The sequence below is a fragment of the Schistocerca gregaria genome, chromosome 3, assembly GCF_023897955.1.
Source record: "Schistocerca gregaria isolate iqSchGreg1 chromosome 3, iqSchGreg1.2, whole genome shotgun sequence".
In the NCBI taxonomy this organism is placed as follows: Eukaryota; Metazoa; Arthropoda; class Insecta; order Orthoptera; family Acrididae; genus Schistocerca; species Schistocerca gregaria.
In genome coordinates, this window is record NC_064922.1 from 641,509,354 (window position 1) to 641,581,442 (window position 72,089).

Here is a 72,089-nt window from a genome sequence, read left to right on the forward strand (position 1 = left end):
GGTTGATTTTCTATTGACATATTTCAAGATTTTCTTTAACGCTATCAGATATTGCCTCATTCTCCGTATTCTCCACATACAGCACCTGTGAATTCTTCTTCCTTCCCAGGATGAAGAAACGGTTGCTTCGGCGGCGTTTGAGAATGACAACGACATGATTTTTCGAGGGCTCTGCCAAATCGTACACCGTCGGGAAAACGCGGCACATTGGATAGTGAATACGTAGAAAAGGAAAAATCCCAAGTTTCATACCTCAAAGCCGGCCTAAGTGGCCGAGAGGTTCTAGGCGCTACAGTCTGGAACCGAGCGACCGCTACGGTGGCAGGTTCGAATCCTGCCTTGGGCATGGATGTGTGTGATGTCCTTAGGTTAGTTAGGTTTAATTAGTTCTAAGTTCTAGTTGACTGATGACCTCAGAAGTTCAGTCGCATAGTGCTCAGAGCCATTAGAGTCATTTTCTGAAATAGTAACCACACATCTCCCGTAATATCGGGTCATATCTTGAATACTTATTACGGAACGTACGTGGTTGCTATTTTATTACGATTTTAATCCTTGTGACACTGTCACTTAGGTCTACATATTTTAATTTCTTTCTTTATTAACGTAATATATGCGGATCAATTTGGAGATGTCGAAAAGGATCGATACCGGTAACTGAATATAGAAAAAATATTTGCATTGAGAGACTGTTGTGGCGTTTGCAGATAATTAATTGTCCTACTCACTCTTAGGTTCAAGCTTAATATAGCTGAACATTTTCTGATTCCAAAATAACGGAAGTTGTTGCGTGGCTTTCGCCATTAATAATAACTTTCAAACAATTTTTTTTGATAGTTCACATGAGGATGAGCCGTCTGAAGCTTGACTCTTTCGAAGTGAAAATTAAACCCGTACGAGCGAGTGACGTGGCGCAATGGTTAGCACACTGGACTGGCATTCGGGAGGACGACGGTTCAAACTCGAGTCCGGCCATCCAGATTTAGGTTTTCTGTGATTTCACTAAAACGTTTAAGTAAAATGACGGGATGGTTCCTTCGAAAGGAGACGACCGCTTTCCTCCCACAGCCTTCCCTAGTGGTAGTTGTGATCCGTCTGTAATGACCTCAATGTGGACGGGACGTTAAAAACTAATCTCCTCCTCCTAAACCTATGCGGATACCACGACTGTAATTTCTGCAAAGCGAAATGGTTGGTGTACCACATCGCGGCAGGACCTGCCGCAGTCAAATCGGAAGCTGGAACTGGGCTTATCGCCGGACACTGTTTTCGACTGGATCAATTAATTAGCGGCGCAACACGCGAGGCTGGGACGCGTGCGTCGGGCGTCCCTCGCGACCAGCACGCGGCACACTGCGCGCTGCACGCTGCACGCTGCACGCTCCAGATGCCGGGCGCCGTATAAAGCTGGAGGAGGCGCCGGGCTGACGCCCACAACTCGGTGTGTTTCCTCTGCCGCCACTCAGTACTTCCTGCCGGCCGCCTGCTCAACCTCTGCTCCGCTCTGCTGGTCTCAAATTGGTCTTTAGCAGCTCCACACAGAACTGCGAGTGCGTGACATGAAGCTCTGCTTTGTTCATCTAAGTCTTCTCGTTATGGCTCTCCTGACAGAACTCCCCGGAAGTGCTCTGAGTTTCAGTAATGGTGATGGCAATAATTTCACCGACTCACAGGTCAGTTCTTTCACTAATTAATACACTTACATAACCAATAGTTTGTTTTTGTTATCCCACTTATAAACTGCGTTCTGTTATTTACACTCTGTGTTTACATTGCCAGTTTAAAAAATCTTGAAACTGTGATTATATACTTTTTGGTAAATATCCTGTAATTATATATCTTCCACTGCTTTTATTGTGAACATCTAAAAGATTTTCACTGTCGCATTGGAGCCACTAATTACAGTTTCTCGTTCCTCCGATGCGGAATTTTCCTTTCGTAAACCACAGTTCAGCCCGAAGCTTTTATTAGTCCCACACTTTCATTCAATCTTCATTATTGAAAGCCGACAGTTGATGAAGTCAAGGTGAAGACACCGCTGGTTTATGTGATGCAATTAATTATTTCTGTTCCTAAAAACCTTATTGTTCGTGATGTTGCGTATTACTGCTATGGGGCTGTCACCTGTTTGCAATGAAAAAATTATTTGGCCTCATAAAATTTACGATGCATCGTCATATATTGTCCTGAGACGAGGCAGAAGAACGCGCACCTCACCCGTCTACATTCGGTGTGTTTCCGTGTTTAGCCTGATTGTGGTTTACGTATCTGATGGGACAAAGTGATCCAAGCCCAGAATTTGTCTGATGTGTAGTATACTGGGTAACAAGCACGCTCAATCTACACGAAGTACCAAACTAGTAGTACAGTGATAGTTAATTTGGCGTGCATATGAAACAGCGTGTGTGCACTGTCCGATAAGAAATAACGGGAGACCTAACAGTGGACATGGATGTGTCCATCCTTCGACTTTATTATGGCTAGAACTCTGCTAGGGACACTACTAGTCTCGTGTGTAAGGAAGGGCAGCCAGTGACGCCTCAATAGCCGAAACCAGAAAAGATAATGATGTTAGAGGCTGGAGTTTAGGGCGAAGTCGCCGTTCTTACCATCCCAAATGTGTTACCTTGGTTTCAGGTCGGGACTATGGATAGATCAGTCCATTCCAGTGATATTATTCTTCTTGTCCCTCAGCTGCTGTTTTATGACAGGGTAAGTTGTGTTGCTCATACAAACCATCATCGACTTCGGAATGTTACTTGTCTGTACACAATGCTGAAAATGTGTTCATATTCGTCGACATTTACCGTATTTTTAAGCCCGATATGGGGACATAACTTAATCATGGAAAACACGGCCATACCGAAACACCACCTCCTTTGTACTTCACTATCGTCACTGTTCATCATGGCAGCGAATGTTCTGGAAGCGTTTATCAAACCCAAACCCTTCAGTCGGATTGGAACATGATACTGCGTGATTCGTCACTCCAAATTACTCGTTTCCAGTCATCCACTGTCCCGAGGTGTTGCTCTTGATACCACATCAATCGTCGTTTAACACTGACAACAGTAGCGTGTCGCTTAACAGTAGCTCCTCGATTATTGTACCCCATTTTTTTATGTCTCTCTGCAACCATTCCCTCTGATGTTTAGGTGCGATTTTTGACAACCACACTCCTCAGTGGTCAACGGTTTCCGTTCGTCAGCACACTAGCTCAGCCTGGTCTCGCTTTAATTATGGCTGTTCCTTCGCATCTCCACTTCACAGACACACCACGAACAGTCCAATTTTCCAGCTTTAGGAGGGTTGAAGCGCCTACAGTGGATTTGTTACTCAGGTGACATTCAACGACTAATCCACGTTCAATGGCTTTAAGCCTTCCAGATTGACCATTCTTCTGTTACTGCTTGTCTACCGACAACACAGAACTCCCCGCCTCCTTTTACACGCCTCTCGTCACGCCTAGCAGTCAATTCCGCTCTTTACATAAGAATGTCTGGATACTTTTGATCGGACTGTATATTTTCAAAAAGCTGTTCGTTTCTTAATGTCAGCTATACAGACTGTAAGTGGATATCTACATCTGCAGAGGTACTAGGATAAACTACTCGCACTTCAAAGGTCAACAGTTATTACCAAGATTACCTCTAACAAGGGTATTCTTGAAAGACTACGAACCTATTTCATATTTTACATTGCAGTCGAACATCTACATCTACAGCTACATGGATACTCTGAAAATCACATGTAAGTAAGTGCCCGGCAGAGGGTTCATCGAACCACCTTCACAATTCTCTATTAGTCCAATATCGTATAGCGCGTGGAAAGAATGAACACCTGTATCTTTCCGTACGAGCTCTAATTTCCCTTATTTTATCGTGGTGATCGTTCCCTCCTATGTAGGTAGATGTCAAACAAAATATTTTTGCATTCGGAAGAGAAAGTTGGTGATTGGAGTTTCGTGAGAAGATTCCGTCGCAACGGAAAACGCCTCTCTTTTAATGATCTCCTGCTCAAATCCTGTATCTTTTCTGTGACGCTCTCTCCCATATTCCACGATAATACAAAACGTGCTGCTTTTCTCTGAACTTTTTCGATGTACTCCGTCAGTCCTATGTGGTAATAATCCCACACCGCGCAGCACTATTCTAAAAGAGGACGGACAAGCGTAGTGTAGGCAGTCTCCTTAGCAGTTCTATTACATTTTCTAAGTGTCCTGCCAATAAAACGCAGTCTTTGGTTTGATGTTACACTTTCATCATGTTAAGTCTACATACATTCATCTGTCGGTGCTTTCTGTGCCCTGTCCATCATCTCGGTCAAAAACGTGCATCACACAGTGTACTGTATTGTTGTCACGAGTGGGAATCAAATTCAGGACTCAATAAATGTGAGACGACCTTAACAGTCCACTTAAATACGATAGGTAGTTATCATTACAAACATAATTTATCTCCATTAACGTCCAAGTTGCGCAAGAAAGTGCTGATATTCGAAGCTGTTGTAGTCAAAGTCGTAAAATCTGACTTCTGCATTTAGTAACATTTGCTTAGCTTCAGAAAAGGAATCCTTGGAGTTAATTAATGTGGATAAGTTACGTGCTTATGCAGTAGTTCAAAATTCGCTAATAGAAAAAAAGATCCCAACACCTTTAGTTAATGTGGATTTTTAAGTGATTGCCTTGCAAGTTCACAAGTTAATGTAAGCACTAGAAAGCCATTGGAAATGTGAAATGCTGTTACATTAATAACCGATGTAACCACCAGAATGTGGTGCATTGTGTCGTACAGGTGCGGATGTCATTTTGAATGTTGGAGTTCAATCCCTGTCGCAGTCGGTCAGTCAATATAGAGACAGTTGATACCGGTCGTAGATGACGCTGGAGTTTGCGTCCACTGACGTCCCCGATTGGAGACTGATCTGGTTGGTAATCGAGCAGACCAACAAGACATATTGACACTCTGTAGAGCACTTTGGGATACAAAAGCGGAACGTGGTCCAGCGTTGTCGAGTTGGAAAACATCCCCTGGAAAACTGTTTATGTTTGCTAATATAACAGGTCGAATAAGCTGATGGACTTGCAACTCGGTGGTCAGGGTGCGTGGGAACTGGTTATGTTTGGTAACATAACGGGTCGAATCACCTGACTGACTTGGAACTATGTGGTCAAGGTGCGTGGGATAATCATGAATTGCTCTTTCTATCATACGTCCAGTGTCCAGAGTTTCATACACCTGTAAGTATGGTTTGTATGCTGTGCAAAATTCATCAAAGAATCTCTCGTACTTGTGAAGAAAAATGTACCTATAGCAACAAATGCAGCCAACAGTAAGTGAAAAAAATGATGAAATTACATATCTAAAAAAATTATTTTGTTGTGTGTTTGAACTTCCACTGCCATGAGTGTGAATCCTGAATCCTTTCTGGTCATGTTGAAATTTTTTTATGAATTTAGTTGTAAAAGTATAGACAGCAGAAAATAAAATGTCCTGTGGTGTATCTCCTGCTCCAAGTCGGCCCGTTTGACGTCCTACCCCCCTTCATTACATGTGTGGGATTGTCGCAAGTAGCCACGCTACCTGGTCGCAGGGGGACGTGTGCGCGTCGCTGCCCGGGCTTGAGGAGTGCCTGTGGGCGCGGGTGGCGCTGCTGGCGGATCGCGCCGCCGCCTCCAACGTGTCTGCGCGGCTGGGCGGTGTGTCGCTGGTGCGCCTGCCTGAGGACGCCGCGGCAGGCGGCGGCGAAAGGCAGAGCCGCGGGGCGCGCGCCCTGCTGGAGGAGGCGCGCGCGGGGGCGACCGGCCGGGACCGGCTGCAGCGCCTCAGGGAGCTGGCCGGGGGCGCCGTGCTGCGCTTCTTGCGCTCTCGAGCTCTCAGGGTCCGGCTGCCCGACGGTCGCACGTACAAAGGTGAGCGCCACCAGCCGAATCCCTCACAACGCTCTGCTGTTGGCCTGCACTCCAACTGGGACACACTGAAAATTTGTCACCGCCTCCTGCTCTTGTTACTATGTAACGAAATATTTCCAGGCATTCCTTCTGGTTTTCCTCTTGACTCTAGGGGACGCTATATACGGCATCTGGCATCTCAAGGATTTTTTTGGAGCTCTTAGACTGTCTCCAATCTAATCCACCTAAAGCCAATCGTGTTCGGTATCTACGAGCCTCGGATTCAGTCTGACAGACTTGCTGATGGTAGGAATGACCGATTGAAAATGGGGCTGCGACACGGTTTCTAGAGGCAAGAGCGGAAGATAAGTAAATACAATAAAAAGTAGCTGAAAAGTCTAGTTCCAAAATAAAGACACTATTAGCTTCGGAGCGGACAATGAGATTCCCCTTGTAAAGTAATAGAAAATATCACGAATTATAACTACTACATTGTTTACTCTTTGTTCTTGTCGTCCTTCCGCTAGTTTGGCGGCCAGTGTGGCGCTACAGTCTGGAACCGCGCGACCACTACGGTCGCAGGTTCGAATCTTGCCTCGGGCATGTATGTGTGTGATGATCTTAGGTTAGTTAAGTTTAAGTGGTTCTAAGTTCTAGGGGACTGATGACCTCAGAAGTTAAGTCCCATAGTGCTCAGAGGCATTTGAACCATTTGAACCTTCCGCTAGTTTCTAATTCAGCGGCAGAACAAAATTCACAACAGACGCATATACTCACTCAGATATACAACACTCACATTAAGTTTACGTAATTAAACAGATTGGGGGGGAGAGATGTCAATTAATCACTTCTGTTACGAAGGAATCGTATTATCTAAACTGTTCGCTGGTGCTCTGTTTATTATTTAGTTGCAAGGTAATGACGTTTATTGACTGATGTTTCACTTTCAGTTTCTGCAGGTCAAGTACACTTTTTTACATATTTAATTATATCCTGAAGAGAGCAGGACAAGTTATTACAGAATCTCATTGGATTCGAAAAATACCCAGTAAGCTGGGAGTGGGGCACAGGGATTTCGAAATGGAAAAAATTAGGAAGTAATATCTATTATTGGTACTTAACGAAGTAATCAAAGAAAGCTTCAGAGGTCTTTTGTCCCATATACACACAAAAAAGAAACTCCGTCAGAACAAGCCCAACGGTACAGACTATGTCATCCTCATGCTGTAGGCGTCACCGGACGCGGATATGGAGGGGCATGTGGTCAGCACAACACTCTCTGGGCCGTTGTCAATTTTCGTGACCGGTGCGGAACAAGTAATTCCTCAATTGCTCTCACAAGGGCTGAGTGCACTCTACTTGCCATCAGCACTCGGTAAACCTGGACGCAGACCCACTGAAATGCTAGCCAAGCCCGAAAGCGCTTAGCTTCTGTAATCTGACAGGAACCGGTGTTACAACTGTGTTAAGGCTTTCCATACGAACACAGCCTTTCAAAAAATGTCCAACGCAAACAAGGGAAGGAATAAACGAAATGAAACTTCATGGATTGAGAACGTATGTGGTGGTACTTTATCGATTACAAACTCGAGTCAAATTTACAGAGAATGTGGTGGGATGAGTCAATGTATCAGCAAGACGTTGCACGTCCTGTGGCCTCGATGCATCCACTGCTTCTGTTGGGAAGGGTCTCATAAAGCCAATGAATCCTCTCCTGAGGCAAGCTGGCCCACAACTGTTGTAAGTGGTGCTTGATATTCTGTATACTGGCATTGAGACAGAATTGACATTTGACATCCCACACAACTTCTGTGGGAGACAGATCGGGGAATCTAGCTCCCCATGACAGTACTTTAACATCATGCAGACAGTTTATAGAGACACGTTCCGTGTATGGATGAGCACTGTCTTGTTGAAAATTGCCACCATGGCAGTGATGCTTGAGATGAAAAACATGAGAACGCAAGATGTCCGCGACGTACGGCTATGCCGTCAGAGATGCCTCAATCGCCATCAGCCGTGACGTGAAGTCATACGCGATGGCACCCCACACCATGACGCTAGTAATAACATCGTTGTAGCTCTACAAACCATTGGAAGAATGGGACTTCTCCCCAGATCTCCACCATGCTCTCTGACCTGGTGTTGCAGAACAGCGATTCATCGCTGAACACATTGCACCATCACTCATCAGCAGTCCATGATCACACCCCTCCTCACAGCACCACTCCAAATTTAGCTGTGGTGTTAATGGCAGCTTACACATGGGACAGTAATTCCCAATTCCCTAATCCGGCTAATCCGGTAGCTGCTAGCCACCGACCAATGGTGTAGGAGACACAGAATGTTACAAGAGTTTTATTATCAGTACTCGAACGTTATGCGCAGCTGTGATGGGTTTACAGTGTGCTTGGAGCATAATATGGCGATCCTCCGTTGTGGTGGTCAGACGACGTCGAGCGGAACCCTGATGATGAGAATGCCTGCTCTCACGTTCCCTTGTAACCCAGCTTCATGCTACTGCCACTTCGAATGGCTGTTGCAGGACACAACCTACCAGCCAAAGGGAGACGACAATAAGGCCACTTTTAAACGCTGCCAATTGCTGTTAACGCTGGCTCACATGAACAAGCGGCAGATCCATGTCCTTCACAGTGACCATACAAAATGTGACTCTGTGTACGCTATCAGGCCTGCTAAAACCATCACTAATGCACCTTGCTGAGCAAATGGCTCTGAGCACCATGGGACTTAACTTCTGAGGTCATCAGTCCCCTAGAACTTAGAAATACTTGAACCTAACTAACCTAAGGACATCAAACACACAACCATGCCCGAGGCAGGATTCGAACCTGCGACCGTAGCGGTCGCGCGGTTCTAGAATGTAGCGCATAGAACCTATCGGCCACCCCGGCCGGCATTCTGAGAATTCTACCACTGACAGAGAATTGTCACCCCGATCATTTACCTATCCACCAATGGTGTGTACATGTACGAAGTTACATAACACCATATGTTTTTTAAGGTAATGTAAATAAAAGAATTTTTCTATGTGCATACCACATTCTGGCAAACAAGCTAAATACATTGCCATACCCAACTCCAAGAAGCAGAAAGGGCTGTTTCTGATCCAGCCATTAATGAGCTGCAGTTCTTCTCACCCAAAAACTCCAAATCCCAGTAAGCTCGGAGTCAGGCAAAGGGATATGCAGTATCGAGTACTTGCCACGAGACGTCCAGACGCGACGAAAGCGATATCCTCGGAGTAGTGAAGCAACTTAAAAAACGTATCAAAAGCAAGCCTTCTGTTCCAGACTGTATATAGTTAGGTCCCGATTACAGTATGCTGAAACAGTAGCTCCATACTTAACAATCATATATCACCTTTCGCTCGATGAAAGATCCGTATCCAATGAATGGGTAGTTGCACCGGTCACACAAATATTCGAAAAAGGTAATAGTAGTAATCCGCTATATTACAGGCCCATATCATTAACGTTGATATGCAGCTGGATTTTGGAACATTTGTTGTATTCGAACATTATGAATTACCTCGAAGGAAACGGTCTATTGACTCACAGTCAACACGGATTTGGAAAACATCGTTCTTGTGAAACACAACTAGCACTTTACATACACAAAGCGTTGAAAGCTATTGACAAAGGCTTTCAAGTTGATTCCGTATTTCTAGTTTTCCAGAAGGCTTTTGATACCCTACCACACAAGCAGCTTGTGGTGAAATTGCGTGCGTATGGAATATCGACGCAGTTATGTGACTGGATTCGCGACTTCCTGTCAGGGAAGTCACAGTTCGTAGTAACTGACGGAATGTCATCGAGTAAAACAGAAGGGATTTCTGGCGCTCCCCAAGATACTGTTATAGGGTCATTGCTGTTCCTTATCTATATTATCTATCTGAACAGCTGTCTTAGGTTGTTTACACAAGATACTGTCGTTTATCGGGTAGTAAAGTCATCAGAAGATCAAAATGAACTGCAAAAAGATTTAGAAACGATATCTGTATGGTGAAAAAGTTGACAATGGACTCTAAACAACGAAAAGTGTGAGGTCATCCACACGAGTACTAGAAGGAATCCTTTAAACTTCGGTCAAAACTAAAGGCCGTAAATACCTAGGAATTACAATTTCGAAAAAATTAAATTGGAAGGAACACATAAAAGGTGTTGTGGGGAAGGCTAACCAAAGACTGCGTTTAATTGGCAGGCCACTTAGAAAATGTAAATCTACTAAAGAGACTGCCTACATTCGGCTCGTCCATCCTCTTCTAGAATCCTTAACAGATTGACGGAGTACATCGAAGAAGTTCAAAGAAGGGCCGTACGTTTTGCATTATCGCGAAATAGGAGAGAGAGAGAGAGTCACTGAAATGATAGCGGATTTCGGATGGACATCATTAAAACAAAGGCGTTTTTCGTTGCTGGGAAATCTTCTCAAGAAATTTCAGTCATCAATTTCCTCCTCCGGAAGCGAAAATATGCTGTTGATGCCGACCTACGTAGGGAGAACCGATCACTATAAAAGAATAAGGGAATCAGTGGTTGCGCGCTAAGATATATCTGTTCGTTTTTTTCCGCACGCTGTACGAGACTGGACTAATAGAGAATTATTGTGAAGGTGGTTCGATTAAACCTCTGGCAGGCACTTAAATTTGATTTGCATAGTATCCATGTAGATATAGGTGTAGTGCCGTTGAGGTTATTCCCTTATGTCTTGACGCAGTTCTTATCATCTTGATGGTGTTGGCACAGCAACCAGCCACAAATTTACTTTCAGTTCCTTTATTCAAAGGGTACAGTTACCTCGCTGCTGCATCTGTTTTTTTTTTAAACAGTTTTTCCCACCTATTGTGTTAGCGTTACCTGAGTACCAGAGTTCATGATACGCTGACGAAAAAAATTTGCAGCCCCAAAAAATAAGTAATGTAGAGTAATGAATTTCCGGAAATATATTTGTTTCAGTAACTTATTTAATTGATTAATATTGCAAGAACACGGGTCAATGTAAGCGCGAGATAAGCCACTGCTGGCACATTAATAACGTATGTAACAGCCAGAATGTTGACCGAAAATACGAAAACGTGCTTGCCTTGTGGTGTACAAGTCTGGATGTCTGTTGCACTTTGTTGGTCAGTATAGGGGTGGTTAATACGGGTTGTGTGTCGGTGGCGCTGTAGTCGTCGCCCAATGATGTCACGTATGTGTTCGATTGCAGACAGAGCTCATGTTCAAGTAGGCCAAGGCAACATCTACATCTATTTGATTACTCTGCTATTCACAATAAAGTGCCTAGCAGAGGGTTCAATGAACCACCTTCAAGCCAACAGAATGTTTTCGCAGAGGAGGAAACAAGTAATCGAAATTTCATAAGAACCCATCGCAACGAAAAACGCCTTTGTTTTAATAATAGCCACTCAAATTCACGTATCATGTCTGTGACACTATCTCCCTTACTTTCCGGTAATACAAAACGAGATGCCCTTCTTTGTACTTTTTCGATGTTTTCCGTCAGTCCTATCTGACGCGGATCCCACACCGCACAGTAATACTCCAGAACAGGGGAGACAAGCGTGGTGTAAGCAGTCTCTTTAGTTAGACCTGTTGCACCTTCTAAGTGTTCTGCCAGTGAATCGCAAACTTTGGTTGGCTCTACCCACAGTATTATCTATGTGATCGTTGCAATTCAGATTATTTGTAATTGTAATTCCTAAGTACTTAGTTGAATTTACAGCCTTCAGATTTCTGTGACTTATCGCGTACTCGAAATTTAGCGGATTTCTTTTAGTACCCATGTGAATAACTTCACACTTTTCTTAAATCAGGGTCAACTGTTACTACAGATATCTTATCTAAATCATTTTGCAATTCGTTTTTGACATCTGATGACTTTACAAAACGGTAAATGACAACATCATCTGCAATCTAAGACGGCTACTGAGATTGTCTCCTATGTAGTTAATATGGATCAGAAACAATAGAGGGCCTATACCATTTACTAGGGGAACGCCAGATATTATTTCGGTTTTATTAGACGACTTTCCGTCTATTACTACGAACTGTGACCTTTCTGACACGAAATCAAGAAACCAGTCGCACAACTGAGACCGTATTCCATAGGCACCCAGTTTGGTTAGAAGATCTTCTGAGGAGCGGTGCCGAAAGCCTTCTGGAAGTATAAAAATATGGAACCAGTCTGACACCCCTGTCTACAACACTCTTTACTTGATGAGTATAAAGGGCTAGTTGTGTTTCGCAAGAAAGGTATTTTCTGAATCCGTGCTGATTACGTGACAATAAAACGTTTTCTTCGACGTACTTCATAATGTTTGAATACAGTATATGTTCCAAACCCCTACTGCAAATCGAAGTTAGTGATATGGGCCTTTAATTCAACGGATTACTCCTACTTCTGTTTTTGGGTGTTGGTGTGACTTGAGCAATTTTCCAGTCTTTTAGGTACGGATCTTGCCGTTGGTGGGGAGGCTTGCGTGCCTCAGCGATACAGACAGCCGTACCGTAGGTACAACCACAACGGAGGGGTATCTGTTGAGAGGATACACAAACGTGTGGTTCCTGAAGAGGGCAGCAGCCTTTTTAGTAGTTGCAAGGGCAACAGTCTGGATGATTGACTGATCTGGCCCTGCTGTGCTGGTACTGCGAACGACCGATAGCAAGGGGAAACTACGGCCGTCATTTTTCCCGAGGGCATGCAGCTTTACTGTGTGATTAAATGATGATGGCGTCCTCTTGGGTAAAATATTCCGGAGGTAAAATAGTCCCCCATTCGGATCTCCGGGCGGGGACTACTCAAGAGGATGTCGTTATCAGGAGAAAGAAAACTGGCGTTCTACGGATCGGAGCGTGGAATGTCAGATCCCTTAATCGGGCAGGTAGGCTAGAAAATTTAAAAAGGGAAATTGATATGTTAAAGTTAGATATAGTGGGAATTAGTGAAGTTCGGTGGCAGGACGAACAAGACTTGTGGTCAGGCGAATACAGGGTTATAAACACAAAATCAAATAGGGGTAATGCTGGACAGAACTATAACCATGTTATAGTTCTGGGTGGAGATGTTAATTTGCCGAATATAGACTGGGAGACTCAAACGTTCATAACGGGTGGCAGGGAAAAAGAATCCAATGAAATTTTTTTAAGTGCTTTATCTGAAAACTACCTTGAGCAATTAAACAGAGAACCGACTCCTGACGATAACATATTAGACCTTCTGGTGACAAACTGACCCGAACTATTTGAATCAGTTAATGCAGAACAGGGAATAAGCGATCATAAAGCGGTTACTGCATCTATAATTTCGGCCGTAAATAGAAATATTAAAAAAGGTAGGAAGATTTTTCTGTTTAGCAAAAGTGACAAAAAGCAGATTCCAGAGTACTTGATGGCTCAACACAAAAGTTTTGTCTCAAGTACAGATAGTGTTGAGGATCAGTGGACAAAGTTCAAAACCATCGCACAGCATGCGTTAGATGAGTATGTGCCAAGCAAGATCGTAAGAGATGGAAAAGAGCCACCGTGGTACAACAACCGAGTTAGAAAACTGCTGCGGAAGCAAAGGGAACTACACAGCAAACATAAACATAGCCAAAGCCTTGCAGACAAATAAAAATTACGCGAAGCGAAATCTAGTGTGATGAGGGCTATGTGAGAGGCATTCAATGAATTCGAAAGTAAAGTTCTATGTACTGACTTGGCAGAAAATCGTAAGAAATTTTGGTCCTATGTCAAAGCTGTAGGTGGATCAAAACAAAATTTCCAGACACTCTGTGACCAAAATGGTACTGAAACAGAGGATGACAGACTAAAGGCCGAAATACTAAATGTCTTCTTCCAAAGCTGTTTCATAGAGGAAGACTGCACTTTAGTTCCTTCCCTAGATTGTCGCACAGATGACAAAATGGTAGATATCGAAATAGACGACAGAGGGGTAGAGAAACACTTAAAATAGCTCAAAAGAGGAAAGGCCGCTGGACCTGATGGGATACCGATTAGATTTTACACAGAGTACGCGAAGGAACTTGCCCCACTTCTTGCAGCGGTGTACCGTAGGTCTCTAGAAGAGCGAAGCGTTCCAAAGGATTGGAAAAGGGCACAGGTCATCCCCGTTTTCAAGAAGGGACGTCGAACAGATGTGCAGAATTATAGACCTATATCTCTAACGTCGATCAGTTGTAGAATTTTGGAACACGTATTATGTTCGAGTATAATGACTTTTCTGGAGACTAGAAAACTACTCTGTAGGAATCAGCATGGGTTTCGAAAAAGACGGTCGTGTGAAACCCAGCTCGCGCTTTTCGTCCACGAGACTCAGAGGGCCACAGACACGGGTTCACAGGTAGATGCCATGTTTCTTGACTTCCGCAAGGCGTTTGACACAGTTCCCCACAGTCGTTTAGTGAAGAAAGTAAGAGCATACGGACTATCAGACCAATTGTGTGATTGGATTGAGGAGTTCCTAGAAAACAGAACACAGCATGTCATTCTCAATGGAGAGAAGTTTTCCGAAGTAAGAGTTATTTCAGGTGTGCGGCAGGGGAATGTCATGGGACCGTTGGTATTCACAATATACATAAATGACCTGGTGGATGATATCGGAAGTTCACTGAGGCTTTTTGCAGATGATGTTGTGGTGTATCGAGAGGTTGCAACAATGTAAAATTGTACTGAAATGCAGGAGGATCTGCAGCGAATTGATGCATGGTGCAGGGAATGGCAATTGAATCTCAATGTAGACAAGTGTAATGTGCTGCGAATACATAGAAAGATAGATCCCTTATCATTTAGCTACAAAATAGCAGGTAAGCAACTGGAAGCAATTAATTCCATAAATTATCTCGGAGTACGCATTAGGAGTGATTTAAAATGGAATGATCATATAAAGTTGATTGTCGGTAAAGCACATGCCACACTGAGATTCATTGGAAGAATCCTAAGGAAATGCAATCCAAAAACTGCTTGAATACTGCTCAATAGTGTGGGATCCGTACCAGATAGGATTGATAGAAGAGATAGAGAAGATCCAACGGAGAGCAACGCGCTTCGTTACAGGATCATTTAGTAATCACGAAAGTGTTACGGAGATGATAGATAAACTCCTGTGGAAGACTCTGCAGGAGAGACGCTCAGTAGATCGGTACGGGCTTTTGTTAAAGTTTCGAGAGCATACCTTCACCGAAGAGTCAAGCAGTATATTGCTCCCTCCTACGTATATCTCGCGAAGAGAATGAGGATAAAATCAGAGAGATTAGAGCCCACACAGCAGCATACCGACAATTCTTCTTTCCACGAACAATACGAGACTGGAATAGAAGGCAGAACCGACAGAGGTACTCAGGGTACCCTCCGTCACACACCGTCAGGTGGCTTGCGGAGTATGAATGTAGATGTAGATATAGAATAAATAGGAAAATAGGAATGCGGGTAAGCTACTAAAAACAGCATAGTGAGCGCATTATTGTGGCCAAGATAGATACGAAGCCCACACCTACTACGGTAGTACAAGTTTATATGCCAAATACCTCTGCAGATGACGAAGAAATTGAAGAAATGTATGATGAAATAAAAGAAATGAATCAGATAGTGAAGGGAGACGAAAATTTAATATTCATGGGTGACTGCAATTCGAGTGTAGGAAAAAAGAGAGAAGGAAACGTAGTAGGTGAATATGGATTGGGGCTAAGAAATGAAAGAGGGAGCCGTCTGGTAGAACTTAGCACAGAGCACAACTTGATCAAAGCTAACACTTGGTTCAAGAATCATGAAAGAAGGTTGTATACATGGAAGAACCCTGGAGATACTAAAAGGTATCAGATAGATTATATAATGGTAAGACAGAGATTTAGGAACCAGGTTTTAAATTGTAGGACATTCCAGGGGTTGATGTGGACAATGACCACAATCGATTGGTTATGTTCTGTAGATTAAAAACTGCAAAAAGATGAAAATTTAAGGAGATGGGACCTGGATGCATTGACTAAACCAGAGGTTGTACAGAGTTTCAGGGAGAGCATAAGGGAAAAATTGACAGGAATGGGGGAAAGAAATATAGTAGGAGAAGAATGGATAGCTTTGAGGGATGAAGTAGTGAAGGCAGCAGAAGATGAAGTAGGTAAAAAGACGAGGGATAGTAGAAATCCTTGGGTAACAGAAGAAATATTGAATTTAACTAATGAAAGGAGAAAATATAAAAATTAAGTAAATGAAGCAAGCAAAAAGGAATACAAACGTCTCAAATATGAGATCGACAGGAAATGCAAAATGGCTAAGCAGGGATGGCTAGAGGACAAATGTAAGGATGTAGAGGCTTATCTCACTAGGGGTAAGATAGATACTGCCTACAGGAAAATTAAAGAGACCTTTGGAGAAAAGAGAACCACTTGTATGAACATCGAGAGCTCAGATGAAAACCCAGTTCTAAGCAAAGAAGGGAAAGCAGAAAGGTGGAAGGAGTATATAGAGGGTCTATACAAGGGCGATGTACTTGAGGACAATATTATGGAAATGGAAGAGGATGTAGATGAAGGTGAAATGGGAGATATACTCCGTGAAGAATTTGACAGAGCACTGAAAGACCTGAGTAGAAACAAGGCCCCGGAGTAGACAACTTTCCATTAGAACTACTGACGGCCTTGGGAGAGCCAGTCCTGACAAAACTCTACCATCTGGTGAGCAAGATGTATGAAACAGGCGAAATACCCTCAGATTTCAAGAGTAATATAATAATTTCAGTCCCAAAGAAATCAGTTGTTGACAGATGTGAAAATTACCGAACAATCAGTTTAATAAGCCACAGCTGCAAAATACTAACGCGAATTCTTTACAGACGAATGGAAAAACTTGTAGAAGCCGACCTCGGGGAAGATCAGTTTGGATTCCGTAGAAATACTGGAACACGTGAGGCAATACTGAACTTACGACTTATCTTACAAGAAAGATTAAGGAAAGGCAAACCTACGTTACTAGCATTTGTAGACTTAGAGAAAGTTTTGACAATGTTGACTGGAATACTCTCTTTCAAATTCTGAAGGTGGCAGGGGTAAAATACAGGGAGCGAAAAGCTATTTACAATTTGTACAGAAACCAGATGGCAGTTATAAGAGTCGAGGGGCATGAAAGGGAGGCAGTGGTTGGGAAGGGAGGAGCAAGCAATAAAGCAAGCAATAAAGGAAACAAAAGAAAATTTCAAAGTAGGTATTGAAGTCCATGGAGAAGAAATAAAAACTTTGAGGTTCACCGTTGACATTGTAATTCTGTCAGAGACAGCAAAGGACTTTGAAGAGCAGTTGCATGGAATGGACAGTGTCTTGAAAGGAGGATATAAGATGATCATCAACAAAAGCAAAACGAGGATAATGGAATGTAGTCGAATAAAGTGGGGTGATGTTGAGGGAATTAGATTAGGAATTGAGACACTTAAAGTAGTAAAGGAGTTTTTCTATTTGGGGACCAAAATAACTGATGATGGTCGAGGTAGAGAGGATATAAAATGTAGACTGGTAATGACAAGGAAAGCGTTTCTGAAGAAGAGAAATTAGTTAACATTGAGTATTGATTTAAGTGTGAGGAAGTCATTTCTGAAAGTATTTTTATGGAGTGTAGCCATGTATAGAAGTGAAACATGGACGACAAATAGTTTGGACAAGAAGAGAATAGAAGCTTTCGAAATGTGGTGCTACAGTAGAATGCTGAAGATCAGATGGGTAGATCACATAACTAATGAGGAAGTATTGAGTAGGATTGGGGAGAAGAGAAGTTTGTGGCACAACTTGACCAGAAGAAGGGATCGGTTGGTAGGACATGTTCTGAGGCATCAACGGATCACGAATTTAGTATTGGAGGGCAGCGTGGAGGGTAAAAATCGTAGAGGGAGACTAAGAGATGAATACACTAAACAGATTAAGAAGGATGTAGGTTGCAGTAGGTACTGGGAGATGTAGAAGCTTGCTCAGGATAGAGTAGCATGGAGAGCTGCATCAAACCAGTCTCAGGACTGAAGACCATAACAACAACAACAGGTACGGATCTTCCTGTGAGCGAACAGTTATATATAATTGATAAATATAGAGCTATTATATCAGCATACTCTGAGAGGACCGTGACGGAATCTTGCTTTTAGTAAATGATTTAAGCTGCTTTGCGGCACTGAGTATATCTATTTTTATGTTTCTCATCTTGGCAGTTGTTCTTTATTGGAATTCAGGAATATTTACTTCGTCTTCTTTGTGAAGGAGTTTCGGAAAATCGGGATTATTAACTCTGCTTCAGTGGCACTATCATCAGTGACTTCACCGTTGTTACAGCGCAGTGAAGGTATTGATTGAGTCTTGCCACTGGTGTGCTTTATGTATGATCAGAATCTCTTAGGATTTTCTGCCAGATTTCGAGACAGAGTTTCGTTGTGGAAATTTCTGAAAGCAGCTCTCATTGAAGTACGCGCTATATTTCGAACTTCTGCAAAACTTTGCCAGTCTTGGGGATTTTGCTTTCTTTAGAATTTAACATGTTTTTTTCGCTGCTTCTGCAACATCGATCTGACACGTTTTTTGCACCTTGGGGGGTCAGTACCAGCACTTACTAATTTATGTGGTATATATCTCTCAATTGCTGTGGATACTATCTCTTTGAAATCATTCGAAAACCTTTCTAAACTTACATGATCATATTAGAAGAAGTGCAGAATGTTTCTTAAAACGGTGTTAAGAACATTTTTATCAACATTTTTTAAATAGTAGTAAGATCTTATGGGACAAAGCTGCTGAGGTCATCGCTCCCTAAGCTTACGCACTACTTAATTTAATTTAAACTAACTTACGCTGAAGACAACACACACCCTTGCCGGAGGGAGGACTCGAACCTAGGACGGCGAGAGCCGAGCGGGGCGTGACAAGGAGCCTTAAGAACACGCGGCTACCCCTCAAAAATGGGTTTCTTTTTGATGGCTGCAGGGGTTACTGTATTCAGCCTAGCAGCTACTGCTTTATGGTCGCTAATCCCTGTATTCGTCACGATACTCACTATCTGTAAAGGATTATTTGTTACTAAGAGGTCAAGTATGCTTTCGCAACCATTTACGCTTCGAGTGTCTCGTGAACTAATTTTTCAGAATAATTTTCTGAGAAAACATTCAGTACAATTTCGGATGACGTTTTATGCCTGCCGTCGGCTTTAAACGTATGATTTTTCCAACATGTCGAGGGTAGATTAGAGACATCACCGACTATATTTGTATGAGTGAGGTACCTGTTTGAAATGAGACTCAAGATTTCTTTGAACTCTTCAGCAACTATATCTTCTGAGTTGGGGGTCGGTAAAACGACCCACTTAGTAGTTTATTCCGATTGTCAAGTATAACCTGTAACCATACTCTATCGCAAGAATTATCTACTTCAATTTCACTACAAGGGAAACTACTTCTGACTGCAATAAATTCTCCACGACCAATTGTATTTAATCTATCCTCTTTTGAACACTGTTAGATAGTTTGAAAAAATTTCTACTTAACTGTACCTATAACTATTTGAGCTTCAGTGCTTTCTATTAGGGATTGGAGCTCTGGTTCTTACCCAACACAGCTACGACAATTTACAACTACAATACTGATCGTTTTTGCAAGTAACTTACTGTGTTTTGCCTGTTACGTTTTTGACAGACGCCCTTTATCTGGTTCCCTGAGGCCCAATAACCTAATAGAAAAACCGCTCAGTCCCTTCCACACAGCCCCCGCTACCCGTGTATCCACTTCCTCTGTGTAGTGGTCTAGTGACCTATTAAGCAGAACCCGGAAAGTCAAGGAATCTGCAACCTACACTGTCACGGAACCGCCTGAGCCTCTGATTCAGACCCTGTACTGGGCTCTGCACCAAAGGACAACAGTTGGTTCTATGGACGATGCAGCAGGTAGTGAGCTCCATCTTAATCTCGCAAGCAAGACTGGAAGTCTTTACCATTTCCGCTAGCCGCTCAAAACCAGAGAGAATCTCCTTCGATCCAAAGCGACATACGTCATTGGTACCGCCGTGAGCCACAACCTGCAGTTGGCTGCACTCTATACTCTTCAACGCATCCAGAAGCAGTTTTCTACATCAGGAATGACTTGTGGGCCGAGATGATTCCTCAGGAACAGGGTGCACGACTGCAGACGGCTCAGAGGCATCGTCAGCCACAGATAACGTCTGAAACCTGTTCATCAAACAAACCAGGAACGCCCTACGATCGGCCCTCGGAAAGTTTTTCGCTGCCTGCAGACTTTGAAATGATCTCCCACTAGAGCACAGCTGAGGGCTCAACCTCAGTGCACGCAGTATCCGGGGCGGCCACTGCAGCGGACGGAACGACTGACATGTGGGACGTACTCGTCTCTCGGATCCCCCCCCCCCCCTCCCCGACCTCCCCCCCCCCCCCCCCACACACACAATGCAGCCTCAAGCTGTGTGACGGAAGCCAGTGCAGCCTGGAGCTGTGAACGAAGGGCCGTCAGTGCCATCCTGTACACAGCAATGTCAGTTCCTATCCATTAGAGCAGTCGCTCCAGTTTGAAGCACGTAAAAAGATACAACAAACGAATGGTGTACTCATCTTATTAGCTGCAGGAATTCGAAGTGCTCTCTCACTAACGGTCTAAACGGCACTGAGCTACACTAACCAAAAGAAAGAAAAGCCTGTACAATACGATGGTCGATATAAGGGTCGATAGAAACGGTGGTACGGTACTCTACACTGTTATTAAAATAAAAGCTTGGGTTCAAATGGCTTGAGCACTATGGGACTTAACATCTATTGTCATCAGTCCCCTAGAACCTAGAACTACTTAAACCTAACTAACGTAAGGACATCACACAACACCCTGCCATCACGAGGCAGAGAAAATCCCTGACCTCGCCGGGAATCGAATAAAAGCTTCGGCCTGGTAGGCACTCGAAAATGCAGGAAATTACAAAACTAATCTAGTAACTACACAGGTATCTGTAAATAAATAAATAAGTCGCTCCTGCTGGAATCTCGTAAAAATATACAACAAACAAACGGTTTACTCGCCTTCTTAGCAGCAGGAACATGAGGTGCTCTGTCACTGTTGGTCTATCCAACCAATAAAAACAAACAAAAACCTTTACGATTTAAGAGTCGTTAGCATTGGATGGTACGGTACGCTACATTGTTTTTGAAATAAAAGTTTGTGCCTAGTCAGCAGTCGAGCACGCAAAAAATTACAAAAATAATCTAGTAAATGAGTCGCTCCTGATGGAAGCTTGTAAAAGTATGTAACAAACGAACTGTGTATTCGCCTTATTAGCAGCAGGAGCAAGATGTGCTCTCTCACTGACGGTCTATCTGACACTGTCGGCACTCTGTAGAACATGGAGAGATACAGCAACGGTAGGTGGCGTTGGTGGCGAGCTTTATCCTTTTGGAAAATTCCCTTCGGAATGCTGTTCATGAGTGACAGCACAGCCGAATGTATTACCAGACTGACGTACAAATTTATAGTCAGGGTGTTTGGGATAACCATGTGAGTCTCTTGCTGTCACACGAAATAGCACCCCAGACCATAACTCCAGGTGTAGGTGCAGTGTGTCTAGGACAGGTTGGTTCAGGCGCTCAACTGGCCTCTTCTAACCAACACACGGCTATCACTGCCAACGAGGCATATCCAGCAATCGTTAGAAAACAGACATCCGCCCTGCCTCCAATGAGTCCTTACTTGACAGCATTGCCGCCGCAAATGGTGGTCATGTGGGGTCAGTGGAATGCACGCAACAAGGCGTCTGGCTCGGAGCTATCGTTGAAGTAACCGACTTGTAACGGTTCATTGTGTCACTGCAGTGCCCAATAGTGCTCGAATAGTTGCTGCAGATGCAGTACGAAGCGGCAGAGCCGTACACCAAGCATGATTGTCCTCGTTCTCGGTTGCGCCATGGGGCTGTCCGGAGCCCCGTCCTTTGCAACCTTACATTCTCGTGACCATCGCTGCCAGAAAACATGTACAGAGACAACATACCTCTCTGCAGTATCACAGAAGGAACCTGCAGCTTCTAATAGCCGAATTATACGACCTCGTACAAACCTAGTGAGGTGCTGATAATGGCGTATTTATCACCTGAAACGTATTCCAGATTAACATCAACGCACCACGTCCAGTCTCAAAGGTATGTAACACTTAGGACCGTTACAGCGTGTATTTAAATCAAATCTGATTTGCATTCTCATAGTGGTGCTACTAGCACTACTTTTATGCCACTGGCGCCAAATTTGAATACAAGTAATCCTTCAGATGTAGAAACACTCCTACCACCTTTCGTTTATGACGCACAACTCCTAGTTTGTGCTGCAATTTTTTTTACTTTGTCCTTTCCATAATTCTCAGCTCTTTATTCTGATTGTTTTTCTTCGAGAACTATTTCATTGGCTTGTTTCTGCTTGACTGACATCTTTCCCTTGCTTGCAAGGATTTGTTTGGTCTTAGAGACCTGCTCTAGAGTTCTGCAGACGGATATTCACGTTTTCACTAGTTTTGGATTTATGTTTTTTATGTTTCCCTAAACGGTGTAATGCTGCCTTAAAATTGTCTGTTGCACATGCCCTCAGCAGGTTCTCACAGATTAACAAAAGCCGTGAAGCTCTGTACGTGTATATATGTGTTGTTTGAGGTCTATTTTGACCATTCTGTGACGTTTTTCACATTAAAATATACATTGTTTTGTCATGTCTTTGAGTGATCCGGTAACAGATAATCATTGTGAAAATATATATACAGGTGCTATTTTTCTGTTCTGTCCAAATGGCATATAATGAACTGGTGCGAATTTCAAGCCCCATCCAGTAAAACAAATCTTCATCTTTATTATTTCACCATTCGAGAAAGTGAAATCTTAATCGTCGCCCCTTGCTAATACATTCTTGAAACAAGTTCCCTCGTGCTTTAAATTAACAAAAAGAGTGCTCTTTAAGGAAGCTTACTGAAACACTAACACTTCGCCATCTCGCGACCCTGTTCTTTTGCGCCTTCAGTCATCGATCTTAGTTACACTGGACCTTACATACAGCAAATCAAGTTTTAAATCTAACTTGTAATTATTTCTTCTGCTCAAGACCTTCTTTTCCATTGGCGAAGGTCTAAAAACCTTGATGCCAAAAAATAACAAAACATAGAAAACGTTGTTGATATATGTGAGTTTATGAGTATGACCAAGAAACAATATTCACAAATGTTATTACTAATCATGTATACCAATACTGTAAACTAACTCGTCCACACATTTCGATTTTCTTTGTAGGTTGTGTTACAGCGTCACCAATGGATAGCGGTCTTACTGTCATGGTGTAAGGGTAAAATCTTATAATGACATTATTGCAATGACATCATTATAGAGCACGTTGAAGGTGTGTGAGTGAGACTTCAAGTCTCGTACCACCCTCCGACAGTGGAAATTCAATGTTGCGGGCAAAACACGACTATGTAGGTCGCGTTACTGGTGGTCGTACTGTGGATGTCACATATGAAGTGGCAGAAGCAACATTGACGCATTATTGGTGGCAGTACCACAGCTATCGTGAGCCATGATCCGAGTCTGAATCCTAGAGGATGGTCAGAGTAACAGGATGACGGTGCCAATGTGTTGTAAGTCAGTGACAGTGTCGTCCACAGCTAGTGGTCTAGTGACTAGCGTTGCTGCCTCTTGATCACGGGGTCCCGGTTTCGATTCCCGGCTGGGCTGGGGATTTTCTCTGCCAAGGGACTGGGTGTTTGTGTTGTCCTCTTCATTTCATCATCATCATCATTCGTGAGAGTGGTTACATTGGACTGTGGAAAAATTGAGACTTTGTACAGGCGCTGATGACCACGCAGTTGAGTGCCCCACAAGCCAAACAGCATCATCATCAGTGACAGTTTCGCACAGGGTATCCACTTTGTCGCAGAGGCGCCCTCCCTTCTCTTCAATGGACACCTTTAGAGTTACCGTGTTTGTCTCCATGTGGATGGTAACAATCATTGTGAGTTGGAAGGCTCCACCAAAGTATCTAATTATGCATGTGCTAGAGGCTCTACATCCAGGAGGCGCTAACAGTGGACCACGCAGAGGTGCCAAGATGAGGAAAAAGTGGTCAGCCGTCCGGTACAGTCGGAGCTTGGTGCCTAAGATCAATTGCCTGCTGTTGATGATCGGGTAAAATGCTTATATCAGCTTCTGTCCTTTCTCGGTGACGTATTCCGCATGTGGATTGAAGAATAGTTTTTTTATCCATCCAGAGAGTTATGGTATCTGGGAACTATGGGACCCAGACGCCGGCAACAGTGATGTTGCGGTGGAGGATTGGGCGTTGTTTGAAGAAGAGCGCAGCTATTCTTGTTTGAACGACATCAGGTGATTGCTGGGTCCACCTGCATCTGGAGACGAGCAATGAGCTAGTCCGTGTTGCGGCCGGTCATATAGAGCGCCGTATCATCGGCAGTTTGCGCCAGGTGCCAGTGTGGGATGACTGGCATGTCATTAAGACAAATGTTAAAGAGGGTGGGAGGCAACACAGAGCCTTGAGGGGTATCCATAGACATGTGATGTAAGCTCGAGCTTTTTCCTCTCTGTGTAACCAAGAAGGTTCTGTCGTGGAGCAAATAGTCCACCATCTTGATATAGACCTATGTAATTCTCCGATAAATACCTAATAAATTAGGAAGTGTTATTGCATTATTTCTATCCGGGATGGTCGTCTGTGTCAGCATTTAGCACACAAGATTGATCTGGCAAATCTTGTGTTTTGCAGGTCCAGGAAAACTGCTGGAATTGACATAGTGGAATTAAAACCCTTGCTGACGTGTTCCGTGATCCTAAGAACTTGTAGTTCAGGCGACAGGGGGGAAGCAAATCCGAACTGTTCTGGATCGACTGATCTAGCCGCCGCCAGAGGCTGGAAAATGCGATGTAGGATCAAAGATTCTAGATCTTTCGCCGTGGTATTCAGAAGGCTAAATAGCCTGTTGTTGATAGAGACCGTGGGATCCTTCGAGGGCTTGAGGATGGCAATCAGTTTGGCCTGCTTCCACTGTGAGGGGAAAAGGCCAGTTATGAGAGGATGATTAAGGATGCTCGTGAATAAGTCCAGCGGCTTCCACAGGAGCCGACAGAGGTGTTCGTTTATGATGCCGCCCAAAGCGGGAGCTGGTTGCCCACCTGGAAACGGTAACATCCACCAGAATATGACGTGCATCCTGGAGTTCAACAGGCGTAAGGTCCTAGACGAACAGTTGATTCTGGGCCTCAAATGTATCGGTCAGAGTTTCCACCACATGGAGGGTATAATAAGCTAAGCCGTCCACTGTGCGGCTGGGATGGCTGGTCCTCATGGCAGATTGCCTTAGAGCTCAGACAACAGCCCTTTGTGATATATGCTGGAGGAGAAGGGTCGACATCTTGTCCTTCCATTTATCCGTTTTCCAATCGGCTAGGCGGTGGCAGAATTCACTTTGGAGACGCCTCATGTCTACTTATCCCGAGGATCACGAAACTGATTCCACCTCCTGCAGTAACGGTTCTTCTGGATTAGTTCGGGCAATAGGAGAGGCAAATCAATCACTGGAATTAAAGCAATAGGGACAATGAACACAGATGTCTTTATCGTCTTCTGGATCTTCGTCGTCAAATAATCAACAGCGCTAAACAAATTGCGAAGGGTTGCCTGGTCCAGGTTTTTCAGGGTGGTTTTATTGAGGATCCTGGCAAATTTGTCCCAATCTGTGATGGTCAAGGTGGAACGGACGTTTCAAGACAGGACTACGACGATAAGATGCAGGAGCAATGGGTCGTGGTCAGAGGACAGTTCGTAGACTGTTTCCAACAAAACCTCCACTGCAATGTTCTTGAAAATGGCGACATTCAGAACGATCGTCTGGCTGTCTGAGCGGACTAGTATGTGGGTCGGAGCTTGGGGCCATAGAGCGACAGTGCCAGTTCGAAAAGGAGTCTGCCCTTGAGGTTAGCGATGCGAGAATGCCAAGCCAAATGATTGGCTTTGAGATCTGCCCCAACGATGGATATGTCAAATAATGTCAACGCGCGTACATTTCGATAAAAAAATTATCAATGGAACGTGTAACTAATAACAGAACAGGAACGGGAACTTCAGAATGGGTTTCTTCACTGGAAACTAATTATTTAAGTATGTCTCCTGTAAACTGCCTCGTTCCACATTATTTGTTTACAAGAATCGTTCAGACGAGCTGTGGAACATGTAACTAACAAACCAACGAAGCGTAAACGAAATATTCAGACCGGCTTTCCTCACTTGTGGTTCCACTGCACTGCTTGTGAGGGTAGTTATTACCCGTTAAGGCGAATTGGTCATCCAGCCACAGTGTGGCAACACCGTTGTGTTAACGACTGAGAAGCAGAGAGGGGCGGTAGTAACCGAGTATCCTCGAGAACTCTTACAGCTGAGTTCTGTTTTACTTTACACGTCCGTATACATCACAGAATGAAGAGCACATTTAAGAGAAGAACTGAAACAGTGCGTATAGCTTACATCACCATGGCTGCTTACGACCCTTCGGTGACAGTAGCCAAGGTGAAACTACCTTCTCCAGAGATGTCTCTATCTTTCATCTCTGTGAAAGTTGATTCGTCGTCTGCTGAGTCAGTCGCGGATGATAATGTCGAGTCTTTGTCCGAGTCTATGCCAACTGATTTTGTTATATTTTCAGTTTTCTCGCTTGTCTAAATATCTCTCCTCCGGCGGTCATCACACTCTTTTCTGGTGCGTATATGCCATTTCTAATTCTCTTACGTCACAACACTAAAATCTAATGTCACAGCAGTAAAAGAGAAGTACCCGTTTGGTCAGATGGTTAGCGTTTATACTTATTACAGACGAGTTCTGTAAGATATGGGCCTAGATGGTACGGTGGAAATAGGTAGAGACCATTCTTTGGCCAATTTTTATCAGTGAAATAAGTGGGAGTGAGGTGGTGGTCCTTAATTCATTTTAAAAGCCCTGTTATCCTGAGATCTACATTGAGATCTGTCGTTTTGCTGTTCTAGCCGTAATGGAGAAGTGAGAATGAAATGAAAACCTACATTCACAACGATGAAACATAGACCGGTATTTTTTTTAACAATACTCTTCACGCACTTCCTCTTTGCAACATTTTATCATAATAGTGTTTATATTAATCCACGGTTTGCCGAGATAAACTACTGACCGTTTTTATTGTATTTCCTTTTTTTTAAGAAAATCTAACTCGTAGAAGTATGTTCTCTCGTCCGCACGTAATGACATGTTCATTTTGTCACCTTCTAAATCAAACCAGTTAGACGGAACAGCTTTTATCAAAGTTTCTTAACCTAACCTTTAAGTCCAGTTCTGTGCGACAAAAGCTATGAACTTAGGTGTTGTTGCAGAAGTATTTTCTTGTAATTTTTCTTCATATCACAGAAATTGCTGTTGAATAACAAACAGATTTATATGATCAATGAAATCTTTATTGAGTGCATTTCACTTATTCTACTTGAAACACCTCCGTTTATATTCCTTTACTGAATTTTAAGTAATTTATCGAAGTCACCAAACAGTTAATTATTATGATTATATGACCGTGTGCTTAATGGAAGAAAGGCTATCGGTTTTTCAGCTGGTTTCGGGGGTATTTCAACCGAGTGCGGCTGTTCTGAGATTGAATAGTGGAATGATCGAAAGTTTGTCTATTATTAACGACCACAAAGGTTTGCGATGAACAAACTGATATATATTTCCTACTAACTCACAAATACTGAGGCAGTTGCTACCTTCGCCTTATACATCTAATTACGATTATATCTCTTATTGGTTGCTGATTTTAGGTATTTCGTCACACGCAATGATGATGGTTAACATCCACAACAATCCTCACTGCAATCCATGGTTGTTGCTGGCTGATGCGGGTGACGCGAAAACGCCAAATTCGGCACTTGTCACTTTCTGTTTCATATCACTCGCGAATCGGTATCGATGAGGGTCCGCCCCACGACGATTAGGGGGACGCGCTCATCTGTCACACTTCGGTGAATTTTACTCGACCACCATTTTTCCCCGTCTCTCCAGTACCACTACTCACTCGACACTCTCTAGTAGTACTCCGCACTCGACACTCGTCTCACTGCCTTCTGCAGCGCTTGAGAATCGACTCCTGTCTGCTATCAACCCGGGCGTCGGATAGTAGCATCTATGTTCGTGGAATCACGGATCCTTTACATGCTTTGGGCAGGTATATTTTTCTTCTAATAATTTCCGGGTATGCAGCCGGATCCCGTCGACATTCTGCCACGATATTTCGGCCCAGAGACGTCCGGCCATCATCAGGTGAGTACACAACTACTGAAGAGCCCAGGTGCAGTCGCGGTATTAATGCCGAATCTCGCGCATGCGAAATGTCTGGCATCCTACAGCGCGGCATAGCCGAGTTGTGCGTGCTGCCCTCCGTGGTGAAAATAAAAGATCATCTAGTCATTGAGTACCGAATGACGCTGTCGATTCCGATGTGATTGTATAATTTTAATAACATAATTCCAATTTTTATCCAGCTGAAAGCCGTTGTCACGATTTATAAGTCTATCAGCAAGACGTATTTCCACAGATTCTTTGATTACGGAATCCCAAAATCCGGAAACCGGAGCTAAAATTTTTGTTCCATTGTATTCCATTGAATGTCCCAATGAAATACAGTGCTGTGCTACTGCCGATTTTGACGGTTGCCGCAGACGGGTGCATCTTTCATGTTCTGTACATCGTTCATGGACAGTTCTTGTCGTCTGGCCAATATATGCAGAGCCACATTCACAGGGAATTTTGTAGACGCCTGCTTTCTTCAGTTGTAAATCATCTTTAACGGATTCAATCAGGGCCCGGTTCTTTGCTGGTGGACGGAAGATAATCTTGATTTTATTCTTCTTCAGTAATCGGCCTATTTTTGACGACACATTCCCGGCGTATGGAAGAAACGCAGTTGATTCAAAGTCGTCATCAGCGAATAGAGAGATGATTGGACGATTCCATCCTGCTTGCCGTTTCAGAGCGTAGCTGAACAGTATCTGTGGTTTGGAAGACACCGTAGAAGATAGGTACATTAAATGTGTCGATGCTGTTGCTGCTGAATTATCTTGGCCTTTTGCTATTTCATTTCTCAATACTTATCAGTAGTTTCTACTTACCTTGCCTGAAAAAGGAAGAAAGGATATTGCCGAGAAATGGCTTACCCACAACCTAGGCAGTCGTTTACAAAACAAATATTCCACTTTTCAGCTCAGTATGCGCTGCTTTCACCTTCCTGGCAGTTTAAAACCTTTTGCCAGGCCGGATCCTTTCTTTCCGGAATAGAAGTCGCGCTGTGTTGCATATACGCTGTAGCACCACCCTTGAACGGAAATTATTCGATTACCTATTATATAATTTGAAGGAAGGCAATGTCGCGAGTTGTCTGAGCATTCCGCAAGCCTCCAATCAGAAAGTGTCCAGCTTCTCCCTGTTAGTTGTTGGCTAGAATCTTCTTACACCGAGCGGTCTAAGGCGCTGCAGTCATGGTTCAAAAATGGTTCAAATGGCTCTGAGCACTATGGGACTCAACTGCTGTGGTCATTAGTCCCCTAGAACTTAGAACTACTTAAACCTGACTAACCTAAGGACATCACACACATCCATGCCCGAGGCAGGATTCGAACCTGCGACCGTAGCAGTCGCACGGTTCCGGACTGCGCGCCTAGAACTGCGAAACCACAGCGGCCGGCTCTGCAGTCATGGACTGTGCGGCTGGTCCTGGCTGAGGTTCGAGTCCTCCCGCGGGCATGGGTGTGTATGTTTCTCCTTGGGGTAATTTAGGTTAAGTAGTGTGTAAGCTTAGGGACTGTTGACCTTAGCAGTTAAGTCCCATAAGATTTCACACACATTTTTTTTCTTCTTACGACCACTGTCCATACGTAGCGTCAAATGGCTGAACTGCTACGGTTCCTCGTAAACATCATGAACAGCCCTTGTTACTCCAAAAAACCGGGCACACCTCTTTCGCTTAGTGATAAAGAACTACATCCTCAATTATTTTCTGGATGAATTCCATTCTTCTTCTTCCTCTACAGTTATCAGCCTCTACGGCTCCCTCTAGTACCATGGAAATTATTCCCTGATATCTTAAATGATGTAGTAAGATCCTTTCTCATCTTCTCGTCAGTGTTTTCTGTATACTGTATTCTTTTCCTCACCAATTCTGCCGAGAAACTCCTCATTCCTTACGTTATCAGTCCACATAATTTCCAACATTTGCCTGCAGCTTCATAATTGAAATGCTTCGGTTTTCTTTTGTCCCGGTATTTCACCGTTCATGTTTCACGTCCATACAATGCTGCTCTCCAAACGTACATTCTCAGAAACTTCTTTCTCAAATTAAGGCATATGTTTGATACTAGTAGACGTCTCTTAGCCGGAACTTCCCCCTTTTCCAGAGTTAGTACGTTTCTAATGTCCTCCTTGTTCCATCGGACATGGGTTGTTTTCCTGCCTACGTGACAGAATTGCTTAACTTCATCTACTTCATGATCACCGATCCCGATATTTACTTTCTCCCTGTTCTCATTTCTGTTACTTTTCATTGCTATCCTCCTTCTACGATTTACTATCAGACCATATTTTGACTAGTAAAACTTCAATCAATTCAGCAGGTTCTGTAATTCTTCTTCACTTTCAGTGAGGAAAGTAACGTCATCAGCGAATCTTATCATTGATAATTCCAGAATTTTAATTCCAGTCTTGACTCTTTCTTTCGCATCCGTCATTGCTTCTTCGATGTATAGTAGGGAGTACATCCCTTTGTTACAACCTTATTGCCGCGCGGAGGGGTCGTGCTGTTTGGGCACCATGTCACAAATTGCGCGGCCCCTCCCGCCGGAGATTCGAGTTCTGCCTCGGACATGGGTGTGTTTTTCGTTCTTAGCATAAGTTAATTTAAGTTAGTTTAAATAGTGTCTAAGTCTAGGGGCCGATCACCTCATAAGATTGGTCCCTTAGTGATTTACACACACATCTGAACATTTTCGAACAGCCTTTTTAATCCGCGCACCTTGTTCTTGAGCTTCCAATCTTATTTTTCTCTCTTGGTTCTTGTAGATCGTGTACACCACCCAACTTCTCGTATAGTTTCACTAATATTTCTCAGACTCTTGAAAATCTTGCACGATTTTGGACTGCCGCAAGCTTTTTCCATGCAACAAATCCTAGGAATTGATATTGAACTTTCTTCTGTGTATCGTTCTTGTCAGCGACTTGGATGCACGGGCAGTTATGCTGATTGTGCGAAAACGTTCGCACTTATCGGCTCTTGCAAATCTTCGGAATTGTAAAGATGGTGGTTTTGCGGAAGTCGCATGGCATATCGCCAGACTCATAGATTCTACATACTAACGTTGATATTCGTTTTGTTGCCACTTCCTTAGTGGTAGGAATTCTCATGGAATGTTATCTGTTTTGTTCTGCGTTATTTGATTTTAAGTCTTCCAGAGTTCCTTTTAATTCTACACTCATGGAAATGGAAAAAAGAACACATTGACACCGGTGTGTCAGTCCCGCCATACTTGCTCCGGACACTGCGAGAGGGCTGTACAAGCAATGATCGCACGCACGACACAGCGGACACACCAGGAACCGCGGTGTTGGCCGTCGAATGGCGCTAGCTGCGCAGCATTTGTGCACCGCCGCCGTCAGTGTCAGCCAGTTTGCCGTGGCATACGGAGCTCCATCGCAGTCTTTAACACTGGTAGCATGCCGCGACAGCATGATCGTGAACCGTATGTGCAGTTGACGGACTTTGAGCGAGGGCGTATAGTGGGCATGCGGGAGGCCGGGTGGACGTACCGCCGAATTGCTCAACACGTGGGGCGTGAGGTCTCCACAGTACATCGATGTTGTCGCCAGTGGTCGGCGGAAGGTGCACGTGCCCGCCGACCTGGGACCGGACCGCAGCGACGCACGGATGCACGCCAAGACCGTAGGATCCTACGCAGTGCCGTAGGGGACCGCACCGCCACTTCCCAGCAAATTAGGGACACTGTTGCTCCTGGGGTATCGGCGAGGACCATTCGCAACCGTCTCCATGAAGCTGGGCTACGGTCCAGCACACCGTTAGGCCGTCTTCCACTCACGCCCCAACATCGTGCATCCCGCCTCCAGTGGTGTCGCGACAGGCGTGAATGGAGGGACGAATGGAGACGTGTCGTCTTCAGCGATGAGAGTCGCTTCTGCCTTGGTGCCAATGATGGTCGTATGCGTGTTTGGCACCGTGCAGGTGAGCGCCACAATCAGGACTGCATACGACCTAGGCACACAGGGCCAACACCCGGCATCATGATGTGGGGAGCGATCTCCTACACTGGCCTGACACCTCTGGTGATCGTCGAGGGGACACTGAATAGTGCACGGTACATCCAAACCGTCATCGAACCCATCGTTCTACCATTCCTAGACCGGCAAGGGAACTTGCTGTTCCAACAGGTCAATGCACGTCCGCATGTAATCCGTGCCACCCAACGTGCTCTAGAAGGTGTAAGTCAACTACCCTCGCCAGCAAGATCTCCGGATCTGTCCCCCATTGAGCATGTTTGGGACTGGATGAAGCGTCGTCTCACGCGGTCTGCACGTCCAGCACGAACGCTGGTCCAACTGAGGCGCCAGGTGGAAATGGCATGGTAAGCCGTTCCACAGGACTACATCCAGCATCTCTACGATCGTCTCCATGGGAGAATAGCAGCCTGCATTGCTGCGAAAGGTGGATATACACTGTACTAGTGCCGACATTGTGCATGCTCTGTTGCCTGTGTCTATGTGCCTGTGGTTCTGTCAGTGTGATCATGTGATGTATCTGACCCCAGGAATGTGTCAATAAAGTTTCCCCTTCCTGGGACAATGAATTCACGGTGTTCTTATTTCAGTTTCCAGGAGTGTAATATTGGATGCCTTATGTCTTCTGTATCAACTTCTGGTTTTTCTTCTCTCACGTCATCAGACTTGTCGCCCCCTCATAGAGTCCTTGTGTGTTTTCTTCGTAGCCATTCGCTCTCTGTTCTGAACTTAACAGCGGTATTATCATTGCACTCTTACCGCCCTTACTTTCATTGTCAGTGTAGTTTGTTCTGACTTTCTTATAATACTGAATCTCTTTCCGACAGTGATTCCGTTTTCGATTTCTCCACATTTTTCTTGTAGCCATTTCGCCTTAGCTTTCCTGCACGTGCTATTGATTTCGATTATACATGACTTACAGGTATATTTCTGTATTGGTGAATATTCGTGAACTTTTTTGTATTTCCTTCTTTCACGATCAATTGAAGTATTTCTTCTGTTACCCATGGTTTCTTCGCAATTACTTTGTTTGTACCGACGATTTTCTTTCCAAATTTCGTGATTTCCCTTTTTAGTGATAATCATTTCTCTTCAACTAAACCGCCTACTGAAGTATTCTCTACCGCTGTATCATAGCCTCAGAGAACTTCAAGTGCACCTCTTCAATCACTAGTACTTCCGTATTCCACTTCTCTGCTTATTGATTCTTCATAACTAATCTCTTAAACTTCCGCCTATTCTTCATTAATACTAAATTTTGACGTGAGTCTATTTCTTCTCCTGTGTACGCGATACAATGTAATATTTGATTTCAGAATCTGTGTCTGACCATGATGTAATCTAATTGAAACCTTCCCGTATCTCCCTGCCTCTTCCAAGTGTACCTCCTCATCTTGTGATTCTTGAACAGAGTATTCACTGTCACTACCTGAAATTTATTGCAGAACTTAATCAGTCTTTCTCCTCTTTCAATCCTATTACCAAGCCCATATTCCCCCGTAAACGTTTCTTCTGCTCATTCCCATAGAACCGCATTCCAGTCCCACATGACCATTAGATTTTCGTCTCCATTTACGTAGTGAATTATCGGTTTAGTATCCTCACACTCTTTCTGTATCTCTTCATCTTCGGCTTGCGACGTCGGCGTTTATAACTGAACTACCGATATCGGTGTCATTTGCTGTCGATTCTGATGAGAATCACCCTATCACTTAACTGTTTGTAGTAAACTACTCGCTGCCCTACCTTCCTATTCATAACGAATCCTACACCCGTTATACCACTTTCTGCCGCTGTTGATATTACTCTGTGCTCATCTGACCAGAAATCCTCGTCTTCCTTCCATTTCGCTTCACTGTCCCCCCACTATATCTAGACTGAACTTTAGAACTTCCCTTTTCAGATATTTTAGTTTCCCTACCACGTTCAAACTTCTGACATTCCACGCCCCCACTCGTAGAACGTTATTCTTTTGTTAGTAATTCAACATTTTATTATGGTCATCTTCCACTTGGCAGTCCTCTCCCGAAGATTCGAGTGGGGACTATCCCGGAATCGTTGGCCAAAGGGAAGATCGTCAGGATACCTTTCAATCACAGGCCACATGTGCTGTGGATACTCATTATGTATCTTTAATTCATTGATTCCACACAGCCGACTGACATGTAAACAGTACTTAACCCATTCACTGGCATGTGTCCCACGTAAGTTGTCAGACAACCAGTGGGAAATGTCTCGTTGGTTAAGTGAAGCCTGCTAATAGCTGCAGAATTCTCCTGGTTACACATTGCGCCTGTAGGCTATGCTGTCTTCAAGTTTCATTGATAACCTTCTACTCCGAATTATTGCATCGATTAGTTTGTGCCTGTAGATAGGTAATGCAGTGAACAGAACTGCAAAGCTGACTGCTGTCGCACCTTCTTGAACAGTTCGTGTGAATGAATGCCAGTCACATTTTGGCATTATCCGCGTCACAAACAGTGCACGTATTGAGCAATGTGAGTTACAAACTTCGAGAGATGACAGCGAAACTTGGTACATAAGCTAATGCATTAATGCGGCACTAATTAATGCTGGCGAAAACAAGCTCCAGTTTCGGCCACTATGAGCAAATCTGGTGCTGAACACAGTTTGTTTCACGGTATGACATGCACGTTTTTATTTGACAAGCCGTAACGCGAGTGAACAATATCGCTATCTAGAAGACCGTGCGCTGTAAGCGAAATTGCATTGACCGAGTATTGTGGACTAAACGACATCTGAGTCAGCCTCACATTATTAAATAGTAAGTAGGGTGACAATGAGATCTGAAAATACAAGAACTTGGTATGGCACCTGGAAGAGGAAGGCGTCGTATGGTGGAAGAGGAAGGCGTCGTATGGTGGAAGAGGAAGGCGTCGTATGACAGTGGATGTTACTAATGAGGTTGCTGTTGCTGTAACTGACCGTGCTACACGTTCCTCCGGTAGTGCTAGTGTTTATGCAATCACGACAAATTACCCATGCCTTGGTCAGTAGCACCATAGATTTTGTGTTCTAAATTAAACTGGTGCCCATACAAGATTCAGACGGTGCCACAACTGATACTTCATAGCCCACATCAAATTTCTGAATTTTCTCTTCAGTTTCTTGCACAGATCGAAGTGGAGGCCATGTGAACAGGCAATATTTGTACAGAGTGACGAGGAATTACAGGGTGCAGTGAATATACAAAATTGCGGAATTTGGGGTACTGTTAAACCCTGTGTTGTTCAGGAAGTTGAACTCATCGTATGTGACTGCGTGGTGTGGATTCACAGGCACCTTCATTCTCGTTCCGTTCTTCTTTGAATAAAACACGTCCAGATGGCCTGTCACGCGCTCCATGACATGTGCATGTTGTCGATACCTCCTCGTACAGCATGTAAACCTTCTCTGAAACAGCGCAGCTGTGTGGAAACCGCTCTTTTTTTGCGGGATGGCACAACACATTATGTCACTCGCCCAGTGAAGTACTTGCTTGGTGCAACCTTCCACGAACGTGTTATCTCCAGAGGTTTTCCAGATGCCTGACCTGCAAGATCACCTGATATGAACCCGTGGACTGTTAACACTGGGGATATCGAAAAGAACGCGTTTCCATTGCGTAAGGGACTGTTTCTATAAGTCTTTCTTGCAAAAATGGTTCAAATGGATCTGAGCACTATGGGACATAACTTCTGACGTCATCAGTCCCCTAGAACTTAGAACTACTTAAACCTAACCAACCTAAGGACATCACACACATCCATGATCGAGGCAGGATTCGAACCTGCGGCCTTAGCGGTCGCGTAGTTCCAGACTGTAGCGCCTAGAACCGCTCGGCCATCCCGGCCGGCTCTTTCTTCAAGTCACAGGGCTAGGTGTCCTTCTAGTGGTCAAATTAAAAGTAAAGTCTCTTTTTATCTTTTTAGTTCTTTAATTTTTTAATTATTATTATTTTTTCTTTTTTTGCAGCGCAAATCGGTTCCACATTAACGAATTAGAATATCTACCAAGTTTAGCTGTCATAGGATAAATGACAGCCAACAGACCTTTGTGAGTAGTGCTCTTTAATTATAACCACCCAGTACCTGAGAAATAATCCTGAATGCACCACTCCTCCATGCGATGGAAAATGAAACTGCGAGTAATAAATTAAAATAACTTTACCTTAAAATCTTCGGATTCGAGGAAAAAACCGGTACTGAAAGGGTTAACTGTCACAACAGCAGTGGAAGATCGTATGGCCCGCTGCTATCTTTTCTGTACCATCTAGAACGCTCTACAACAACCAGTATGGTGTTGTATCCCTCTGAATACGAACGGGACGAATGTGTCCCACAATAGGTTAACAGAAAACCAATTGAGATTTGTTGCATGCTACTGCTAAATATCAGTGTCCCACTGGTAAAGGGTGACCTACTAATGGTTAGCAGAATTCTTATTGTTACGGACTGCATCTTTAGGTTGTGCCGTCCTGATGTTTCATTTTTAACCCTCGTCTCCGTATTGTCACACCGAATTAATTCGCATGTGCAGAAGACAACGGAGTTACCAGGTTCACAAAGCCGACTGCCCTCACGCCTTTCTGAACACGTCGCGCCTACCACTTGCATCCACGAACTGTCGCTTGCCACATCACAATGCGAGCGCTGTAGTTCGAGTTACAAACATGGAGAGATGCCCTGTTCACTGATGTGAGCCTGTCTTCTCCATGTCTCGTACGTTATTTGCAGTCGTCTTCTGAATTCCTGGAGGTACGTGAATAATCCTGTCTTTCCTATGCTGCACCGCCCCCCCCCCCCCGCACCTCCCCCACCATACGCCCCCGACGCCCTTGGAACCAACAGAGGGAAAAAATTCTTTTTATATTGTTTCTTCCGAATAAGACATTAATTAAAATAACTATATATTAATGTTTTTGATATAAAATTGGTAGTCGGAGGGTTATGGGGTTGGCTAACATGTCGTGCTGCGAGCTGACAGACAACGTTCTTGCAGGCGCGCAGCGGCGCCTGAAGAAGATGCTGTACCCGTTCCTGGCGGGCATCGTGCTGAAGGCGGCCGCGGCGCTGCCGCTGGTGCTGGCTGCGCTGCTGGGAGTCGGCCTGAAGGCGCTGCTGGCCAGCAACGTGGCGCTCGCCATCACCGCCGGCCTGGCGCTGCGCACCTTCCTCTTCTCCGACAGCGGCGGCGGCGGCGGCGGCGCCAAGCTGAGCACTTCCTACCACCACGCCTTCCCGGTGCACCACGAGCCGCTGTACCACTACTCTGCCGAGCAGAGCCACGCGCATGCCCAGTACGCTCACCCGGAGCCCCCCTACGGGCATTCGGCTCAAGCGGGCGACATCGGCGCCGCAGTGGGCTCGCCGCAACCCTACCCGTACGGTCGGGCTATGCCCGGCGTCGACCGCCTCGGATGGACACCCGTAGCTGCCGACAGGATCAGTGAAGACAACTGGAGCCCTCTGGATGTGGGACTCTGGCGCCATTCGATCCCTTACGATCAAACTGACCACGGCATGTCCCAGCCTACACACGATTACGATGCTTATTCCGTCACTAGTTTTCCATCAATTACGTCACCCTTCCCTGCCTCAAATGACGAAAATCGTGGTCATAACGATCAGCTGACGATCTCGGCCGCCGCTCAGGGAACTGAGTCAGCACCGAATCTAGCAGACAGCAGGGAAATTAATGCAGTCAGTCTCAGCAGTGGTATCTAGTCTGTTCTAGGAGGCAGTACTTCTTTGTTCGGCCTTCGGTCTTTACAAAATTTTAGTGCTAGTGAAAACTGCACGTCCCTCTTTCCTTCCAGACCTAATGTAATAAGACTGGTTCAGTGACAGCTGCCGTAATGAGGGAAAAAGTCGAGGAAGTATCAGCAATGGAATCTCCGTAGTAACCATCGAAAGGCAAGAAATGGAACCATTATTGTCTGCACTCCATTTAAAACAAACTTGCCTCTGTCGTTTGCATAATACTATTCCTACCGAATTCTAACTGTTATGTGAGACGCAGATATCCGACGTATGTGCTGCTGGATAGCACTACTGAAATTAGTGTATTGATTATTTATTGAATTATTTATTATTAAATGTATTTATTAAAATATATGGTGTGCATTATCCTTCATATCCCTTCCACATTCCCAACATTTAGGACACGAGCCTCTCAGCATTTCCATTTCATACTTGGCGTTTCTTCGCACTGTCACCACCTATTTTCTAATTGAAGTCATATTTAGGTAAGAAATTTCCTGCTGTGTCTTCGACAAACTGAGGAACGTACTTCTCTGCCAGTTGATTTCCGACATTTTTATCCTAAACAAAGTTCAAAAATAGGTAAACGCTTGAAAACGCACTGTTTAACGTCAGGTTATGTGGTAAAATGTTTGCGAAGCAGGAGCAAAGTTCTCTGTATACTTAACGACGAGGAAAATGTGAAGAAGTTTGATGTAAGCAGACGAAAACCTTATAGACTAATCAAGGACATCTGATATCAGTCACTTCCTCAATCTCGACAATCGATTATGCTCATTAATGTCAGTACACAAACGCAACGAAACACTCATAAGTACAACTTCCCATTATTGTTTGGACAATACAACTACATTCAAGATACTGAGACTCAGAAAGTAATCACTATTAAGCTATGCAGCCCTAACCATACACAATTTGGCAATGATAATTTGAGACCGAACGTCTCTAAATATGTTGGCTGAAAATTTACAAAAGCCGCAGATCACAAGTACCAGTAAATGACACGCTACAGGACTGCGAGCGTCACCATTACATACGTAAGTACAGTAAGAAAGGTTAGCATTTAACTTCCCGTCAACATCGATGTCTACAGGCGGAGCACATTGCCCAACGGATGGGGAAGGTCCAAGGCCGTTCCATTTCAAGAGAATCATGACTGGGCACGTCAACACCAACTTCGACTGTTGATAACTGGAAACATGTTGCCTCGTCGGAAGAGTCTCGTCTCAAATTGTATCGAGCGGACTTACGTGTACGGGTACGCAGACAACCGCATTAATCCATGGACCCTGCATATCAGCAGGGGACTATTCAAGCTGGAGGAGGCACTGTAATGGTGTGGAGCGTGTGCAGTTGGAGTGAAATGATACCCCTGATACGTCTAGATACTACTCTGACAGGTGACACATACGTAAGTATCCTGTTTGATCACCTGCATCCATTCATGTCCATTCTGCATTCCGACGGACTTAGGCAATTCCAGCAGGACAATGGGACATCCTACACGTGCAGAATTGCTACGGAGTGGCTCCAGGAACACTCTTCTGAGTTTAAACACTTCCTCTTGAGCGTATATGGGATGTCTTGTAAAGTGCTGTTCAGAACAGATCTCCACTCCATCGTACTCTTTGGGATTTATGGTCGGCCCTGAAGGATTCATAGTGTCAGTTCCCTGCAACACTATTCCACACATCAGTCGAGTTCATATCACGTCGTGTTGCGACACTTCACCATGCCCGCTGGTGCCGTACACGATATTAGGCAGGTGTACCAGTGTAATTGTCCTTGTACTTACAGCTGTGTGGCAGCCACATCAAGTGACCCTGTAACCAAGCCAAGCGGAGCATTATTCTCTTTCTGACCTCAACATCTCCTTCATTATATAGTGAGTTTTTGCAGCCAGCAAACGGGAGGTATTGGTACTCGAACTGGAAATCAAACACGTAGCTATGGCCCTGACCTTAGCTGATAGTGTGTGCTGTGTTGTATTATGGAAAAAAGTGTGTATAGTGTGTGTTTTGTGAGCAGTGAGTGGGACTGAGAAATTAATGAACAGTGTAGCACTACACAGACAATTGCTAGGACGGTTCCTACTTTGATGTCATAGGCTATCTCCCACATGATACTACTGCTATTGCTAAAACAAAATGCATAGCGAACTTCCCATTTCTTTCGTAATATTGGTTATCAGCACGCTGGAATTGATAGGAATTAGATATTTTAATACAGTTTGCGTTTTCACTTTGCATGGTTTTATCTTAAATTCTGATGTCATCACTGAGTTGTTGGTTATCCTTTAATTAGCTTGTAACTCATTCCCAGCGCTCAACTAGATACCTATAAAAATATTGACGAGTCGAAGAAACTCTTGACAGCCTACGACTGAACCAAGACGGTCCTCGTCCTCGCAGTAATTGTGCAACTATACAACTTATTTGCAGAATTCATAACTGGATGGATGGATGTTGATTGGTTCCCTTCGAGATCGAGAGAGAACCATATTATGGAGAGATCTTGAACTATCGAAGTTTTTCCTCCTCTCTTGCAGATGTGGCAGTCTGCTGTCGTAACACTGCACTCGATCAAGTTAATAATTGAATGAAATAAACAACTAGCCATAATAATTAAGGAAAGTAATATGTTGGGAAACATGTTAATTGATGCATTATTTTACGGTAGTACGAATAGTGAAAACAACGTATCGATCAGAGTGTGCGTAGTGGCGATTCCGCATTTTAATTCAGCGAGACTATCTGAATTTACTGAAGAGGTGTCTGGGCACAAGGAGGGTGAGTGGCGCGTGTGGTGGCAGACGTCGCCAGTGGACCACAAGATCGCCAGTCAGCATGAGGGGTAAAGCGAACAGCGACAGGAGAGGGAAGAACCAGGTGGGAAACAGACTCGAATAAAAGTTAAGATATAGTTTGCGGGGTCTTGTGGCGTCGCAACTAGTGCGAGCGCACAGTTTTCTATCAAATATTTACTGTGAAATGTAGACAGACTGTAAAGTAGCCATCAGATTAGCATATGTGCTGTAGCGGGCAGATTACCGGTGTCCGTTCGTCTGACGTCACGACCATATGGCATGTCTGTACCGTGAGAATGTAAGACCTGTGCGCTAACTAGCCGCGTGTATAACGTGGAACTTTCATCTTTAATAACTTCTAACTGAGGAACCTGAGGAAATTAAAAGTTAATATACTAGTTTCTGTTATGAATAAAAATAAGTCATCCAAATTTGAGCTTTGAAACCTGCATATTTGGAAATTAGAAAAATCTTACAGAAAACGCAAATTTCTACAATTTTCGAGTCTAAATAAATACCATTATGTATAGATCACCTTCAGTGACCATCCAACTATGAAACAAAATCACCTTCCGTGCTTTTGTATTTATTTTGAGAATTTTACTTTTAGAAATTCACCTATAACTTTGTTAAAACCATAAATGTTTTGAATTTTTGTGAACAGTTATTTTATATGAGTAGGTGAGAGTGAATGAGTGTGCCTGAGTGAATGAAAGAGGGACATTCACCATTCTTTGCAAGTGTATAAAATCTAGGTTGGAACTCGCAAGTGTTCAGACGATGTAACCGTGGGAACAGAGTCGCCAGTGGTTCCCCATCTTAGTGAATGTCGGATGTCCAAGAGTGTATGGTATTGTACAAGCAGCCAGAACGTTCGCGAGTATTTAAATAATTTCTGGAAATAAAGTAAAGTCTAGTTTTCCTTTCGGTTTGTTAAATTATACAGTAAATTTTGTGTAACAAGAAATCATGACGTAAATGATTCAGAAGTCATGACTGGTGCGTGCTAGATTTTGGCGCGAGGCGCACCCAAAGAGTTAATTCTGATTGGCTGTGTGATGTGTGAGCCAATGAGATGCGAGGACGGTTAGCAGACTAGGAGAGTGAGTCGCGAGTGGATGAGGAGTCGCGAAGGAACTGTGATCGAGAAGAGACATGCTTGATGTGTCCTCGCGAATAATGTGTAAAATGAAGTCATAAAACGGCTTCATCGGTTCGGTACTGTGCGATTTGAGACTGGAAGAGTCCAGTAACGCGTAGTGTGAGTTTGAGCGAGTTGTGACTTTTCGTTCCGCGAAAGACGCGAGTAACTTTAATAATTAAAAGCGTGGCGGTACTTCGTAAACTTTTACTAAGTGCTTATGGCGAGCATTAACGTTAAAAAACGAACTATTATTGAACATCGACTGCAAACGTGTATGTTAGAAAATCGTCTGTGTTGCAGTTAAGTAAATTCCGTAACTTTGAAAGCTAATTCTGGCGGGGTTTGAGTGTGGATAGAATTGTGAACTGAACTTTCTTCAAACGTAGATTAGCGGGCTGATGATCAGGCTTAAAGACAATAAAGAGCTTAAATAGAATTACCAACTTCGCGTTCTCGTTTGAGTAAACAATTACTACCATTCCAATAACTCAATTTATTTAGGAAGATTGCTCATAGATTGTATTTCAGCAAACATGTATCGCGGCCTCCGGTGAGCGGCTATTAAATTGCAGTTTCTTCAACACTGCTTTTCTGCAATTTTTCCAGTAGCTGCTATCAGGAGAGGCGAGTGCAGCAACTACCTAAGAAACGAGGTAGGTGGATTTTCTTTCAGGGAAAGGAAACTGCGCGATAAGAGCCTGACCCGTCGCAAGTGGTGCATCGGCCGGGAAATAAAAATAGTAAATTCCAGTGAATTTCAAAAAAAAGCAGTAGTGACAATTACCGGACAATACAGAAGTGCTCGCTATGTGTAGGAACTGTGTAGCGTACAAATTGATATCGCCACGTGAATAGGAAGGACAGTGAAAGTGTCCGTGAACTGTAATGTGTTGTACGGAACGGAAGAATTTTTCGGTGACTACGCGCCGATTGGAATAGCAGTCTACGACGGCGTCTGGCAGACGACGAGCTACGGAGACTACGCAGAGGCGACGACAGCAGTGGCAGTTGGCAGCGCTGATTCGAGCGGGGGCCCGGAAACTGGTACAGCATTGCAGTGTATGGTGAACGGACCCGCAGTTTCATCTAGCAGCAACGCAGCACGCCGAAGCACAAAGTTAAGTACAGTGCTTTTGAAAACTTTGTGTGTTTGTGGAGTCAAACTGAGAAAAATGGCTGAGTTTCAACCAAGTGACAAAAAGGCGGAACTAAGTTGTGATAGTGGGATGGAGACAGGGGAAAATGACCCCATGAATTTTAGTTTAGACGTGTCTCAACCCAATTTCAGTAGTAGTTTGACTGATTCATCCTATGTTAATTATAGTTTGGAGTCAGATCCAAATATGTCAGTGCCCAGTGAGTTACAGTTACCCATGCCGGTAGTTAATGTTAATAGGGACATTGTATCAGCAAATGAGGGGGCGAAGGATAATGTCGCCAGTATGCTGATGAATCTATTAACTAAGATGAACGTGTTGGATTCCAATATGTCAAGTAAGATGGATTCCAGTATATCAAAATTGGAAATTAATATGTCACAAATGGAAACTAATATGTCAAGTAAAATGGATTCAAAAATGTCTAAATTAGGATCTGATTTAAGTAATGAGATGACTAAAATGGGCGCTGATTTAGATTCCAAAATATCCGATCTCAGAGACTGTTGGAAGCAAGATTTAGCAGTGCTCAGTAGTAAAGTAAATGTTGAAATACAGCAGGTTAAACTAGAATGTACAGAAAATATTGTTCAAGTGCAAAGTGAATTGACGACACGAATCGAACAGGTTACTGAGGATCAACAGCAATTTAAATCCCATGTTGATGCAGAATTAGATAAAGTATGTGAGCACATAAAAGTGGTAGAGAATTCCAATGAAATTAATCATGCCGCCTTAGAATGTAAAGTAAATGATACCAAAATTCGGTGTGAGAAACTTGGAGAGCAAGTTGTAAATAAGGTCAATAATTTAGAGACTCACATAAGCCATTTCAGTGAAAGTGTGAATGAGCAACTTTGTGGGCATGAATGCAGACTAACCAAAGTAGAACAGTGTGTTTCTAACCATAGTGATAGTATAATTTCCAGTGGAATAATTGAATCTACCGAGGTTGCGTATGTTACCCACAGACAGTTTTTAAAATTTGACCCAAGTAAGAACATGCACCCCAGAGAATTTTGGAACGATTTTGAAGACGTTTTGCCGAAAGTATGGAGCGATAAACAAAAGATAGGCTTTGTCACTTCAAATTTGATGGGAGAGGCCAGAGTATGGGGGAATTTAGCCTCTGAAAAATACGCGAAATTGTCAGAATTTAAATTAGCGTTCTTTGAGGAATACTGGGGAAAGAGAAAGCAGATGGATGTTCTTAATCGGTTCTGGTCGGGAGAGAAGTATGACCCCAAGAGAGAGGGCATCAAACGATTTGTTCAAAGGTGGGTAACAACTCTGTCCTACCTTAGTAATAAGTTAGAAACAGAACAGATCATATTAGGGGTAGAAAATAAGCTACCGTGGAACTGGAAAACTAAGATCATATCTGCGCCCCGAGATAACATTGACAAGTTCGTACAGTATTTAGAAAGGGTTGAATCCGTCCAAAAAGAAGAAGAAATCATGAGGAGGGAGCATCGCCCGCCTGCTAGGCAGAATGACAATCGCGCGGATGTAAACATTAATAGGATGGGTGTTCAGAGAGGCGGCGGATACCGTGGCAGTTCACGTGGTAGAGGAAGAACATATGTTAACAGGTTCAATGAACGCGAGCAGTATGACAGCGGCCGACAGATGTCAGGAGGTGAGGCGGTCAGCTGGAGGCATAGTGATGACGCACCGCGCTCGGAAAACCATTAATTGTCTACGAGTGTGCTGGCGATCGTAGGCAACAGCGTTTAAAGTTAAATCCGCTGGCAAAACCATTCATAAGAAAGCAGCCTGAACGACCACCTAACATAAATGTTGTTGCTACAAAATTTAGGGAGGATAACGTAAAACAGACAGAGATAGTAGCTTTAAGTCAAGTGGAGGTTAATGAACCAATTAACTGTAAGAATAATCATAAGAAGCCACTTATTGAAGAACTAAGTACTAGTTATAAGGGTAATAATCAGAAAGACATTATGCACAGTAAAACTAATGAAGAGCTGTCGGATAGGGGTGAGAACAGTAATAATGGCAGGGTTGTGACTGTGCTTGATAAGATAATTGAGGTTGTAGATAGTTACGAAGAAGAGGATAGATTAGAGGAGGAGGTAGAGGTTAATGACGACGCCTTGGATAGGGTCGTAGAAAAGGAGGTTAATGAGAAAGAGGGGGAAACATTGGAAAAATGTTTTGACTTAGCAATAGTGGATAGGCTAATAGGAGCTGCCACTAGAATTGAGGGTGATAATAAGCATGAAATAAACCCTGTAAGTGTGAATGTGATTGCCACCCAAAAGACAGGCTTCGAAAGGAGAGAAATTGTGCAAGATTTATTGGAGGAAGCAGAACCCAAAATAAATAAAGAGTACTTAGGGCAACCGATAGTAGAGCTAAGAGTATTAAATGAACCAGTTAAATGTTTGATAGATACTGGATCGGAAGTCTGTGCAGTATCCCAGAACTTGGTAAATGAACTCCCTAACAGTAAACAGATTGTTAAGATGCCAGTAAGTGGCTTGAACATTGTAGTAGCAACCGGTAAGACTAAGAAGACAGTAAAACAGGAAGTGTTTCTACCCATAGCATTTAAGGAAGTAGAAATAAGACAGAACTTCTTAGTTATAAATGGACTGAGTGTAGACATATTGGTGGGGGCTGACTTTTTGAATAAATATGAAGGATGGGTGAATTTTTCTACCAATGATGTTATGGTAAAAATTAAGGGTAAACTAATTACTATACCTTTCATCGGTAAGCAGCTATGTGAGGATCCTGAGCAGAATGATTTTCCTATATGTATTTGTAAAACAGAGAAATTCTTGGAGGGCTATAATGAGTACGGTGGCAAAAAAGTAGAGGATCCGTCTGAGCTTGTGAGTGTCAGAAATAGGATCGAGGAGAAATTACTAGAATTAATTGATACTGATGAAGCAAGGAAAAACGATTTAAGACAAATACTAGTCAAACATGCCGAGGTTTTCTCAGATCAACCAGGGCTAGTAAAGGATTATGAGTGTTTTTTGACAGTGCAGAAAGACGCTCATTTCTTCAAAAAACCATTTGCAATCCCAGAAGTACATAAGGAGGCAGTACGTGACTTAATTCAAAATATGTTAGAGTGGGGAATTATTGAAAGGGCTGTTAGTGTGTACAATAACCCGCTAGTCATAGTTCCTAAGAAGGATGGCTCAATTAGACTAGTGTTGGATGCTCGAGCATTAAACAAAATAGTACTACCTGAGAGTGACCGTCCGGAGAATATTGAAGAACTGCTACAAAAGTTTAAAGGTGCTAAGTTCTTTACATCCATGGATGTGACCTGTGGATATTGGAACCTACCGTTAGCAAAGGAATCAAGAAAGTACACGGCATTCTTATTCGAAGGTAGATGTTATCAGTATAAGGTGGTGCCGTTTGGTTTAAATATAAGTGTATGTGCCTTTGTAAGAGCTATGTCGCAGGTATTAGGGGACCATCTACTAAGAAGAATTACAGTGTATGTAGACGACGTTTTGATATCGACACCAACGTGGGAGGAACACTGTATGTTATTGGATGAAGTATTGAGGGCCATAAAATTGGGGGGTATGAAATTGAAGCTAGACAAAACTGAATTTGTGAAGAAAGAAATTAAATTCTTGGGGCACATAGTGAGTGGCGATGGTATCATGCCGGATCCAGAAAAGATTAGAGCAATAAGGGATTATGCTGCACCTACAACACGTAAAGCATTAAAGGGGATGTTTGGTTTGTTTGGGTTTTATAGAAAATTTGTGTCTGGACAATTATTCAATGCACCGTGCCTGCGAGAACTCCTAAAGAAAAATGTAGTTTATAAATGGACTTCTGAGTGTCAGAAGGCGTTTGAAGAATTGAAAGAAGCTCTTATTAATAGTAAGATTTTGAACCATCCCGATTTTTCGAAACCATTTTGTCTGGGATCTGATGCTTGTGGTTACGGGTTAGGAGTTGAACTATTTCAGTTGGAAAAAGAAGGAGAAGAGGAAGTCCACAAGACCATAGCCTTTGCGAGCAGGTCATTGCAACAATCCGAGAAAAATTATAGTATATCTGAACTTGAAGCATTAGCTGTTATTTTCGGCCTGCAAAAATTTGAAAAGTACCTTTTAGGACATGAAATTTGGATCTACACAGACCATAGTGCCCTTACATATTTAGACTCATGTCAGCTAAAACATTCTAGATTAAGAAGGTGGTCCCTGTATTTACAGCAATTTAATTATAAGATGATATACATTAAGGGTTCCGAGAACATCGTGGCGGACGCCTTATCAAGAAGTGTGAAAGATACAGGACAAGAAGGGAAATCTTTAAGAAATGCCGATAATAATGAAGTAATGTTGGCCATCATGCAGCTCCAGGACGATGGCTTAATTAAGCGCATTTGTAAGAACCTACGGAGGGAACAGAACCAGGATGACAACATTAAATTAGTAAAGAGTAGATTAGGTCATCCAGACTACCCAAAATTACTGGTCTACTATAAAGTGCATAAAGATGTCTTATTTAGGCGCAGGAAAGACAGTGAGGAGAATTGGAAAATATGTTTTCCGGAGCAACATGTAGATGCACTTATAGACTACGTACATTGTAAGTATGGGCATTATGGCGCTCGTAAATGTATAGCTAAGTTAAGTGAAGTGGTAATTTTTGATAATATGTGGAGAAGGGTGCAACAGCGATTAGAATCCTGTGATCGTTGCCAGAAAGTTAGGGCCAACAATAGAACTATCCAAGGACAGATGTATTCAGTAGAACCACAAAATCGGCTGGATTTAGTAGCTGTAGATTTATTTGGTCCACTACCAGTGTCTAGAGGGGGATGTGAATATGTGTTTGTGATGGTGGATGGGTTTACTAAGTACGTAAAATTTTACCCAATTAAGAAAGCCAACTCTAAAGTATTAGTGAATAAGTTGGAGAAGGACTATTTTGGGAAGATAGGAGTGCCAAAGGCAATATTGTCAGACAATGGGCCCCAGTTTATCTCTAAGAAATTTAGTGAATGTTTACAACAGAGAGGTATCGATCACATAAAAATCTCCGCGTACTTTCCTCAAGGGAACATGTGTGAGCGAATTATGAAGGAGTTAAACAGATTGTGTAGAACATATTGTCATAAAAAACACTCCGCTTGGGCCAATTATATTGAATACTTCGAAGAAGTAATAAACCATCTGAAGCATGAAGCCACAGGATATGCACCAGTAGAGCTAATGTGTGACATTAGGCCGAATAATATTTTATTCGACCTGGTCGAGTTTCCAAATCTCACAGACATAGCCATCGAAGAGAAGGAGAGACTGGCACGTATTAATATAAGAAAGAAGGCCCTGGAAAGAAAGAGAAGGCATGACGCAAGAGCTGATCCCACTAGTTTTCAGGTAGGGGATCTAGTGCTAGTGAAAACTAGGGAAAGATCTAAGAAACTTACGTCAGAAACAAAGAAGTTTACCGATGAGTACGTGGGCCCATTTAGAATCGTAGAGAAGCCTCACCCAAATGCTTATAGACTGGAGTTTGTGAAATCACATAAGGTGTTAGGGCTTAGGAACATTGTGGATTTGAAAAGATATGTTCAAAAGAGAGACGTGGCCAGGAGTGAGTAGATACCTCAGAGAGCTTTGCACTCTTTGCAGAGCTAAGTGCGTGACGAGCACTAGGTCTCGAGTCGTTTGACAATATTTCTTCCACTTTCTTTTCCGTATTGTCAACCTACCTCTTCTTTCATTCAGAACTAAAATTCTATCGTCTTTCCTTCTTCTCTATCGTAGTTTTTAAGTGATAAAGTGTTTAAGTAATGAGTAGGAAAGAACCTCAGTGCAGTATAGGTTAAGCGTAAGGAATGAGTGTAAGAGAAAATCAAAAAGGATTAAGATACCTCAGATAAGTAATAAGTCTCAGTAAAGTAAATGTTTGGCCTAAGGTGTGAGTAATGCCCTTAGAAAGGTAAAATAACTAAGAAATGTAAGAGCCTCAGAAAATATGGTGACGAACATTGAAGCTGTTTGTTAAGTAACAGAACGATATGTTAAGACGTAGCATTAAGCTAATGTTTAGGAAAGGAAATGGAGCAGTACAGCAAAACTGTCTGTTCAATGAAGTCAGAGCCTCAGGAGGTGATTTAGTGGTAAAATGAGTAAAGGTACAGTGCAACAAGGTTGACTGTCAAAGGGGTAAAGGAAGTTAAGTTAAAGGGACAGTGCAGCAGGACTGACTGTCAAATGAAGAGAAATATGTGAGAAAAGGAGAAAGAATGAGCATAGTGTTTGGCTAGCTCGATATTAGGAAAAAGTGAGGCTACGAAGGTGAGTAAATAAAAAGCTTAATGTTGGTAACCAGAGGTGGCGTTTGTTGGTAAACAGAGGAGATGTTTGTAAACAAAAGGGAGTGAGGCTACGAATGTAAACAGAGCTGAGGCGACGTTGGTAACTCAGGAGGTGGATGTATGTTAGAAAGTATGGGTAACGAGGTTTCGCAGATTAGTAGGAAACGCTTTAACAAATACTAACCTGAGTGTGTGAAGTATGAGTATGAGAGTTGTAAATTAAACCCGAATGTGACTAGAGAAAACCTGATGTTGACAAGAAATTGAAGTAACTCCAGATATGTGAGATGAGGAAAGTACCCATGACATCGATTCCATTTTTGACCAGAGACACACAAAGCTCCCCAAGTTTGTCGTAGAGATTAGTATAAGGATTGTAGTGTTGATAAATGAATAAGTAAATATGTATTTTTCAGTGTTTAATTTATGATACAGGACTACAGGAGATTGCCTGGAGACAGAATTGTAATATTGATAATTTTGTGTATATTTTATATTGTTGTGTATTGTACAGGAACTGGAGAGTCACCAGTGCTGGCGGAGATTTATTATGTATTTGTGAACTATTTGTAGGAATTGTTTTTCTTAGTATTTCTTATGTAACCATAACTTGTTTGATTATGAGATGAAGAAGTAATTAAAGAGTAAATGTGCCACTTCGGTACTGCATTAGGAAAGTCAATTCACTTTTCACTTAAATAGAAAAAAAAAAAAAAAAAATTTTGAAAATTGTACATACTGTAAAGTAAATTTTATCAAAAATATGAGACTTTAGAGTCAAGCAGATAGCGCCATTTATCGCTGCTGTAGGTTAAGACGTAGCAGTTAGAAAGGGAACTGAGGCCAGCTGATGTTTCAGGTGCGCCGAAGTAAACAGAGGTGGTAGCACGAGACTTGAAATGGACCTCCCAAGCAGGACCCGGTCGAACTACGAGTGCTATCAAAATCTTAAGTGTAAGTGGTAAAAAAGTGACGCTCACCATAGCGATAGTAGTGTTAGTGTGCGTGTGACGTACATCAAGATAGTATTTAGGTTTGTTTTCTCTTTCAGGAATTTGTAAATAGATTTTTGTAATCTGAAAAAATTTTTTTTTGAATAATGATAAAAGTGCATGTTTAGATATAAGATGTTTTGTAGGTCGTCAGCCCTAGGTATAAGTGGATGATTGATGTACAGGAACTATAAATGTTAAATAGCTGTTTGAGTAAATCTTTAATAGAAATTTTTTTAGAAAACTAAAAGTTTGTCATGAATGAAAAAATTTAGTTTCCTCAGGAGGTGTGTGGCGTCGCAACTAGTGCGAGCGCACAGTTTTCTATCAAATATTTACTGTGAAATGTAGACAGACTGTAAAGTAGCCATCAGATTAGCATATGTGCTGTAGCGGGCAGATTACCGGTGTCCGTTCGTCTGACGTCACGACCATATGGCATGTCTGTACCGTGAGAATGTAAGACCTGTGCGCTAACTAGCCGCGTGTATAACGTGGAACTTTCATCTTTAATAACTTCTAACTGAGGAACCTGAGGAAATTAAAAGTTAATATACTAGTTTCTGTTATGAATAAAAATAAGTCATCCAAATTTGAGCTTTGAAACCTGCATATTTGGAAATTAGAAAAATCTTACAGAAAACGCAAATTTCTACAATTTTCGAGTCTAAATAAATACCATTATGTATAGATCACCTTCAGTGACCATCCAACTATGAAACAAAATCACCTTCCGTGCTTTTGTATTTATTTTGAGAATTTTACTTTTAGAAATTCACCTATAACTTTGTTAAAACCATAAATGTTTTGAATTTTTGTGAACAGTTATTTTATATGAGTAGGTGAGAGTGAATGAGTGTGCCTGAGTGAATGAAAGAGGGACATTCGCCATTCTTTGCAAGTGTATAAAATCTAGGTTGGAACTCGCAAGTGTTCAGACGATGTAACCGTGGGAACAGAGTCGCCAGTGGTTCCCCATCTTAGTGAATGTCGGATGTCCAAGAGTGTATGGTATTGTACAAGCAGCCAGAACGTTCGCGAGTATTTAAATAATTTCTGGAAATAAAGTAAAGTCTAGTTTTCCTTTCGGTTTGTTAAATTATACAGTAAATTTTGTGTAACAAGAAATCATGACGTAAATGATTCAGAAGTCATGACTGGTGCGTGCTAGATTTTGGCGCGAGGCGCACCCAAAGAGTTAATTCTGATTGGCTGTGTGATGTGTGAGCCAATGAGATGCGAGGACGGTTAGCAGACTAGGAGAGTGAGTCGCGAGTGGATGAGGAGTCGCGAAGGAACTGTGATCGAGAAGAGACATGCTTGATGTGTCCTCGCGAATAATGTGTAAAATGAAGTCATAAAACGGCTTCATCGGTTCGGTACTGTGCGATTTGAGACTGGAAGAGTCCAGTAACGCGTAGTGTGAGTTTGAGCGAGTTGTGACTTTTCGTTCCGCGAAAGACGCGAGTAACTTTAATAATTAAAAGCGTGGCGGTACTTCGTAAACTTTTACTAAGTGCTTATGGCGAGCATTAACGTTAAAAAACGAACTATTATTGAACATCGACTGCAAACGTGTATGTTAGAAAATCGTCTGTGTTGCAGTTAAGTAAATTCCGTAACTTTGAAAGCTAATTCTGGCGGGGTTTGAGTGTGGATAGAATTGTGAACTGAACTTTCTTCAAACGTAGATTAGCGGGCTGATGATCAGGCTTAAAGACAATAAAGAGCTTAAATAGAATTACCAACTTCGCGTTCTCGTTTGAGTAAACAATTACTACCATTCCAATAACTCAATTTATTTAGGAAGATTGCTCATAGATTGTATTTCAGCAAACATGTATCGCGGCCTCCGGTGAGCGGCTATTAAATTGCAGTTTCTTCAACACTGCTTTTCTGCAATTTTTCCAGTAGCTGCTATCAGGAGAGGCGAGTGCAGCAACTACCTAAGAAACGAGGTAGGTGGATTTTCTTTCAGGGAAAGGAAACTGCGCGATAAGAGCCTGACCCGTCGCAGTCTGACACATTTTCCCTTAGGTTCCTGTCCAGAAGTCCACCAACTGACCATTCCCAAAGGAGAACTAGTCCCCATTACATTTTATTGTGACAGACAGTAGCGATTTCGCGTGATTTATTAAAATAACATTTAGAGTTGTTCTCTAGGTCAGGAAACAGTAGAAAATAATATAATTACAAGCGGAGCTATTTTTGGTAAACTGTAATGTCTGTCGTCATTGCCAACAACAACTGTGTCCAGTGGGGTGATCCACCACTGTTAGAAGAGATGTGGCCTATGAGTTGCAATGGACAGACATGTGCCAAGTTGCACTCCAGAATTGTGGCAGAGTAAGATTTGCTTGTGCATGTACTGTGCTAGTAACGTTCTCTAAGTAAAGTCGCGCAAGTCTTATCTGCTTTCAGGTGTGTTTCTGCTGGTGTCAGTCTGTCGAGGCTTAGTCGCAGGTGGTTATCCCACTGACTTACTAATATTTTCCCCCATGTTGACCCTATATTTATCATTTAAATTTACGAAAATGATCATATTTTGTCTAAGACAGTTTTCTGAAAATTATATAATTTTTTGATAGAAATTATCTTAGTATTTACTGATGAGGGGTGAAGGCAATACTATTTATAAATTGTTGTTTGGTAGACCCTAAAACTTTCAGGCATGTGCAACGCCACCACATTTGTCACACTCATACCGTCTATCATTTTTCCTTTCCCTTGCTTTGCACACTACACGATTTCTGGAGGATCTTTTCTTGATAACATTGGTGGAGGGGAATAAATCTAACAAAATGTACCCAATGTGCTATTTGTTGAACAGCAGGGGAAATTCCAGATTGGGCCATCCATGGCTACGGTAGGGTGCTCTTTTATGTCGTCAACCAGCTGAATTCTAAACTGACAGAGACAAAATTTTTTTCCTGTCACTTTATTTAATAAGACATACGAATTGAAAATCCCAATGCCCATCAGTTAAAGAAAATTTACTTACATTCTTTACCATTTCGTCTCTTGGGAGGGAAAGATGAAAACTGCTGGTCCCGCCTGTCAACAGCGTTCAGTGAATTGTTATATTGTGTAATTGGAGCGTCTGTAGATTAGGTTTTCCTCTCAGTTTTTCCTCTTTCTCTCACACTAACTTCTGTACTGGTAGAGACTAGGACATTGATTTCTCTTTTTACTCTTCCACTTCAGAGCCATGAGATTGTGTAAAAATGACGCAAGAACCCCCCCCCCCATCTTAAGTTTAAAGTTTTGTGACTGATATGAGATATTTCGCCTTATGGGTATAACTGTCCAAACAGCCTTTGTGCCCTTTTCAGTGAGCCTTACAAACAATGACGTGGGTGTGTACCAGTTGTCAACATATACTGTATAACCATCGCCCAAATACAGTTGCATGAGGTCCGTATCAACAGCTCAGTAATCGGGATTTCTTTACTGCTTTCCTCAGGTTTTTTTTTTCCTGTGTAAATATCAAATCCTGAACAGTAGCCGTTATTTGACTCACAAGTTTTGAAGAACCTTATTTTGAAACGTGGCCTTCTTTGGGGATTGAATTGAGTGTAGCTCAATGTACCTCTGAACTTTATGAGGCTTTCGTCAATTGCAGTATCTTCTTTAGACTATAAACTCTTTGGAGATTTTGTTTGACATGATCAGTAACAGGTAACAGCTTGTTCAGACGGTTTGAACGGTCAGCATTTTCGTTATCTGCAAAATGAAGGAACCTAGCAATATGTAAGATCCTTCTACACGGCATAACGTCAGAAAAGAAAGGAACATGGACTGATATTTTTATCGCCCAGTATGACTGAAATGGTGGTTTATTTACCTGCGTGACAGAATACACTGATCAAAATATGCTTAAATTCCATCACATGTAGCAGGAAACCAATGACTGTTTGATTTAGAAGTACAACATTTGCTATAACCACCTGTTGCATATCTATTTGTTTTTACTGCTACATCCTCCCAGAAAGACACACGAACCATCTTTCTGTATGTGTCTAACAGTGTTAGGTATTGAGAGAGTTGTCTTTGAACCCTAGTATTGATTCCATTAGAACCAGATAGTAAAATTTTTGGAAGTTTTATCCTGATTTTTTCCCCACTGGCATTTTCCTGCCTTCTGTTTTTCAGCAAAAATCGCACATGTTGCTGCAACATTACTGCCACTATCTGTTTCATTTGCCTCACGGTCATCACTAGTATCACTTCACTCATGTCTTCAGTATCGGCAACTGCACTTTCAGAAGCATCACTTTCCGAAATATCGCTGCCACTTTAATTTAACAGACTTTCGATTACCTCGTCTGAGTGAAACTTTTTACGGTACGGTGTTTCATGCTACTACACAGTTAATGAAAAATCCTGAATACGTTTACTTATAACCTGCAAAATACTGAATGAAAGCGAGTCTCTTATACACCACCAAACAGATCGATAACTCAGCTTTCCAGCGGTGTACAACGTGGCATGCTATCTATTGACAGTAAAGAAGAAACACTAGGAAGAAACTCTAGCTGCTTAGCCCGTATCACAGCCTGCAATGTTATAACGGACATTAAATCTACGACCGATTGTTTTTATAACAAAAGCGCATGGTGTGTGCAACGCATCAGGTTGGCGCGGCGTACTAGTAAACTGTTAACTTCTCAAGTGTTCTGATATTCTCGTCGCTGATGGCTTTTGGGCGCGATTCCCAAATTGAGGAATTTGTTGACGTGGAGAATATCAAATTACTTATTTTCGGCTTTCCAAAATGTCCTGTTGAAATATGGTAAGCCCTACATGGCAAAGATACCTCTCCCCAACATAGCGTAGCTTGTGGCATTTAAAAATCATAAAACTCTTCAGTGAGTGACATTATGCGTGTGGCTTTTCTATCACTGGCATCGGCACCATCGCGTTTGAGCAAACTCGGAGAATTCTAATAAGCGCCATCTTTGATTTTGTTTTATGTAATTACGAATGTTTCACCACTTATTCTAATTATATTGAGCCTCCACAATATATCACTTCTGCCAGAACTGGTTTTCGTCTTTCGTGGCTTTACTACAATTCCCGAAGTGTGGATTTTATTGAAAACTTAACTAGGCAGATTTCCCATGTTGGAGTGCAGTGTACGGATAACTGCATTAGAGATAATATGAAGTGTTACAAGGTGGAGAAGTGGACACCACTAAAGTATGCCAGCATCTATACAGAGTCACGCTTCGCTGAAATCTGTCTGCTACTCCCACGGTTCTTCATGCCGAACAGTGCATCGTCAATTAGAGTTCGCTCTTCTATACGTTCATAGTGCCAATCGACGAGAATGTTGCGGGTTTGATAGAAAACTGGTTCTTGCTGGTACAGTGCTTCGAGCCGGACAGCACTTCTTCGTGCAGAATATTACTTCGCAAATTTACTGTTGAAGTTCCATGCGCACAGAATCTACACACATTAACAACGGCTCATCCACAGACATCAGACGGATAAGAACAAGTACAATATACGATGAGATGAGAAAAGTCACGGGATATCCTCTAATATCGTGTCGGACCTTCTTTTTCTCAGAGTAATGTAACAAAGTGACGTGGCATGGACTCGACAAGTCGTTGGAAGTCCCCTGCTGAAATATTGACCCATGTTGCCCTTATAGCCGCCCATAATTGCGTCCATAATTGCCTGTGCAGGATTTTGTGTACAAACTGATCTATCGATCATTTCCAATAAATGTTGGAAGGGATTCATGTCGGGCGATCTGGAAGGCCAAATCGTTCTCTCGAATTGTGTTGAATGTTCTTCCAACCAATAGAGACAATTGCAGCCCACTGATATGGTGCCCTGCCATCAATAAAAGTATAAGACGTATATGGAGATATTACCAGCTTGCTCACTGCTTTGTTGACAACTTGGATTCATGGCTTCGTGGTGCCTGCCCCACACTCGAACCAGCCATCGGCTCCTACTAACTGAAATAGAGATTTATCTGACCGGGCCACAGTTTTCCGGTGGACTAGGTTCAACCGATATGGTCGCTTTTGTGAATAAATTTAAGGCTTACTTAACTTTGTGAATAGGTGAATCATGACGTCTGCAACTCTATTTGTAATACAATCAAAAAACCTCAATGGCCAAGTGCAAATAACAGAGCGCCAACTTCACAGTACATAGCAAATGTGATTTACAACTGTGTGCTCACTTCTAAGAGTTCATTAATGACGTTATCTGTATGAGTCATCCCTGGACGATGATCTATAACCAAGTAGGCGAGAGCTTCTCTCCTACTTTCCAAGTACTCTCCTGTCCGTTGTCGCCCAGTCATTGGCGGATTGTACTCGGCTGGTAGTTGGCCGAGGCGAAGTCGTTATCTTCATCCTCAGAGTCGTCCCTGGCGCTGGTGAATCTCACGCAAGGGACGAGTCTCTATGACACCGCCAGCAGTTGAGTCTTGTCGTGTAAGGAAACAAGAGAGAGGATGTTGTTATGGGCGGCCGGTATCTTCTTTCTACAACACAAATGCGTGTGTGGATTAATGCGGTTCTTTATTTACATGAAGCTGCTAACTAGAATAGAGTCCATGTTTGTGGTACAAGCTCATCCGTAATAGTCCTCTTGCAGACAATATGGGTAATCTTGGTATTAACACTAATCTGGTCACTACGCACTGTCGTAGCCTGAGTGGGTCAGTGGGGCCCTTCAGTCAGCGGCGGTGGCCTTAAATACTTGCTGTCGAGAGGGCGTTGGCGGCTTGTTGCTTGTCTGTGTGTCTCAGGATTCACGCGCTTGATCCAGCGCCTACTATTGATCTTCGCGCTACATATTTGCTGACCCGTGTGCTTGTGACAGCTTAAACCAGAAAACCACCAGCTCGATCTTTGCACCTGTGGAGCGTTTACTCTGGCTGTGTCCTGCTGCGACGACACAGCAGTCACAAGCCCAGGAGAGGAGCTGCAGATTATATCGTGCTGTTAGCAAAGACACTCATGTCGGTCGTCTGCTACCACCGCCCATTAACGCCAGATTCCGCCGCACTACCCTAACGGGTACATTCATCGTACTTTCCACATTCATTTCTGTGGTTATTTCACATTGTGCTGCTTGTCTGTTAGCACTGATGATTCTACGCAAACGTCGCTGCTCTAGGTCGATAAGTGAAGGCCATCGGTCACTGTGTTGTCCGGGCTAGAGGTAATATCCTAAATATGATGATCTCAGCACGATCTTGACGCTGTGGATCTCGGAATGTTGAATTACCTAATCATTTCCAACATGCAATATCCCTTGCATTCATCTCCAAGTACCATCACAAATTCAAAGTCTGTTAATTCCCGTCGTGCGGCCATAATCTCGAAGGAAACCTTTTCACATGAATCATCTGAGTCCAAATGACAGCTCCACCAATGCACTAGCCTTTTAAACCCTGTCATTCGTATATGTGCATATCGCCGTACCATGACTTTTGTCACCCCAGCGTTCTCAGGTTCTGCTATAATCCTTTCAGTCTAAAACTGAATGTACTCTCTGCAAGCTGCCACAGTTCATTTTCATCTTTGAACAAAACGTGGATTCCTGTGATGATTAAGTTGTGCTGTAGGAGGAGGGAGAGTCCTTTAGGGAATCGAGGATGGATCTTACCCTCGTATGCTACAGCTGCGATTATCTCTTGTGCAGATGGTGGTAGAAGACTGTGCAGGCAGTTGCAGGTCATCTCCACACACCAAGGTGTTGTCTAAACTTTTCCTGCATTTGTGCAATTAGGCGACTTATAATATTTTGTGACTTATGACGAACTACAATTTTCACACAATGAAAATTAATGTTTAAATTCAGCTCGAATATTATAGATATAGATGTGCTACCTAAAGTGATGTAGGAAAATTTGTGCCAGACCAGGCACTCGCCAAACGGATCCAAAGACATAACTTCCATTATGTCACCCACGTATCTATTTCTTCCCGTAGATTATTAATAAGTAATTAACTTCCACTTATTAATTAATTAATAATTAGTAAGCTGGAAATCCAGGGGCGAGTCCAGTTCCGGCACAAATTTTCATATGACGTTTTAGCTAGTACATCTCTTCCGATTACGGGTAAGCTGAATTTCATGAATAAATTTCATTATTTGAAAAGTGTATTTTGTATCAAAGATATATATATATATATATATATATATATATATATATATAAGGCAAAAACGAGCTTACGACGAAAATGACAATGATAGTCTATAACCTGCACGAGAATAACGAGATGCGAGAGTGTGGTTAAATTAATTAATAATCTAAGAGAAGAAATAGATAGGTCGAAGTTCTCCTAAACGACCTCCGACCACAGTCCGTGCTGACCCCTACTACTGAACCACTGCCTGCGTGTTAGTACTTCAGGGTGTTGCAAGGTAAGGACGCCTCTGCTCTTGCCCCCTCCTCCACCTTTCGTCTTGTTCGGTGGAGCGCAATCTCTGGCGCGAGGAATGGACCTCTACCCTATAGATGTCTACCGATGCTTTCGTGCCCCACCGTCACGATCTCAGGTGACTTAGGATACTCAAAATCATGTGCACAAGCAATGGCTGCTGAAGAGACATCGAAAACGACGGATCGCCCAGTCTGACTCCTGCTAGATACAGTCTCAAGATGAAAAAGATTCCACCTACGAATATCACCTTACAATGGATGATTCCGTGGAGGAACCACAAGCCCCCTAACCCCCCCCCCCCCCCACCCTACCATCTCCGCTGGAAGGAAAACAATCTTCGCACACACCAGGGCTATGCCTAGGGACATTGAACAGTTGTTGAGCTAGCACCACTCTTCCACCATCTACTCAACAATGCCGTGGGCCTCGAGAGGCTCTCTATTGGACATACACCATCCACGCACTTATGTACGCTCTGATGTGGAGGCAAACGAAACACCCGTCGTTGTGACAGCAGCGAATGCTGCTGCTCAAGAAGTAGGGCAACAAGAAGCATTTACAGCGGACATCCCTGGCGGACCGACTGTATTAAAGTAACAGGACCAGCCGCATGAACATCGACCAGCTCCCATGACATAGCACCTCCTAAGACTTGCAACACGATTGGGAACCCACCCGTAGCCGCATTTTCCCTAGAAAGTCTTGACTGATTCTGTCAAAGGCATGGCCAATGTACAACGTCAGTAAGGCACTGCCAATGCGGTAGGTTGCTGCCAGGGCTATGATGTCACGGTAATTCTTGGCTGCCGTCAGAATGTTGCTGTCACCACGAAAGAACGTTTGAATCAGAGAGATGACTTGAGGGCACAAGAACGCAGGTAAAAAACCTTTAAATTACAATCTAAAGGGGCCATTGGCCGATAACATCTTACTCCCCGATCCCCAGACGGCTTGTGGGCCGGGATACGCAGGCCTTCTACGAATTTATGTGGAAGAGGAAGTCAGGGTTCTTTAGTTCTTAATGCATCTCAGTCCGGTGTGAGGGAATTTTGGCGTGTTACGTGTAGAAAAATGTGAGGGCAAAGCCACCAGGACCAGGGGTTTGTTTGCCGCTCTTTTATAATGAGCATCAGCGTCGACAGCCACCGTAATCGTCGCTGTGAGAATCACCATAGCCGCCTCGTCTAGAGTTCCCGTCAACAAGGAGAGGACGTCATTCGTTGCTGTGGTGTTCTGGTCATCTGCCGCATGGAACTGCTTGTAGTGGTCCTTAAAGGAACTGCGATATAATTCTGGTACCATTCAACAATCATCTTGCATGTCGAAGGGGAGGATCGGCGTTTTCCCATACTGCTGCTCTTTTCAGATAACGTGATGAATGGACAGGGGTTCGCCTAGGACCCAGTCTTGACAACTCGCACGTGCTATAGTGCTCTCAAGGCGGCGAGACAGAAACAAAATTGTTTTCGTCTTAATCTCTCGAATTTTAGCTTGTCGCTTGGCCTACGAGCTCGCGCAGAATTATGAAATAACAATCCATAGTATGTTGCTGGTACAGCATTTTGTCATAACTTGATTTCATCATCGATGGACGTAATGTGCGCTTGGCGCAGTCGAGCCACCGCCAAAATAGTGAACTAAATGCTGGGGGGCATGTCACACAGTTGTTCCAAGCCGTCTCTATGACGTGTCTGCCTTCTGGACCCTGGAGATGGGTGACATTCAGTTCCCTCAAGCCTCCTTCTGCCACTGGAGGGAGATAGGGAAAATGTAGGTGATGTGGTAGGAGGTGGCTGTAGGCCATAACTCAGCGTCAAGCGTGGCAGTTGTGAGGCCACGGTCAAAGCGACTCGCTGCAGGGCTGGTGACGTATGCATATCCAGACATAGTCCCAGGTATTGGTGAGTTTCAATTCATGTACTACAAGGTTGAGTTCCTGTCACGTGGTAAAATGGAAATGTTGGTCCTTCTGGGGTAGCACACAAGTCGCCACGAAGATTAATATACTTGTAACGGCTCACAAATAAAAGTGTGACCTCTTATGAACAGGATCGCGACTGTTCCTGTCGCTTGGCCTTGCCAGGGGAGCGCAAATATTGACAATGCGGGCACCATGGCAGCTCACAGCAAGACCCCTATCCTATGTCAACTCGTGTACCTTCGTTTAAAAGTATAGCCATCCCACTAACACAGTCAGCACACAGCGTGAGATAGGAAACATAGCCATAGACAGTAGTGAACGTCTCAAGGCGATCTTCCTGCAGGAGATCAACATCGACGTCCGACGTCTTCAACATTTCACAGAGCAATTGTTATATGATTGGTGTACCGAAAGTGCTCAAATTTTTACGAATGTAACTGGCCGTTCTCTTTCTTTATAACCGTCATCTCACAAGATTACAGTTTACAACCAGGCTCGATCACGAACAAATTTGTAACAACATAATGTCATAATTTTTCTGGCCTACAATACAAATGTATGTAACCTCATGTCTACAGCTACTGATGATAGCTTTTAGTGCATATTCACTGCTTTTTAATGGTTTGTACCAATCCTGTGAGCCTGTTGCTTAATTGCAACTACTGGCAGGAAGAACAGTACTGCATAGTAGTTTCACCCCAGCAGACGGCACATCCACATCAAGTACCTCTGTCAATTAGCAGCCATAGGCTGGAGTAACCGCATTCGTTGCTGTCACAACGACGAGTTTCGTCTTCTACATAATCAGACCCAGCAGAAGTGGGTAGTTGTGTCCGCGATGAATGAATGGTGCTGGCTCAGCTGCTGTTCGACGTGCTCAGTGCTTACGTTGATGGTTTCACCTTCAGCGGGATGAAGGCTCGTGGTTCCGTCACGGTATATGAACTTGGTATGTGTGATCCTGTAGGTATCCTGTAGGTATCAGGCGGAGCGATACACGTTTCCCGACGCCTCTTCGTCGACCGTTGCTTGACAGGTGTCCTTCGTTGTCCAAAGACACCTGGCGATAGTGATGGTCAAGCATCGGCAGGGACAATCATAGAGTCAAAGTCCATTCCCTGCGACAGACATTGCCCACCAACGAACAAGACAGGAGGGGGCAAGGGCTTAAGTGTCGTTCGCTACGCAGCACCATAAGGTACTTTCGGAGACGAATAGAGTTCAGTAACACGAGTCAGCGTGAATTGCGGTCGGAGGTGGTTTTGGATAACCTCGACAAACGTCATCAGGAGCTTCGTCAGGGCGGTCATGACCGCTAGTCTCCAGGCGGCAACTGTGTGATTCTAGGTTGCGTCCAGCTGGAACGGGGGTGTCCTTCTAGGCCACATTCCGAGCACTTCTTAGCCTGGCCATCATAAATTATAACGACACGGCATCCGCCAATATAGGGGGTGAATCACCGAAAACTTCCACAGCAAAAATATAGCGGAATGGAATTTGCTGTTGTGTGGTTTACACAGAACGGATTGGCAGTCAAGTGATAGTGTTGTTAGCCAATGGCAATAATACTTACAAAGCGTTTTTATTCTGCAAACATACACTTCTTGAAATGGAACATTACCTATGGAGATCAAAAAACTAAAGTTAGGGTAAAGTAGAATACCATTGGTGTTTGTTGAAGTTGTTGTAGTTGTCTACTGCGAGCAGGTTACGAGATATCGTATTTTGAAACGTTCCCATACCGATGCTTGTACTATACCTGTGGTAGCACAATCTGAAGAACAAGACAAATGAATTCGTTAGTTATTTGGATTATGATCAGTAACGGTACAAATGACCATGACAGCCTGTGTTTCAAATGACTGCCGGCAGCGACAATAGACGCTTCCAGTCTGGTATGGAACGACTGCTGCACGTGCACTAGCATTTCAGCAGGGGTGTCCGAGCAGGCTGTAGTAATATGTCGCTGCGTTTCATTGGCTGTAGTTGGTATGTCCTTGCAGACAGCGTCTTTCAGTATTCTCCACAGAAAATAGTCTACAGGTGTAAAATACAGCGAACGGGCCTGCTAAGGTACATGACTTTTGAGTCCAATCCAGCGATTTGGAAGCAATTCGTGAAGACATGCTGCACTACTTCATGCACTATGGGCTGGACAGCCATCACGTTGGTACCACAGGTCTCTCCTAGTGTGTCAAACAAAGCCTTCAAGCATCCGGGGATGATGGTGTCTTAAGAGGCTGTGATACTTGCCCACGTTCTATAAAAAACGGCCTATGAGCTGATACACTCCTGGAAATTGAAATAAGAACACCGTGAATTCATTGTCCCAGGAAGGGGAAACTTTATTGACACATTCCTGGGGTCAGATACATCACATGATCACACTGACAGAACCACAGGCACATAGACACAGGCAACAGAGCATGAACAATGTCGGCACTAGTACAGTGTATATCCACCTTTCGCAGCAATGCAGGCTGCTATTCTCCCATGGAGATGATCGTAGAGATGCTGAATGTAGTCCTGTGGAACGGCTTGCCATGCCATTTCCACCTGGCGCCTCAGATGGACCAGCGTTCGTGCTGGACGTGCAGACCGCGTGAGACGACGCTTCATCCTATCCCAAACATGCTCAATGGGGGATAGATCCGGAGATCTTGCTGGCCAGGGTAGTTGACTTACACCTTCTAGAGCACGTTGGGTGGCACGGGATACATGCGGACGTGCATTGTCCTGTTGGAACAGCAAGTTCCCTTGCCGGTCTAGGAATGGTAGAACGATGGGTTCGATGGCGGTTTGGATGTACCGTGCACTATTCAGTGTCCCCTCGACGATCACCAGAGGTGTCAGGCCAGTGTAGGAGATCGCTCCCCACACCATGATGCCGGGTGTTGGCCCTGTGTGCCTCGGTCGTATGCATTCCTGATTGTGGCGCTCACCTGCACGGCGCCAAACACGCATACGACCATCATTGGCACCAAGGCAGAAGCGACTCTCATCGCTGAAGACGACACGTCTCCATTCGTCCCTCCATTCACGCCTGTCGCCACACCACTGGAGGCGGACTGCACGATGTTGGGGCGTGAGCGGAAGACGGCCTAACGGTGTGCGGGACCGCTGCCGAGCTTCATGGAAACGGTTGCGAATGGTCCTCGCCGATACCCCAGGAGCAACAGTGTCCCTAATTTGCTGGGAAGTGGCGGTGCGGTCCCCTACGGCACTGCGTAGGATCCTACGGTCTTGGCGTGCATCCGTGCGTCGCTGCGGTCCGGTCCCAGGTCGACGGGCACGTGCACCTTCCGCCGACCACTGGCGACAACATCGATGTACTGTGGAGACCTCACGCCCCACGTGTTGAGCAATTCGGCGGTACGTCCAGCCGGCCTCCCGCATGCCCACTATACGCCCTCGCTCAAAGTCCGTCAACTGCACATACGGTTCACGTCCACGCTGTCGCGGCATGCTACCAGTGTTAAAGACTGCGGTGGAGCTCCGTATGCCACGGCAAACTGGCTGACACTGACGGCGGCGTAGCTCAAATGCTGCGCAGCTAGCGCCATTCGACGGCCAACACCGCGGTTCCTGGTGTGTCCGCTGTGCCGTGCGTGTGATCATTGCTTCTACAGCTCTCCCGCAGTGTCCGGAGCAAGTATGGTGGGTCTGACACACCGGTGTCAATGTGTTCTTTTTTCCATTTCCAGGAGTGTAGTTTACTCTCGCATACCACACGTTTACACTCAATGGGCACTGACGTTCCATCTGACTAAGCCAAGGAGGATTGTCAGTAGATCAATAGTGCATGTTTCTGCCGTTTACCTGGCCATGATTGTAAAATGTGGCTCTATCGTTAAACAAGATACGTGATACATCTGGAGTATACTATCTTAATGATAAGGTACGGAAATTATCACGACTCTCATAATCGTTACCATGCAGCGCTTGATGGAGAGAGATGTGAAAGGGGTGGAACCTATAGCGATCCCGCATCTCGTGGTCGTGCGGTAGCGTTCTCGCTTCCCACGCCCAGGTTCTCGGGTTCGATTCCCGGCGGGGTCAGGAATTTTCTCTGCCTCGTGATGGTTGGGTGTTGTGTGATGTCCTTAGGTTAGTTAGGTTTAAGTAGTTCTAAGTTCTAGGGACTGATGACCATAGATGTTAAGTTCCATAATGCTCAGAGCCATTTGAACCATTTTGAACCTATTTCGACACCGTATGCACTGAACACTTGCCTGACTCATGCCATTCCCTCCTGCGATTGCGCGGTACCTAACGTGGGGATCAACTGCAACAACAGCAAGAACATTTAATTTCTCCCTCTTCTGTCGTCACTTATTCCCTTCTGTTACATTTTCTTGGTATTGCACTACCAATTGCTTAAAACTCTTTGAAGCGGTTGATAACAAATACTTCCGAGATTTTTACGTCCATTGTGATATCTTGTACCAGACATGCTCAAGTCAAAAGTTAAAAAAGGTCGAGCCTTTGGAACGTAAACCTTTCAAGAAACATCAGATTTTGTTCATTGCAAAGGGCGTATACCAAAGGCTGGAAAGTTTTTCATTTTTAAATTTTGACTTGAGCATGTCTGATCTAAACTTTGACTGTTTTTGAAGACATCCTTATAGGTATCTAAACCTAGATCACTGTATTAAGCATTTATTTGCAAACGATCTTCCCCCCATGAACCACGGACCTTGCCATTGGTGGGGAGGCTTGCGTGCCTCAGCGATACATATAGCCGTACTGTAGGTGCAACCACAACGGAGGGGTATCTGTTGAGAGGCCAGACAAACGTGTGGTTCCTGAAGAGGGGCAGCAACCTTTTCAGTAGTTGCATGGGCAACAGTCTGGGTGATTGACTGATCTGGCCTTGTAACAATAACCAAAACGGCCTTGCTGTGCTGGTACTGCGAACGGCTGAAAGCAAGGGGAAACTACGGCCGTAATTTTTCCCGAGGGCATGCAGCTTTACTGTATGATTAAATGATGATGGCGTTCTCTTGGGTAAAATATTAAGGAAGTAAAATAGTCCCCCATTCTTATCTCCGGGCGGGGACTACTCAAGAGGATATCGTTATCAGGAGAAAGAAAACTGGCGTTCTACGAATCGGAGCGTGGAATGTCAGGTCACTTAATCCGGCAGGTAGGTTAGAAAATTTAAAAAGGGAAATGGACAGGTTAAAGTTAGATATAGTGGGAATTAGTTAAGTTCGGTGGCAGGAGGAACAAGACTTTTGGTCAGGTGACTACAGGGTTATAAACACAAAATCAAATAGGGGTAATGCAGGAGTAGGTTTAATAATGAATAGGAAAATAGGAATGCGGGTAAGCTACTACAAACAGCATAGTGAACGCATTATTGTGGCCAAGATAGACACAAAGCCCACGCCTACTACAGAAGTACAAGTTTATATGCCAACTAGCTCTGCAGATGACGAAGAAATTGATGAAATGTATGATCAAATAAAATAAAGAAATGAAAGAGGAAGCCGCCTGGTAGAATTTTGCACAGAGCACAACTTAATCATAGGTAACACTTGGTTCAACAATCATAAAAGAAGGCTATATACATGGAAGAAGCCTGGAGATACTGACAGGTTTCAGATAGATTATATAATGGTAAGACAGAGATTTAGGAACCAGGTTTTAAGTTGTAAGACATTTCCAGGGGCAGATGTGGACTCTGACCACAGTCTATTGGTTATGACCTGTAGATTAAAAGTAAGGAAACTGCAAAAAGGTGGGAATTTAAGGAGATGGGACCTAGATAAACTAAAAGAACCAGAGGTTGTGCAGAGTTTCAGGGAGAGCATAAGGGAGCAATTGACAGGAATGGGGGAAAGAAATACGGTGGAAGAAGAATGGGTAGCTTTGAGGGATGAAGTAGTGAAGGCAGCAGAGGATCAAGTAGGTAAAAAGACGACGGCTAGTAGAAATCCTTGGGTAACAAAAGAAATATTGAATTTAATTGATGAAAGGAGAAAATATAAAAATGCAGTAAATGAAGCAGGCAAAAAGGAATACAGACGTCTCAAAAATGAGATCGACAGGAAATGCAAAATGGCTAAGCAGGGATGGCTAGAGGACAAATGTAAGGATGTAGAGGCTTATCTCACTAGGGGTAAGGTAGATACTGCCTACAGGAAATTTAAAGAGACCTTTGGAGATAGGAGAACCACTTGTATGAACATCAAGAGCTCGGACGGAAACCCAGTTCTAAGCAAAGAAGGGAAAGCAGAAAGGTGGAAGGAGTATATAGAGGGTCTATACAAGGGCGATGTACTTCACGACAATATTATGGAAATGGAAGAGGATGTAGATGAAGATGAAATGGGAAATACGATACTGCGTGAGGAGTTTGACAGAGCACTGAAAGACCTGAGTCGAAACAAGGCCCCCGGAGTAGACAACATTCCATTGGAACTGCTGACGGCCTTGGGAGAGCCAGTCCTGACAAAACTCTACCATCTGAGCAAGATGTATGAGACAGGCGAAATACCCTCAGACTTCAAGAAGAATATAATAATTCCAATCCCAAAGAAAGCAGGTGTTGACAGATGTGAAAATTACCGAACTATCAGTTTAATATGTCACAGGTGCAAAATACTAACGCGAATTCCTTACAGACGAATGGAAAAACTAGCAGAAGCCGACCTCGGGGAAGTTCAGTTTGGATTTCGTTGAAATGTTGGAACACGTGAGGCAATACTGACCCTACGACTTATCTTAGAAACTAGATTAAGGAAGGGCAAACCTTCGTTTCTATGATTTGTAGACTTAGAGAAAGCTTTTGACAATGTTGATTGGAATACTCTATTTCAAATTCTGAAGGTAGCAGGGGTAAAATACAGGGAGCGAAAGGCTATTTTCAATTTGTACATAAACCATATGGCAGTTATAAGAATCGAGGGACATGAAAGGGGAGCAGTGGTTGAGAAGGGAGTGAGGCAGGATTGTAGTCTGTCCCCGATGTTATTGTAACTGTATACTGAGCAAGCAGTGAAGGAAACAAAAGAAAAATTCGGAGTAAGTATTAAAATCCATGGAGAAGAAATCAAAATGTTGAGGTTCGCCGATGACATCGTAATTCTGTCAGAGACAGTAAAGGACTTGGAAGAGCAGTTGAACGGAATGGATAGTGTCTTGAAAGGAGGATATAAGACGAACATCAACAAAAGCAAAACGAGGATAATGGAATGTAGTAGAATTAAGTTGATTGATGCTTAGGGAATTAGATTAGGAAATGAGACACTTAAAGTAGTAAAGGAGTTTTGCTATTTGGGGAGCAATATAACTGATGATGGTCGAATTAGAGAGGATATAAAATGTAGACTGGCAATGGCAAGGAAAGCGTTTCTGAAGAAGAGAAATTTGTTAACATCGAGTATAGATTTAAGTGTGAGGAAGTCATTTCTGAAAGTATTTGTATGGAGTGTAGCCATGTATGGAAGTGAAACATGGACGATAAATAGTTTGGACAAGAAGAGAATAGAAGCTTTCGAAATGTGGTGCTACAGAAGAATGCTGAAGATTAAATGGGTAACTAATGAGGAAGTATTGAACAGGATTGGATAGAAGAGAAGTTTGTGGCACAACTTGACCAGAAGAAGTGATCGGTTGGTAGGACACGTTCTGAGGCATCAAGGGATCACGAATTTAGTATTGGAGGGCAGCATGGAGGGTAAAAATCGTAGAGGGAGACCAAGAGATGACTACACTAAGCAGATTCAGAAGGATGTAGGTTGCAGTAGGTACTGGGAGATGAAGAAGCTTGCACAAGATAGAGTAGCATTGAGAGCTGCATAAAACCAGTCTCAGGACTGAAGACCACAACAACAACATTGCAAACGATTGGGTGTGTTATTTCTCCAATAAAATAATCATTCTTCCATTTAAAGAAGTGTGTGTTTGCACGAAAATACATTTTCTAAGTATTATTACAATCTGTTTATTGGCTAACAATATGAGCCCCTGACTACCAATCCATTCTAAAAACCGTACATTAATAGCACATGTTTTAGGTAATTCGTTCTATACAAACAGGACAGCACATGTTTGGGGTAGCTCTATGTAGATCTGTCGTATACCGCTGAGAACCGGGTTTGTGGTAAACTCAGCCCACTTTTTAGCTGTATGGTCAATTATCGTCTTACACAGGCAGGATGAAGATACTACCAACTCTTAGTTAAACTCAAAAGGGAGTTGAGGTAGACGGTTATCCTGCTTTCCAAGTCCCTCATGTTCCACAGTTACGTCACAGATGTGTCTAGCAGGCTAAAGGATTTTAGACCACTTACAGTTGCATTAAGTATTATATCATATACTTCAAATACTTCATCGTTAGTGAATTTCAAATGCACCACGCTTCACACAATAGACGGTTAGCTCCAAACAAGATCGTTACAATCTATCTTTACTTCATTTCTCATAAACAGTTTGATTTTAAGTGCCTTAGGTCGAGAACATCCAGTCGATTTTCTGTAGGTGTAAGCCATTTTCTTCCTAAGAAAATATAGCACCCAAAGAGGGCAGAAATTCGCAAAGAGGCGTAAACAAGACGTCGGTGCCGCTCGTCACGGAAGGCGGACTGTCAATCTGAGCTACTGAAGCACAACTCACTACCCCTCCTCTCAGCTTTACTTTCGCCATTACCTCGTCTCCTACCCCACAAACTTCGTAGAAGTTTTCCTGCGAAGTTGGGGGGAAGAAAGGATACTGCGGAGACATGGCTTACCCAGAGACTGGGAGACGTTTCCACAACGAAATTTTCACCTTGCAGCACAGTGTGCGCTGTTACCAAACTTACAGACTATTTCTAGAAAATACACTGTCTAATCAAACGTATCCAGACACCCCTATGCAACGTGGAATTGACCATTAGCTCTCACGAGAAGCGAAACTGCCAGTACTGTGTCCCCGGTAGAGGAACAATAACAACCGAATGGGTCGATCAGGAGAACTCTGTGATTAGTCCTCGTTGAATGTCACCTAACAAACAAATCCATCAGAGAGATATTTCAACCATTCTAAAGCTGACCTAGTTGGTTGCTGATAATGTGATTGTGAAAGAACGCGAAGGAACAACCGCAGCCAAGTCAAGACGAGGCAGATATCATGTGCTGGCGGACACTAGCCTACAAGCATTTCGGTGGGTGGTTGTAAAATATCATGTGAAATCAGCGGAAGGAATCACACTTGAATTCCGAAGTTTTACCAACAATCCACCTAGCGCAGTGATTGTGAGAACGGAGTTGAAAAGAATGGCGTACAATGGTTGACCGGTTTCTTATAAGTCATATATGTCTGTAGACAACGTTAAGTTGGAGTAAAGGGTGACGCAACTGCACACTGGATAACTAGAAAAGAGTATCTAGAGTGACTCAAGCCTGTGGAAATCCAGCGGAATGGCCAGGAAACGTAACCTGCTATCATGTGTGATGCGAACGGATGACATGGTGTTACAGTATGTGGATGTTTTATACTGAGAATAGTAGAGGAATATTTCAGAGATGATGACTGTATCAAAATGACAATGCACTATGTTCTAAAGCAGCATGTGTGAGGTAATGGTATGTGGTCAATAACATTCATGAAGAGGACTGGCCTGTGTAGAATCCCGACCTCACTGTAATGGAATACATATGGTACGAGTTAGAAAATTAACTTTATGAACCCAGCTTCCGCTTCACTACTTTTTCTGGTTTCGGATTTTGAGGAAGAGTGGGCTACCATATCTCCACAGGCATTCAGACGTTTCATTGAAAGTGTTCCATCAGAATTATGTCCAATGACAAAAACGCAGAGAGTTTTGATGACCGAATGTCAAAGTAATACAAATAATATTACAAATGATGCTTAACAGTAACACTACCATACTAATTCAATGAAGTATAAATAATTTAGAACCAAAAGACAACATTTAAGATATATCATTATCATATAATACGTGAAGAACAACGTAACGCATGTGAAGCAGATTTAGTTATTGCGAAATGTTGCTAAACTGTTTTTGTGGTTTTATCCACGTTCAGTACTTACAGAGTATTTACAGAAGTACCTCATACTTAGTTTCATTGACGCAAAGAAAATTTATTTCATTAACACAGTTTTGCTTTACTGGTTGCAAAGTTCTAATATCAACAATTTCAGTAAGCACAAACACACTAACAGAGAAACCTCTAATGACAAGAAAGGTAGGTCGGGAAAAACACATAACTGTGAGTGTCATATCTTTTTTTTAATCTTCACTTTTTCATTTGCATATCAAGTTCAGTATATCTAAACGGTTACCGCCTGTACCATCTGATGTCATCACATACTCATTAATTACATTTAATTGTTTTAAATTAATTTCCAATGTAAGACGACTTCAGATGCAAATCTGATCACGATTGTATCTTCGCCTGTTATCCCTATAAATATCAAATACAACGAACGGAAGTATTTTGTCATCCCATCGACATCTAAATCATCGAAAGTACCATAGTAAGCGATATAGATGAGGTTGGAAACCGTAAACAATACTGATATTCACCTGAAAGGATTTACGAGAACAGTATCAGAACGACCTCTTCATATTAGATCTTTCCTCCAAAACAGAAAACCACCATCTCAGCCCTCACGGTGCCAGCGTTACGGATCGTGATCATTTTATTACTGACGACGGTATTTTAATTAAAATCAAAAATATTTACGACTTTTCGGAGGCACTGTCATTGTGGTTATCATTTTCAGCGACTATAATGCCCGTAGTAATCAGCGCACAAAGGCGTAGAAGTTTTTGGCCATTAAATCTATCCTCCTTTTGGAACGGTCAACGAGGGCTCCAGACGTGGACGTTGTAGAGCGTGTCGGTAGTTCATTACAGACACGAGCCGTTGGCCGCCAGATTCCACGGAAGATAAACGTGAACCTGGCCCCCGTAAGGGTATTCCGAGGGAACGGAACCAGTTACTTGCTAGAGACTCTTTCGTTTCAACGTCGGGGTAACATGCTTGTCAACGAATGCAGTTGTACGATCGCAAGTTTTGTTTAAGATGATATTCAAATTTTCATACTCATCATGTCAGCTTCCATTAATTCCCTTCATTCTGCCCTGTGCTGAAGCGGACACCCTTCAAGTTCTACGTGTACTTAGTTCTCCAAAGATGAAACATTTAGTAATTTGTCAGCTAAGTTAAAAATTTTTAAAAAAGTACTTAAAATTGCGTGATAGTCTGCAACAGAATCAAGGAAGCTGTTATTGCTTTGTTATCATGCTTTGCCAAAAGCCTTTGCTAAATTTCATTAGT

General features: G+C 43.3%; 1 protein-coding gene across 1 annotated transcript; it reads left to right on the forward strand.

The window, feature by feature from the left end:
• Positions 1-1,453: 1,453 nt before the first annotated feature.
• Positions 1,454-38,376, forward strand: LOC126354718 (uncharacterized). The gene is made up of 3 exons (XM_050004568.1): positions 1,454-1,673; positions 5,593-5,911; positions 37,264-38,376. The coding sequence occupies exons 1-3, from the start codon at positions 1,560-1,562 to the stop codon at positions 37,986-37,988; spliced, it is 1,158 nt and encodes a 385-aa protein (XP_049860525.1). The 5' UTR covers positions 1,454-1,559; the 3' UTR covers positions 37,989-38,376.
• Positions 38,377-72,089: the final 33,713 nt, after the last annotated feature.

Bases quoted from the DNA above. Each gene is read 5' to 3' on its own strand.
- LOC126354718 (XM_050004568.1), top strand. From the start codon at position 1,560: ATGAAGCTCTGCTTTGTTCATCTAAGTCTTCTCGTTATGGCTCTCCTG. The intron at 1,674-5,592 runs GTCAGTTCTTTC...ACCTGGTCGCAG, and splicing joins ATAATTTCACCGACTCACAG to GGGGACGTGTGCGCGTCGCT. The intron at 5,912-37,263 runs GTGAGCGCCACC...ACGTTCTTGCAG, and splicing joins CGACGGTCGCACGTACAAAG to GCGCGCAGCGGCGCCTGAAG.